General features: G+C 51.9%; 2 protein-coding genes across 2 annotated transcripts; one reads left to right on the forward strand and one right to left on the reverse strand.

Moving 5' to 3' along the window:
• Positions 1–2,693: 2,693 nt before the first annotated feature.
• ASB2 (ankyrin repeat and SOCS box containing 2) lies at positions 2,694–31,476 on the forward strand. The gene is made up of 9 exons (XM_060097919.1): positions 2,694–2,899; positions 9,924–10,022; positions 13,130–13,296; positions 14,145–14,300; positions 16,360–16,605; positions 19,619–19,790; positions 26,942–27,506; positions 28,454–28,607; positions 31,340–31,476. Exons 1-9 carry the CDS (start codon positions 2,694–2,696, stop codon positions 31,474–31,476), a joined length of 1,902 nt encoding a protein of 633 aa, XP_059953902.1.
• A 5,311-nt stretch (positions 31,477–36,787) lies between these two features.
• On the reverse strand, positions 36,788–37,764 carry FAM181A (family with sequence similarity 181 member A). Its single transcript, XM_060097921.1, has one exon. The coding sequence runs from the start codon at positions 37,664–37,666 to the stop codon at positions 36,788–36,790; it is 879 nt and encodes a 292-aa protein (XP_059953904.1). The 5' UTR covers positions 37,667–37,764.
• Between the last annotated feature and the right edge of the window lie 32,700 nt (positions 37,765–70,464).

Genomic DNA, 70,464 nt, shown 5'->3' on the forward strand with positions numbered 1-70,464 from the left:
CCAACCCTATAACCACTTAGATCAAGAAATACAGCATGGGGCTTCCCTGGTGGCGCAGTGGTTGGGAGTCCGCCTGCTGATGCAGGGGACACGGGCTCATGCCCCGGTCCGGGAAGATCCCACATGCCGCGGAGTGGCTGGGCCCGTGAGCCATGGCCACTGAGCCTGCGCGTCCGGAGCCTGTGCTCCGCAACGGGAGAGGCCACAACAGTGAGAGGCCCGTGTACCGCAAAAAAAAAAAAAAAAGAAATACAGCGTGACTGGCCCCCCTCATGTTCCCTCCCACTTAGTAACCCTCAAAGGTAACCACTCTCCCGACTTCTATCACCATAAGTTAGTTTTGCCTGTTCTTGAACTTTATACAGATCGAATCGTGTATGTATGTTCTTTATTATCTGACTTCTTTTGCTCACTCAGGTTTGTGAGATGCATCTTGTTATTGTGTGTAGTGGCAGTTTGACTATTTCAATGGTGCATACTATCCATCACATGCATATACCACAGTGCAGTAATCCATTCAAATGCTGATACACATTTGGGGAGTTTTCATTGGGGTTTATTTATTTATTAATTTATTTGCGGTACGCGGGCCTCTCACTGTTGTGGCCTCTCCCGTTGCGGAGCACAGGCTCCAGACGCGCAGGCTCAGTGGCCATGGCTCACGGGCCCAGCCGCTCCACGGCATGTGGGATCTTCCCAGATCGGGGCACGAACCCATGTCCCCTGCATCGACAGGCGGACTCTCAACCACTGTGCCACCAGGGAAGCCCCATTGGGGTTTATTTTGAATAACGCTGCTATGAATTATTCTCAAACTTGTCTTTTGGTGAACATATGTACACCTGTCTTGGGCATAGAGACTGGAGTGGGATTTTGGGGTCACATGACATGTATATGCTCAGCATTAGCAAATGCCATCCCATTTTGACACTTCTGCCACGAGTGGGGAGCATTCCAGTTGCTCCACTTCCTCTCCAACACTTGCCACTTCCCATCTTTTTCACTTGCGTCATTCTGGTGGGTGTATAGTGGTATTGCATTGGGGTCTTAATCTGAATTCTTCCCAAACACTTAGGAAGTTAAGCACCCTTACGTTTGGTGGTTGGCCTTTTACATGCCCTCTCTGTGAAGTGCCTGGCCTAGTCTTTTGGGTATTGGTTAACTAGAGCCACAAGAATTCTATATGACAAAGCACCCCCAACAAGCATTTATTCTTGTGCTCTGGCACTGCAGGTCGATAAGCTGATCTAGGCCAGTCCAGGCTGGGCTATTCAGCTTGGGCTACTCAGCTTCAGGCTGCAGGCCCACTGGAGAGAGCTCCTCTGTGCAGGTTGGGCTACGGCTGCCCCAGGTGGGTTCACTCTGGGGCCCAGCTAAAGGGCAATGTCTCCAAGGGGGAGTCCTGGCGATGGCAGAAGAGCAAGTGCCACTTCACACGCGCATGTCAAGTGGCTGCTTTATCATGTCCACTAACATTCATTGGCCAGAGCAAGTTACGTGGCCAAGCCCAATCTCAGTGGGGAAGGAAGGGGCAACATTCTGCCTCCAGGGGAAACGGGAGGGTGAATGTTTGCCGAGCAAACTGGATTACAGCACTGGTATTTTGGATATTTTTAAAAAAGATCTCATGTGACTCTAATCTTCAGTCAGGGCTCAGAATCACCGACCTACAGCCACACTGCATGTCAGCCAATCAAAAGGAAAATCAGGCTAAGCTGATTTTACTTCATTTCCTAAAAGCAGTTGACTCAACCAAAGTCCATTTCTCCTGAAGGCAATTTTTGTAAGAAGACAGTCCCTGGAATTACATGGCAAATGATTTTAACAATCGGTTTTAACTAGATCATGTGATTCATCTCTAATAATCTCAACTCTAGCACAAGGCAGAGAAATGCGTGGATAGGGTGTTGTTGGATGATTGGAAGGAAGGAATGTGGGCACCAGTTGTGTAATCTCCTGGAGGGCAGGGATTCTGTCTCTTGGGACCGTGTTGTTGTATCACCAGTGCTTAGAAGAGTGTCAGACATAGAAGAGGTGCTCAGTAAATAATCTCTCAGTTAATGATGCATGCACACGTGTATAGATAGGCTGTCCGGAATGGAAAAATGAATGGTGGATGAGTGGATGGTTGGTTGAATATATAGATGTATAGATGGATGGATGGATAAATGGATGGGTGGTGGATAGACAGATACATCTGAGGGTGAATAATGGAGAGATGGGTGGATGGTTGGATGACTGGCTAGACAGATGAGTGATGGATAGGAGCATGGATGTTGGATGGGTGATTAGATGGTTGGACAGATGGATGGCTAAGTGAACAGATGGGAGGGTGAGTGGATACCTGAGTGGGTGGGTGGACAGCTGGATGTATGGGACGATGAATAATTGGACAGATGGTTGGCTGGTTGGACGGATAGGTAGATAGGCTGGTGGAGTGATGAATAGATGAGTGGGTGGATGGATGTGTAGATGAGTGGGTGGTTGGGTGGATCATATGACAAAATGAATGGATGAAAAATGATTGTGTGATTGCCACAAGAAAGCACAGCCTTCCCTGTGTGTAAACATAGCTACCTTGCAAAACTCTTAGTGACCAGGGTGGCTTGGATCTCCTCACAGACTTTTCTGATTTGGTGCTTGCTCCACCCCACTGAGTGTCTTCTGGAGGCCAAGGTGGGAGGTGGAAGAGGATGGCCACGGAGATCAGAGCTCGGGGCAGACAGCGTGCCATTGGACAAGAGGAGTACAACCTGTATAGCAGCATGAGCGAGGATGAGCTGGTCCAGATGGCCATTGAGCAGAGCCTGGCTGACAAGACTCGGGGCCCAACCACCACTGAGGCCGCTGTGTCCACACGTGTCAACCGCGAACCTGCGCATTTCTACCCGTGGACCAGGTGAGCGAGGGGAGGCCAGGTGGGGCGTCCATCAGGCACAGATCACAAACACTGTTAATCCAAGACCAAGTTATCCTGGTCTCTAAGATGCATTTTCACACTGTAATGACTTACATGTGTTATCTAAACTTACTGAGCTCTGAAGGTGCCAAGTGCCACCTTGGGTGCTGTACACACTTTGCCTCATTTTATCCTCTTAAGGACCTTCTAGGAGGCTCTATGTTATATTCCCATTTTACAGATGAGGAAACTGAAGCTCAGGGCTGAGTAACTAGTCCAAGGTCACACAGCTAGCAGACAGTGGTGCAGAGATTGGAGCTATCTGATTCCAGAGCCCATGGCTTGGCATTGTACCACTGGCTTTATGTTTGGATGCAAAGGAACTGATGTTCTGAATCTGGCCAGGGCTTCCAACCCTTTCTATGCCATCTCCCTGGCAAAACATGTCTGAGAAGCAATGACATCTACCCAGCAAAACCATCCTGCCTCCTGTTCCAGCTCCCCATCTCAGCACGACCTCATCATCCCATTAGCAGGACCATCTACAGCAGTACCATGTCGCACCAGTAGAAATATGACACGGGCCACAACTGCAGTTCCACAGATGCAATTTTGAATTGTGTGACCTTGGGCAAGTTACTTAACTCCTCTGAACCTCAGACAATAATAGTAATAACAGCAGCAACAATAAACAGACTTTTTCCGATGTCCAGAGCCAGTCGACACGGATGAAGGTGGGTGACGGTACATCTTGGCCCTGTGCCCTGATGAAACCTACCAGGGTGTTCCCCAAGTGACTTTGGCCCTTCCAAGGCTGGACCACTTCTGCCAGGAAGGCTGGGCAAAGGCCTGGGATGCCCATCACTCAGGAGCCCCCTCCCTAAAGGGGAAGGCAGGCAACCTCCTAGGGCAGCTGGAAGGAATATGAAGGCTCCAGGTTACTGAGTTGACCACAAGGACACCCCATCCTGAGACCCAATCTGAAAAACAGAAGCCCAGGGCCAAGGACTCATGGTGGCTGATGCTCTAGAGACCCTGGTTCCTGTTTTGGCCAGTGCAGCCTTAGTCAGACCACAGTTTCCTCTTCCTCAGAGGGCTCAGATAGAGAAAAGAGCAAGCTCCCTCCAACCTGGCCTGCAGCACAAGCTGTACGTCCTGGGGCCTCTGCAGCCTTCTCCCCAGTGTGGGAACCCCCTCCAGGAGTCCTGTAGACACTTGAAAACATTAGAACTGGGCCCTGACCTCCTCCTTCCTCTAGTGGTAAGGAAGTGGAGGCCCCACGTGGGGTGTAAACATTGATCCTGAGAAAGAAAGCTCTCACGCAGCAGGGAAAGGACTTATCCAAGGCCATGCGGCCCTCACCCAAGACCCAGGCACAGTCATGCAGGGCAGGAGGGTTCAACCTGCATCTCCTCACTCTTGACGTGACCTGAAACCTCCTAGGCTCTGTTCTGCCCTTTCATCTCTGAAAGGAGGCTGGGTTGGGCCCTGCTAGGGAAGCGAATCCCTTTCATGTGATTGTTAATCAAATTCTCTTCCTCCACATGCCCAGCCCACAGGCGTTCACTTGACCCTGACAAAAGCCACGCAAGGTGGATGTTTCTGTGCCCATTTTACATATGACAAAACACGCACCCAGCAGGGCCAGGAACTGAACCAAGGTCTGTCCCACCCTGAAGTTCAGACACTTGACCAGCTCTGTTGATTCTGCAAAAGCCTCTCTCTATTTCCTGTCCCTCCTCCACCTTGAAGAGACTTCTCCCCACAGAGATTCAGGGTCCCCCAAACGAGAGACACACGGATTTGTCCTCACACTCAGACTTGGTGTTACAGTAAGTATGGGGCCCAATAGAGCCCTTGTCCACTTTTATCCCCAAATATCATAGAGTTCATCTAAGTAGACCCACAGCAGGTTTAGAAAGCGGACATCACATATGTCCCCAGAGGCTCCACTTGGCCAGCTCGGCCTCATTTTTGACCAGCCTCCCAGGTCAAGCAAGTTGCTCTCTTACTTTCCTGGCTGTTTCTTCCACTGCCCTGACTACAACAGTTTCTATGTATTTATTTCTGCCATTAACCGGTGAACTCCTTGAAGGCAGGGGCCTCAGCCGTCTTCCTTCCTGTGAGGCCTCGTGTCTAGCGCACAGGGCCTGACCCGTGGCAACACCTCATAGCTCTCTGTGAACGGATGAATGGGTGAACGAGTGAGGAGGCGGCAGACTGGAGTGGAAACAGAAGTGGGTTGGGGGGTTCGGCTCCTTCTTCTGTCACCTACTGGCTGTGTGTCCTTAGGCAAGTTACTTGACTTTTCTGAGCCCCAGCAGCCTTATGCCTAAAATGGCAATAACCAAAACTTGCCCAGGCCTACTTTGCAGTATTCTTATGAAAAGCTAATCAGATGAGGTAGGTGCTCTCCCACATCCTGCAGCCTGAACAACTTCTCCCCACTTCCTCCCTGAGGACCCTGAGTGCCCATCTCAAGGCTGCCTCTGTACCGTGGACAAGCTTTTGTGTCACCCTAGGAAGGCATTGCCCGGCCTCCTGAGAGTGTCCCCAGTGACACTGTGTGACCTCCTTGGGGACAGGGAACAGATATTACTCACTTTTGTCTCCTCAGTACCTGGCAAAGAGCCTGGATCACTGTAGATGCCCAATGAATGTTTTTAGGCAAATCAATGCATTTTTAAAAAATATTTATTTTTTTGGCTGTGCCGGGTCTTAGTTGCTGTGTGCGGGATCTAGTTCCCTGACCAGGGATCGAAGCCGGGCCCCCTGCATTGGGAGCGCGGAGTCTTAACTGCTGGACCACCAGGGAAGTCCCTGCATTTTGAATCCAATAAAATTCTCCAGAAATATAATTTATTGTCATCAGCTTGTGACCAAAATGGCAAACGTGGACGTAAAGGTCAAGCGGGTCTTTGGGATCCTAGAAATGAAAGTCAGCTCAGCATCCCAGAGAAAATATAATATTCCCTTTTAAAGTCATTTTCCAATTTGTTCCTCTCCCACCACAAGGTAAGGGGTGAAGTTTGAACATGTATGAGGATCATTTTCCAAGCCTTGGCCCGCTGAGGGCCCCCTGAAAGGCAGACCAACGTCCCATCCAGTGGAGAAGTAGGGTTCGTGCACTCATGAAACAGGGAGCCCAAGGGTACCAAAATAGCAGTCCGAGTGGGTCCAGGAAGCTGAGTCTTCCAGTCTTTAAACTTCTGCATTTTATTTAAGGTTAAATTTCTAAGAAGAAAAAGGAAGAAAGCATGAAGCAGGAACTTGCTTGGGCTGACGTGTGCACAGCTGCAAACAATTCAAATAAGCCACCTACACTTACTGTACACTTACCATGTGCCAGGTGCCTTCCCTGCACCTGGATGTGTATCAGGCCTGTTTCCTGTTCTCCTTAAGCTTTCAGTCTAATGAGGGCAAAGGCCCAGAGGTACATAATCATCCAACAGGATGGATGTAGCAAAGAGCCTTGTTTCAGTGTCAGAGGGACACAGGAAGGGTTGATCTACTTCTTAGTCAAGGAGGTGGGCTTTGCAGGATTAATAGGAGTTTGCCAAACAGGCTAGAGGAAGCAAACCTCTTTGAGCCTCAGTTTCCTCATCTGCAAAAGGGAGCCAATTTCATCTCCTTCACAAAGTGGACTAGAGGAAGAAATGAGATGACCTGTGCCGTGTGCCTATCATAAGACTTGGTACAAAGCAAGTTCTCAGTGAATCTTAGCCCTGGATGGGAAGGCAGAAGTTGCTGCAGCTTGGAATCCATGTTCTCTACATGTGAGTCCTCTCTGGCCAGCCCAGAAAGGATGCATTGGCCAGTGGGTGAGGGGGAAACAGAACTCTCATGGGGGGAATGGACGTGGAGGGGGCAATCCTGTGTGAGCTCTTCCTCTCTCCAGCCAAGAGGGCAGGGGGCTGGTTCTCCAGGAATTTGAGGTCTTGGCATACAACCACACAGCACCAAGATTACCATACGGGACACTATCCCTACAAAGGCTTTTGTTTGCTTGTTTTGTTTCATTCATTTAAATTTATCAAGCGCCTACGGTGCCAGGCCCTGTACTCATGACACCTGTGCTCCACATAGGGTTCGTGTGAGGACCAGATGGGAGGACAGGTACAGGATGCTGCTCGGTGGCAGGCATGGGAGGACTCTTGTATCTGTCAGCTCCCTCTGCTATTAAGACGCCTGCTTGCCACCCGCATTCAGCCAGGTCCAGGCCAGTGTAACAGCCTTCCTGGGGCTGGCCTGGGCTTCTCATTAACTCAGACAGGGCCCACTGAGAAGTCAGGGGGCCTTGTCATCACAGACCTGGTCCCCACTCTCACCGAGCCTGACCTGTGTCTGAAGCCGGGACCAGCTGGACTCCAGGACGGGGCTGTTGGGAGCTGTTGATGGTGACATACTACCGACCCCGACCTGCCCGCCCACACAAAGGACGTGGGGCCCTACCTGGGCCCCTTCCAGGGCATGACCTTTGCCCACATCCTGCCAGGTTCCTCTCACCTCTGATGACTCAGCCCTAGTGGTTTTCTCTGCTGGGAATTTCCCTGCTCTGCACCTGTGGTCAAATGGGGCCTGTAGCCTTGATCAGAAAGAGCCCGGAACGCGGTCCTCGGCCTGGCTCCCCTCCCGGCTCTGAGCACTCATGCTGCTTGCCCCTAAAGCCTAGTTAACACGCTCGATTTCAGAGCGCCCAGGGCGAGTCCCCCTGCCTCTCTCCCAGCCCCTCCCTTGCGGCTCTGTGGTGGTATGTGTCCTCGCCCCCCGACCCCCGACCCCGTGAGCCTCTGAACACCTGAGGATCAACGAAAAGAAGTATGCCATTGACCTGCACCCCCAGGCCCTAGCACAGGCCGTGCAAGCAGCAGGAGCTGGGAAATTCTTGTTGAATGTTCCTCCTCTGCACGTGGGACCAATCCAGGGGGCGGGGAGGATAGAAAGGAGGCAAAGCCATGCCCCATCGTGAGGGAATGTCACCATCGCCTCTCGCTGCCATCCCCACCAGCCTCACCATTCCATTGTTGCTGTTATTATTGTACCATCAGAGATATGTCCTAATTTTAGGGTGGTGGGTAGGTTTTCATCAATGAGTTTTACCTGGCTAAAAACATTCTGACAACAAAAAGTGATGGGAAGCCACACATGGATCCATGATGAGAGTGACCGGGTCCCCAGGGCCATGTAGAGATAGAGGCCCAGGGCTTTGTCATGACCACAGGGCTGGGGACTGCTCAGGTGGGCCTGGCCTCAGGCTGCTTCCATCTTGCCCAGCATCCTCCGCTTTTCAGGCTTGGGAGCAAGTGCAGATAATGACACTGAAACAGCAGCTCTCAGGGCTGGGGAAAAGGGGCCCTGGCAGGGCCAGTCTCTGCACTCCCGTCCCCAGGATGTGGTCTGAGATCTGTATGGCATCCTGAGCTTCCACATGAGTTCATTGCAGTGAAGGCTCCACGGCAACCACAGCAGCGGGGAAACCCCTGGTCTGTTCCTCCCTCCTCGTTCTGCAAACGAGGAAACTGAGACACAGAGAGGGGTGGGGGCTTGTTCCCAGTTTCAGGGCCTGTCAGCGTGGCGGCCTGAGAGCCAGAGAAGGGACAAAGGGGCGGGAGACACCAAGCCTCTGGAGGAGGGAGCACGTGTCGGAGCTCCGCGGCAGACAGGAGTCGACTCTGCAGCTGCGTGTGGCCCTGGGGCCGTTTCCTGCCTCTCGGAGCCTCAGTCTCTGAGTCTAGGAAAGGCAGTGGCATTGGCACCCGCTCTAGCATTCATGGCATCACGCTCGGCCTCGCTGCTCAGGAGCAGGTGGGGGAGAAGGAAGGTGGGAGGTGATGGCCGTGGTGCAGCAGGTGAAGGGGGCTGGCATCCTTCCCGTCCCTCTCTGCTCCCTCCTTTTCCCTGTGCCCCGGCCTGGCTGAGGGTGTCCACAAAATCTGCAGGGCCTCAGGGTCACAGTTCCAGCACCTCCGTGGCCCACGGGATGCTGGTCACCTGTAGCAACATCCTTCCCAATCCCGCAGGGGACCCCGCAGAGGGGCGCAGGAGACCAGGCTGGGTCCGCTGGGGTGTCTGTTGCACCAGGGTCCCCAACCCGCTGGAAAAGAGGCCAGCATGTCCTGTTCCCATCCCAGCTCCAACCAATCCAGATCTGTGCAGTGGCCACCACCCCTCCTTTCACCCCTCCCGTCCTCACAACAGCCCAGTGGGGTGGGAAAACTGAGACTCAGAGAAACGAAATAATGATGCAATGAATGGTGGACACGTGTGGGGCCCTGTGCCTGGCCCTCTGGTAAGCACTTTACACCATTCACGCACTCAGGCCTCACCAGACTAAGTCCCAGAGAAGATGCACCTGTTCGAGGTCACACAGCCAGGGAGTGCCAGAGCCTGGATTTGAACCCGTGTCACTCTGACTCCAAGCCCCGACTCCGATGAACTTCTTCGTGCATCCTTTTGCTCTACCCTTTGTACTGCTTGTTCCCGACCCCGGGACAGCAGGACCCTCTAACGAGGAGCCAGTGAGGTGAGGGTGGGAGCACAGACCTGGCTTGGCGCCCCAGCTTTGCTCTCCTAGCCCCCCACCCCGGTGAATCTCTTGTCCATCCCTGTGGGGACCCAGCCTGGCCCGCCCTGGGACTGAGCCCCTTTCATCCTGGGACCTGCTGCTGACTCCTCCTCACATCCTCCTGGGTGAAGAATGTCACCTTGCTTCATATCTGCCTCCTGCGTGGTTGGCTGGGGAGGGGGACCTTTGGGGGTGGGGTGAGGTTAACCTCATTGTTGTCTTATATGGTCATTTAAATCTCCCAGGGCTTCCTCCAAGGGCCAAAAATAATCTGGAGACACAGCAGCTGTGTCCAGCGCACAGGGAGGACCCGGCCATCTGCTTTGGTTCAGAGCCCTGTGTCTGTCTGTCAGTCTCTCCCCCTCGCTCTCCCTCCATCCTCGTTCCTGCCTCCGCCATGACCTGCTTCTCATATGCAGAGTATTTTTCCCTCTTTCACTCCTGCCCTGCACCCTCCAGGTCCGCTGTGTCTCCTGAGAGCACCCCGACCTCAGCCCCCAAGGGCCTGTTCCAGGAGGTTATGCAGAAATACAACCGCAGCAAGTCCTTCCAGCTGGCGTAAGTCCCCACCACCACCCACCGCGCGGCCCCCAGACCATCCAAGCTCATTCTCCTCCAAACTGGGGTTGGGGTGCAGGGATGGGAAGCAGTCCCACAGCCCCCAGGAAGAGGGGTACTCTGGAGGGACTCCCAGGAGCACCCCTCCCAGGTGTGTCCCCCTGAGACCCGGCAGCTCCTGCCGAGCTGGGCTTGGTGGTCTCAGGCTCCATCGTCTAGGAACTGCCAGCCAGGCTGAGCTTCTGATTAACCCCTCAGTTCCCCCAGAATGGGCCCTGCGTGCTGGAATAGCCCCGTAGGGCTCTGAACCTGGGGACTCAGCGAGAGGGGGACTGGGGAGACGGCCCTAGTCCTCCAGGGGCTCAGAGCTGAGGCCGATGAGCCAGCCCCCCATTCTGTCTCACTTTCCCGCATGCCGTCACCGTGGGTCTATCTGAGCACACCCACGATGCCCACACCCACAAGTTTGTGGTTGCTTGGTTGCCTTTATTTATTAAGTGCCAGGTGCTAAAACCAAAAGATAATCCGAGCTGCAGGAAGGGCTCTGTTTGCCTGGCACCAGGGTGCTGGGCTAGGTGAGTCCTTGGAAAATAGCTCTGTGCTGTTTCCTTCTCTGCTCGACCCTAGAAGCAGCTAAAAGCAAAAAAGCGGTCCCATCGCTGGAGCCCCTATTTCCTTGATCAGTTACATTGGGGGGAGGAGACAATTGGCCCATGTTTTGTTTCTTCTTCCCAGCCCTTTTCCAGCCCTGCCAGCCCTCTCTTCCTTGGTGCTGCAGGTAGGATTTTCACAGCCTGGAAAAGCGAGACCCACGTTCTGGTCTCAGTGCTCTTGCCACTTCCTGTGAGACTGCCCGTGAGTTGCTGGCCCTCTCTGAGTCTCCCTTCTCCGTAGAGAAGGTTGGAGAGGACAGGGTGGCCTCCAGGGTCCTGTCCAGCTCCCCGGTCTCTGAGGGTCTGATACCCGCAGCAGTTCCCCCCAGCCCTGGGGCGGGCACTTTGGCTGAGCTCATACAGAAGCTGGCAGTGTGTGTGTCTGAGCGCTCCAGGGTCCTTGCACCACAGCTGGACGAGGCCCAAGCTGAGCGGTGGGTCCTGAGAATGGTCTCATGACACCGCACACCCGCCAAAGCCACAAGAACAGCCAGCCCTCCTCCCTTCCACTTCAGCCGGGTCCCACAGGAGACCTTCCAGGAGAGACAGGACACCTACCCCACTGGGGCTTTTCCTGACACCAACCGGGGCTGCTCTGGCCGCTCGTAAGCGGAGCTCATCAAGGTGGCAGTGATGGTGTTGATGGGGCTTCAGGGCTTATCTGGTCAGTTACCCATCATCCTTGCTGGGTCTGTCCTTAACCGGCATCTGTGCTCTGAAGCTATTAATAACCAGAGAGGCTGAGAGTCAGGAGGAAGTGCCGCTCACGCTGGAGCGGGGAGCAGCTGGGAGGGTAAAGGGGCTGGCCCTGGAGACACTCTGGGCCTATCGTGGCCACTGACAGGGATGACGGCCCTGGGACAAGGCCTGCCTCTGGTCTCACCTCCTCCATCAGGAAAATGGGACCACTTATGCAGCCCCTTCCCCAAGGGTGGGCCCACAGCAGTCTGGCATCCTCACTGACTCTCCAAGGATGGGGGAAGCCAGCTCAGTGCATGAATGAATGAATGAATGAATGGATGAACGAAGGAACGAACGAAGTGTCTTGGATGAGCCAAGCTAAGAAGTTATCTTTCACATTAGCCCTGAAATCGTTCTGACATTCAGAAGTTTTAAATTGTGAAGGTGTCAAACATATTAATCCTTCAGGTACTTAAATCTTTCAGCAGCTGAAAGTTCTAGAGGTGAAGAGAAGGGTCTGGAGAAAGGAAAGGGGTTGGGAAGACCCCAGAGAGGTGCTCACCGTACAGACTCCCCCTCTGAAGGGTCTGCGCCTTTGTCTCAGTGCAAACAGGCCCCGAAGGTGGAGGTGCTTGGTAAACTCTGGAGCGCTATGCTCAGGGAAGGAGTTTAATTATCACTAAAACCTCCTGAGGGGTCAGTTATCCATCCCTTTGGGGGGCCGACACTGGAAGCCCGAATCCTCCTGGTAGAAATGGTCTTGGTATAGCAGATGCAGCCACTGAAAGCTGCGGGGACAGAGGGGTCCCCTAATTCTCTTTTGGGCACCAAGGAGCTGTTTAAAAGGGACCCTTGGTTTCCATCTGTGGAAGTGAATGAGCTGGCCATGTTTCTAGTAGACTTTCTCAATGTGGTACCCAACTTGGAGATAAAGGCATGGAAACACCCCAGGCCCAGGGATGCTCACAGGGGGACGGAACACTGGCAAAGCCCGATCCAGAGCCCTCACATTTATCTTCATAGGCCAGTGTGTCCTCCAAATGCTCAAAGGAGGCCATTGCAAAGACTGTTTTGAAAGAGATACAAATACAATCCCCAAAGAAACAAGCAAAACTCTAACAGGGAAGAGGCTGTCTTTTTGGAAATAGAAGAGATGAAGGAGTGAAATAATTGTCGGGGTTCTTAAATTCTGAATCCTTTCGTCCTCTCTCCCTCCCTTCCTTTCATATTCTCTCTCTCTTTCTTTCAAGCCACAAGTATTTATTAAGTACCTATTATGGACCAGCCACTGCGCTGGGCCGTGGGAACCAAATCATAAGGGATAAAAGAAAGAAAGACACGGGCCCTGTGGTCTTGGAGCTCATAGTCCAGTGGTGGAGACAGACAGTGGGCAAACAATCAAAGACACGTAAAAGCCAGTGGTTAGCTGAGGGCTTAGGACCGGAGGCAGGGAGAGGCTGACCTGGACAGGCAGGCTGAGGAAGCCGTGATGGGGCTGAGTCGGAGAGGCCAAGGTCAGGGCCGAGGTCAGGGCAGAGTTCCCAGGGCACGCCCATGTGGGTTAGGAAAAATTATTCTCCTTATTGAGAGGACACGGCTGCAGGGGCTGAGCACCTGTCCCAGAGCAGCAGGGCCAAGCAGGACTGTGCGATCCCACAGCCAGCCCCACTCCTGGTCACCAGCAGGCCCTACTTTACTTCTGGGAGAAAGGCCACCTGGACGTGCCTCTGCCTGCCCCAGTCCTGAGGAATGACCTGCCCCTTGCTTTCACAGGCCCGTGGACCCTGTGCTAAAGGCCATCAAGGAAGGCGATGCCGAGGCCTTGAAGGCGATGATCAAGGCGGGGAAGAACCTTGCAGAGCCCAACAAGGAGGGCTGGCTGCCGCTGCACGAGGCGGCCTACTACGGCCAGCTGAGCTGCCTGAAGGCGCTGCATCAAGGTGAGGCGGTGGGCTCTGTGCGCAGCCACAGGTGGGAACGGGACGCACGGGCAAGGGCACTTCCCTTGCGGAGTTTTGCCTCACCACAACCATGGTGAAGGGGGCAAGGCAAAGTTACCACCCCGCTTGCAGAGTTAAAGTCATCAAGTTGGAAGCAAGGAAGTGCTTCCCTGCCCATCCCACCAGCGCTGCCCGGCCCATCCCGCCACCTCTCCAGGCCTCCCAGGACAGGAGGGCCTAATTCTTAGAAAAGGAATGAGGGAAGGCTGACTTGTGGGAGAGCCACTGCCAGCTTGTTCGAGAATGTTCCAGGGGCTGATTTGGTGTGGAAAATACCACAGCTGTGCCTGTACCCTGCCAAGGCCGTCTCCAGCAGCTGTGAGACCCTGGGCAAATCATGCCTCCTCTCTGAGCCTCAGCTCTCCCCCAGGCCAGATGTGGATGGGTAACACCTGCAGGCAGGAGTTACCTCTGCTCTCGAGAAGCCCGGACCCCAGGCAGCCCAACACACTCCAGGGCAGAAGCGACTATGTGAGACGGACTTCTGGCAGTGGCTGGTGGGAGTGTAAGGGAAGGACAGGGTCATTCGGAGAAGGAGGGGTTCAACCAGGGAAGGCTTCCCGGAGGAGGTGGCGTCTGAGCTGGATTAATATGACCGGGAAGCTGAAACAGCCCTGTGAAAGTGACTGAATCCAAGGCCAAGGGGATGAAGGCAGTCTGGATGGTAAATTCAGGTGGAGGCCACTCACATCTGTCCCTGGAACTGGGAGGAAATTGGGACCACCCCTGTGTTGGAGGGGGAGGTGGCTATCTTCCTCCTTTTGAATTTCCTGGTCTATCCTCCCCAGCATACCCGGCAGTCACTGACCAGCGCACCCTGCAGGAGGAAACGGCCCTTTACCTGGCGACATGCAGGGGACACCTGGACTGCCTCCAATTCCTGCTCCAGGCTGGGGCTGAGCCCGACATCTCCAACAAGGCCCGAGAGACACCACTCTACAAAGGTGAGCCCACTGGGGTGGGCTTCCCCGAGGGAGGGTCCAGAAACTAGGTGGGCAATGGGGAGGATTGCTTGCAAAGTGTACAACTTCCCCAAGAGGGTCTACTTTGATGGTGCAGCCTCGTTCAGAAGTATAACTTACATAGTTGAACCATTCATTCGTGCACATATTCAGTCAACATTTCCCAAATCCTCCCATGGGCCAGGCACGCTGAGAGCCCTGAGATGAAAAGATACGGTCTGTGCCCATGTGCTCTCCCCACCCGGTGGGCGTCGATTTGCAGATGATGTAATAGTCAGCTACTGGCATTGAAGAGCTTGGCACAAGGCACCCGGGAACATTGGGGAGGGGCCCTGATGTGGAAGAGGGCATCGCAGGAGGGGGTCCCAGAGCGGAGCCTGAATGGGAGGGATTTACCAGCTGGACAAGCAAGGGGAACAGCATAGGCAAAAGCAAAGAGGCATAAGAGGGAATTTGTACCTCCAGGATGTTCAAGAGAAGGAAACATTCCTGGCTTACTCAATACATCATCCAAGGACATTTACTGGCTGCCCTGGCAGTACCCAGGGTCAAAATCCGAATACTCATGACAGTCAGTATTTATTGAGTGCTTACTACGTACCAGGCTCTGCTCTTTTTTCTAACCCTCATATCCATCCACGTACGAGGTAGGCAATGCTAGTATCCCATTTTACAGATGAGGCCCTAAGGCACAGAGAACTGACATGAGGCAGCCAGGATCACACAGCCAGCAAGGGCAGATCTGGGATCTAAACTCCGTGAGCTGGATGCCAGCACCACACTCTGAACTACTCCACGATCAAGTGTTTTAGTTCATGCCTATATGCTGAAGCAATCAGCTTCAGGTCTTGCAAAAATGATAGGACCTTTACACTTTGAAAAACTACAGAAATCTCCAATTTCCCCTGTGTCTGGTATCCAGCACCTGGAACATTCCATAGACAGCAGGAACCAGGTCCACTGCAGACCTGTGGTGGAAGTGTCTTCCCTAGAACTCATGTCCTCTGGGCACTGGAGCCATCACCTGGAGCCTCAGCTGTCCCAGACAGAGCGCCCAATATGCTGGGTGACTCACAGCTGAAGCCTGGGCCCTGGTCCTGCATGAGCCCCACTATGTGCCAAGCTCCACCCTAGAGCCTTCGTGCGCTACCTCACCCCACCCTCCCACGGCATCCTCTCGGGAAGGTTCCGTTATCTGTGCTTTACAGGTGAGGAAACCAAGCCTGGGGTCCTGTTTGAAACACTACACAGGCAGCCCCCCTTCCTTCTCACCACCCACTCCGACTGACTCAGAGAAGCTTCCAGGGATGGTTAATTTGGACAAGTGCTCAGCCTCCCGGGTAATAGCTCTGCCAGCGCTAAGGCTGCATTTAGGGCCTAGAGCAAGGTGAGGCTTATAAGGGAGGTTTGAGCAGGCTCAGAAGATAAATTTTAGCCCAAATTAAGTGAGTAGCTTTTGAGGAAGTGTTTTGAGCAGGACTATGGCACTGCCCTCCTCCTCCCCTTCTGGCCTCGTGGAGGACCGAAGCAGATAACACTGGAAAGGGAGATGAGGTAGGGGCATTCCAGAACCTTCCAGGGGACAGAGACTCCAGAACTGACTACCTGGATTTGAGTCCCAGTTCTGCCACTTACTACCTGTGTAGTAAGTACTACCTGTGACCTTGGGCAAGTCACTTAACTTCTCTGTGCCTCACTTTTCTCATCTGTGAAAGGGAATAACACTACATCCTTTAAGGGTGGTTGGGAGAACTAAATTAGTTAATTATGTGAAGTGCTTAGAATAGAGTGCCTGGCACATAACCAGTGCCAGATCCATTTCAGCAAATATTAATTCTGATTAGTATTACTATTACTTTTAGTTGTATATCCTAGGTTTATGCAGAGACTGAAACTTAGTACAGATCCAGTAGATATTTGATGAGTGAATCCACTTATGGCTGATGAGTGAATGGGTAGGTGGACAAACGAATGAATGAAGTCTTGGCTGGCCAGGTCCTGCCGGGGCCCTGCTGACCATCTTGCTTCTCCCTGGGCACAGCCTGTGAGCGCAAGAACGTGGAGGCGGTAAGGATTCTGGTGCAGTACAACGCGGACACGAACCACCGCTGTAACCGAGGCTGGACGGCTCTGCACGAGTCTGTTGCTCGCAATGACCTGGAGGTCATGGAGATCCTGGTGAGCAGAGGTGCTAAGGTGGAAGCCAAGAATGCCTATGGCATCACCCCCTTGTTCGTGGCCGCCCAGAGTGGACAGCTGGAGGCACTGAGGTTCCTGGCCAAACACGGTGAGTGCTAGGGTCCCTGGGTCATGGAGTTCCCAAGAGGCACAGCTGGGAAGGACCTCAGAGACCAACTCTAAGGGAAGGCAAGTTTAGGGGTCCTCTATGGATATACTCTGACGGAGTGATGCTATCTTCCGGGAGTACTGTGTTGAGAAGGATTCTGAGGCTGTTTCTAGGCTCAGTCGGAAATGTGCTGAGCTCCACCAGTGAGCCCTGCAATTAGGTACAAACTTGGAGTGAATTGGCACACCTGCCGTATATTAGCCATCTCTAACCTAGCCCAACAACCTCATTTTACAAATGAGGAATCTGAGGCCCAGAAAGAGGAAGGGACTTATCTATCTATAATCACGTAGCAAATTAGTGACAGAACTAGCCAGAATATTAGTCTCCCGACACCCTAACCACTTCTCTTTCTATCATGGCCAGAAGGAACTTCAGACAACATTTAGGTCACCTCCTCACTTTATAGGTGATGAAACCAAGGACCAGAATGGGAAAATGATTTGTCCAAGGTCTCACGGAAAATGAGAACTGGGATTTGAACCCTGGTCTTTGCACTCTTTGCCTCTGAAAAATCTTTGTTCACTTAATGGGACAAAATAAAATAATATTGCCTGAAATATCGTGTCCCAGTAACAGAAGACTCCAAGACTTTGGCAGACATTCTTTTGATTAAAGAGTATTATATTCTGATCTACCCCAAGAACACTTTTGATTTCCTTTCTCCCACCATGGGAAGTGACCCTTGCACTTGAGCAACAGGGAACCCAGGGGTAAGCCAGACGCTGAGGCTGAGTTGGAATAATTTGTTGAGGTCCTGCTGTGTGCCAGGCACTGCACTAAGCATGAACACAAGAAGCCAGTGGGGTTTCCTCCACAGCCCTAAGAGGTAGGGAGTGTCCTCATGTCATTTTGTAGATGAGGAGACCGAGGCTCACAGAGGTTAAATGATTGGTCACAGTCAGAGCCTGGATTCCAACTGCATCCATCTGACTCCAAACTGCATGCTCTTCGCACCCCGCCACCCCACCCCAGGCCTCGAGAATTTCCATCCTGGGACTTGGCCTGGATAAGCATCTACCTACTCAGCACATGCCCGAGCAGTTGGGAAAACAGACCCAGGGCACTTCCTTGCCACTGGGGACATATCTGGGCTGATCAGCCTGAGGACAAAGGGGCACAGGCAGGGTCCTAGGAGCCAGGAAAGGAGGCTGGGCAAAGGGCAGGGTGCTCAGCAGGCAGGCGAGGGGAACTGGCTAACACTAAACATCTGCCCAGCTCTCCTGCTGACACCCTGAGTCAGGGTCTGTTCCCGTTGTGGGCTGAGTCCATTTGCAAATACAAATATTTTTCTTGTGTGAGCAGGCGGCTTTGCCAGCGGCCGGCGGGGTCCAGGCTTCCAGGGAGCCTGACTCTGAGAGCTTGACAGTGTCAGAGCCGCTGTCCAACTCTCCCTGGGGGTGGAGGCAGAACAAACCTCTGAGCCCCGGCACCTCCATCCTGGAGAACTCACATTTGCTGAGCAGTCCCTCTGTGCCAGCCACCTGGAGGGGAGGTTGTCTTAGTTCACTCGGGTAGCTATCACAGAATACCACGGACTGGGTGGCCTACAGACAACCAAGGTTTATTTCTCACAGTTTCGGAGTCTGGGAAGTCCAAGATCAAGGTGCCGGTGGATTCAGTGTCCCATGAGAGCCTGTCCCAACTTCCTAGGCAGCCTCTGTGTCCTCACATGGTGGAGGGGCGAGGGAGTTCTCTGTGGTCTCTTTTATAAGGGCACTAATCCCATTCATGAGGGCTCCACCCTCATGACCTAATCACCCCCCAAAGGCTTCCCCTTCTAACAGCATCACACTGGGGATTACGTTTCGTAAGAGTTTTCAGGGGACATGAGTGCTTCAGTCTATAGCGGATATTTGCTTACATTGCCTTATTTACTCCCTGCAGTTGAGTAGGTACTATTATTCCTGGTCAACAGATGAGAAAACTGAGGCTCCTAAAGGCTGCCCAAGGCCACAGAGCTTGTAAAGCATGAAACAGAAACTTCAGCTGGTTCGTGTCTGGCATGAAAGCCTGTGCTCTTTCCGCTAGACCAGAAGTCAGTCATCAAAAATTTTAAATTACAAGAAAGTTTGTGATAAGCTGAATGCCCAGAGAGAGGGGATCTGCGGTTAACAGATGCTCTTCAGCCCTTACTGACATTTCACTACTATCTCAGTTCTATTTCCTTCCGGAATAGGGAGGGACTGGGAACAGGCTGCACCGCTCTTTGCAGAGAAACCCCTGCATTCTCTCCATCACCACCAGGAGACGGAGAAGGCGTAGGGGACTGGGCTCATGGGAGACTGTCACCAGGCTGGATTCCTCCCTCCTGCAGCACGGTGTAGTGATTCCTTCAGAGGAGACAAGAAGTAATTCCTCTCTTATTCCTTGAAATGGAAGGCAGAGAAGAGCAAATCCCAATGAATAAAATTATTAGGGGTTTTCTTTATGAGGAGGCTCTGTGCCCTCCTAGAGCTGTGAGGGCCTTCCTCAGGGCAGGATCTGGATCCTTTTAGGTGGAATGAGTGTTGAGAGCATGGTCTCTGCCATCTGACCATCTGCCAAGGCTTCTGCCATCGGATCATCTGGGTTCAAGTTTTGGCTCTTCCCTTAGGAGCTGGGTGTTCTGGGGCCAGTTGCAGAGGTTCTCTGTGCTTCATCCTCCTTGTCTGTGACATGGAGATAAAGTTGTTACTGATTGCATGGGGTTACAATATGTTGTGGACTCAAAGAGATAGCATAGGTAAAGCACAGTGTCTGGCACAGAGCAAGTGCTCAGTAAATCCCAGCATCGTCGTGGCAGCTCAGGATGGCAGACAGCAGGTCTCAATGTAGCAGAAAGGAGCTGGCGGTCCTCCGGGTGATCCAATGTATCACAGTGGTTAGGGCAGCAGCGGCCAGCCCGAGGTGGGCGTTACATCAAGGACAGTGACCGCCCTGATCACTCACCCATCCGCCTCTCCTTTGCCAGGTGCTGACATCAACACACAGGCCAGCGACCATGCATCTGCCCTCTACGAGGCCTGCAAGAACGAGCACGAGAAGGTGGTGGAGTTCCTGCTGTCGCAGGGTGCCGACGCCAACAAGGCCAACAAGGATGGCATACTCCCGCTGCACATCGCTTCCAAGAAGGGCAACTACAGGTCAGCCCAGGCCCCGCCCCTGCCCCCAAGGCTCCTCCCCTGCCCCGCCCATTCCTCTGAATGCCCCGCCCACGGGGGTAGGGAGGCCCAGGAGAGGTCAGAGCCCAGGACACGTTTTAGGTGGAAAAGAGGAAGACCCCTCAGCAGTCAGCAAGCTAGAGTGAATGCTTACAACACCAGGAACAATAATAATAGCCAACACCTATGTGGCACTTTCCAGCACTTTACCTTAGAAATGTGCTTAATCCTAACAACTGTACTTTTCATAATTCTTTTAACAGATCTGCTGAGGTAGATACGATTATCTTCATTTTTTCTCAAATGAGGAAGCTAAGACAGAGAGGTTGAGCGACTTGCCCAAGGTCACTCTGCTTGCAAATGACAGGAACTCACCTGTTCCAAACGTCACATCTACTGGGTTCCACACAGGAAGCCAGATATGAGTCTGGACTAGTGGATATTTCTGTTGGGGATGCAAAGATAACCTCTTAGGCAGTTAGCAGGCATACAGGGGATACCTACAATAATACAAATAGTACCATTGATACTAGCTAGTTTTTCTTAAGCACTTACTATGTGCTAGGTACTTTGAGCGAGAGGAGAGAAGCTTAAGTTTTCAGGGAGCAATCTGGTGGGATGGAAGATGCACACACACGCACACACACACACAAATTCATAACAAATGAAAGAGCATGAAGAGCTGAGGTCGGTGGTGGTCCTAGAGACTAGCATGGGCTGGAAGCAGAGGTGTGCTAGGGCTGGCTTGTACAGCTCCTGTGAGCTGATTGATCACATCGGTAGTCTGAGATTGGCCATGGTGAGAGTATTTACACCATGGAAATTAATGACTGTTAGAAATCAGAGGCCCCTCCTCCCCCCAGAGAACAAGTTGTTAAACCTCCACCTGCACCACCACTAGCTGGAGAGTCAGGGAAGACTCGCCTAGGAGGTGGAACTCTAGCTGCCCGTGGAGGATGCACAGGGCCCAGTAATTTCCATTCGACCCGTGTTCCCCACACTTTGAGCATTCACAGACATTCTTCCTGATTTTAGATATCTGTACCCTCACTTCTTAGTATTTTCCTTTCAAGACATTATTATTTTAAATGAATTTATTTTCAAAAGGGAACGTTTGCCACACTATTAAATTGTTAAAATTATCAATTTACAATTAATTAAAAAAACTTCTCACCTAAAATCCCATCTCGTGTACCCCAGACGACACACTTTGGGAAATGCAGCCCTGTCCTCAGCAAGGAGAAGATCTTGCGTGCTGGAGAGTGTGGGTGGCCTCCGCTGAGGCAGAGGGAAATGGGGGTGAGAGTGACATCCTGGAGAATGGAGTGGAGACACAGGAGATAGAGCTGACCCTCAGGGGCCCCAGGCCCTGCTCTGTAGGTACCCGCACAAATGACCAACCAAGGATGCCCTCCCCGCTCCATGCCCCATACAGGCACAGAGGAGGCCCCGCCTTCTCTGGACCAAGTAGCAGGCCGTGAGGCAGACATATCTGGGTTTGAATGCCTCCCGAGGCCTTGGGGAGGTTGCTTAACCTTTCTGAGCCTCAATTCCCTCGTGTGTAAAATGGGAGGTAGGTTGCACTGCCTCGGGGGCTGTTGCGGGGACTAGTGAAATGGATATATGTGGCTATAGAATGGAAATAAAGCCCTCAGCAGAGCACCTGGCACACAGTAGGTGCTCACTGGGTCTGCATTCTCTCTTATGTAGGGAGGGTACATTCCATAATTTTTCAGTGAAGCCAGCGAAGGGATGAAAGCAACTTAAGTCAGACATAGGTGGTGGGCAAGATAGCATCTTGTTCTTCAGCTCCAGAAAGATCCAGCATCAGTCAACAAACATGGATTATCTTAACCTGACTCCAGAGAGATCCCGAGGGAAAGAGACAGAAGGGTTGACCCTTGAAATCTCCTGGTACACTGGCTCCCTATACTTGCCTATAGAGCACAGTCACTCCGGGCTATTTTTTAAATGGCACATCCCAGACACACGGAACCAGAATCTCCAGGAGAGAAGGAGCCCAAGTCTCTATCACTGAAAAGCTCTGAGTCAACCAGATACAGCCCAGCCAGACCTCTCGGGGCGGGGGGGTGGACCACTGATCTAATCCAAGCCTGATTTTGCAGAGGAGAGACCCGAGGACAGAGATGGGAAGTGGCTTCCCAGAGCGTGGCAGAGCTGGGCATCCTCCAGTCACGCCCAATGCCTTCAGGTGGAACTAGATGTCAGCAGTCTGGCCCCAGCTGGTGGGGAGTTTGAAGGAGCACTGGGTGTGGCTAAGGATGGCCAGGGAGAAAGGTTGGGCCTCTCTGGAACCACCAATGTGAGTGGCTTATGCTCTCCCAGAGTCTCCTGCTTTGGATTCGTGCTGACTCCCAAAGCCATTTCCCGGGTTATTCACCCTCCATTCTCAGACCCCAGTCCCCTCTGGACCCCAAGACTGAGAGGGGCCAGGCCACATTTTGAGGGCTGCCCTACAAAGGGGTAAAGCCGATTCTCAGCAGCTCCTGCCACCTGGCAGGGCCCGCGGCCAGGCAAGCCCCCAGTTCTGCACTTACTCCCTGGGCATGTGGCATGTGGCCCTCTCCACGCTGTCCTCCCTTGGCTGCTTGGGGATTTGATGTGAATTTCCCTGGGCCTTCTGCACTCAGCCACCTTCCAGGACACCCTGCCTGTCCGTAGCATGGAAAGTGGCTCCAGCATCTGGGCTCGGTGTTCGCCAGATGGTGACTTCAGCAATTTTAACTGGAGGGCATGACATTTGGGCATGGCTGAGAAAGGAGCCCCCAAGACCCTGAAGTCTTAGGCACCTCCAAGACACACTTCTTCTTCTTTCTCTCTTTTTTTATTTATCATTTTTTATTTTTGGCTGCGTTGGGTCTTCATTGCTGCACACGTGCTTTCTCTAGTTGTGGCGAGCAGGGGCTACTCTTTGTTGTGGTGGCTTCTCTTGTTGTGGTGCATGGGCTCTAGGCACACGGGGTCAGTAGTTGTGGCACACAGGCTCAGTAGTTGTGGCACACAGGCTCAGTAGTTGTGGCGCACGGGCTTAGTTGCTCCGCGGCATGTGGGATCTTCCCGGACCAGGGCTCGAAACTGTGTCCCCTGCATTGGCAGGAGCATTCTTAACCACTATGCCACCAGGGAAGCCCCAAGACACACTTTTTCTTATTTTTCTTTTCCAGTTTAGTAAAGACAGCTTATGGGATTAAAACTCAGCACCAAAGATAGACTTATTAAGAAATTGTATTAGACAAGAGCAGATGGCGCAAGATCCCTTTAAACTGAATTTAGAATAGCACTGAAACCAGTGGTTCGAAACCTTGGCTACACACTGGAACCCTGGGGAACTCTTAAAACCCTGAGGCCTCGGCACCACCCTCAGAGATATCGCAGTAAGCAATCTGGGTTGGGGCTAGGGCTGCAGGATTTCTAAAAGCCCTCAGGTGATTTTACCAGGCATCCCAGGGGATAACCAATATGTAGTTTGTGTCTGACATATAATACTGACTTGTATTTTGGGCCTTCCCTAATTTTTAAATATTCTTTCTCTTTTACTTCTCATTTATATTACCTTTGCAAGCCACTTAAAACTCTTTCTGGGAAAGGCAGAATAGAGAACATTTAATACATTAAATTAAAATGCATTTTTCAACACATTCATAGGCAAGTTAGCATGCCCCTTAATTAAAAGGGAAACTGAGGCTCAGAGCTCAAGCCCTCCCAGAAAATAAGAGGACAGGCCCCTTTATCTAACCCCATCCACTCCAGGAAACTGGTTTACTGCTTGTGCCTTCTGGAGGAAAATGAAAGTTTGCAGCAAAGTTTCTCAAGGCGTGATGCATAGATCATCCACCTCAGATTCCGGGGCCCCTCCCCAGACCTGCTGAATTGGGCCCTGAATGACAGGGCCCAGGAATCTGCATTTTCAGCATTCCCTCAGGGATTCTGAGTTGCACAGGGATAGAGAGCACGCAGTCTGCATCCTCAGCAAGCTCCATTCTCTCTCCGAGGACCCAGAGACCCCTAGGCTTGCTTGTTCATCCAACAGGTGGCACAGAGTAGCAGTGGGCCTGTTCTTCCTCCTTTACGGAGGAACTGCTCCTTTGCTGCAGCTCCCAGGGGAAGAGCTGCAGACTTTCCCCCAGAGGGATCCCTCGTGGGCAGGAGTCCCACTGTGCCCTTGGGAGCACCCTCAGGCAGATTCTCCACTGGTGGAGCTTTTCTGGCTCCATAAGGGCTCAGCAAAGAGGTAATCCTCCCTCAACACACACACACACACACACACGCACAAACACACGCACGTGCACGCACACACACACACACACAGACTGCCAGGTTGACACTGTGCTACCAGTGGTATTGGGAGCAGAACCATTTGTGGGCGGCTGGTTCCCTTGTGAAAGTCAAGTCCATGGTCAAATTTATACTGAGTGCTGGCAGAGGTCACACCACCGTGACCCGGTGATCCAGGAGGCTGAGCTGGTGGGTGCAGCCTCCGTGCTGGGGAAAGGAGAAGAGAGGGACAGGAAACTGGGCCTCCCAGACACCAAAGTTTCTGCCAGGCAATGGGTACATTTGTTCTCTTCTTAAGGTGCATTTTGAGCACCTGTGGTCCCAGGACCTGCCCATGGGAGAAGTGGGAATGTCCCAGCCTGTCTTGTGGGGTCTCCCCCAAATCCTCCTGCCCTCCTCCCACCAACTGGGCTATGGGAGAGAAGTGATGACATGCAGTGGGATGACCAACACTCCCCAGGCCTAGGGGGACTGGGGCATCATGGAAAGGCCTGGCCTTGGGCATTCTGACACCTGCATTCTGCTGTGGCTTTGCCATCCACCTCCAGTCCAACCTCCACCTCCCACCCCACACCCGGGTCTCAGTTTCACCCTCTGTAAAATGGGAGGCTGGACACACTGATCTCCAGACCCTGCCCAGCATTACATTTACCCTCAGTTTGGCCAAGTCCTCCAGAAGCGTACACCAATTAGATAATTTCACTGTGTTATTTTCTGGGACTCTAGGCAACGCCCAGTCACGTTCCCACATTTCTGCCCTTTTCCCTTGGTTCGGCAGGGGACCAGTAGAGACCAGCTGTGACCTGCCAGAGATACCAGCCCATCTGGCCAGTGGCCCCAGGCAGCCCCTTTCACTGTTTTTCCCGTGCTTGGGCTTGTTACGGCTGTTAGGGAGCATTTGTTGGTGATGGCTGTGGTCCAGGGTGAGGCCCCCGCCCCGCCTTTGACCAGCACCTCAACAGAGCGAGGTCAGGCCTCCTGAGCCTGCACAAACAGAAATTAGGAGGCAATTAGCCCCCCTGGGTGTGTGAATTTCCTTTTGAGGTTTGAGAGGCAGATTTTAAGCAAACACAGCGTCACTAACCATAATAATACTTTCCACTGAGATCCTAACGGGAGGTCCCTGGCATCACATTTCTAAGAAGCCAGAAGCCCCAGGAGCCCAAGTGCCAGGAGGCAAAGAGGTGTGGGAATGGGCCTGGTGGCACCTGCTTGCCCTGTCATGGCCACTTCCTTGGAGCCCACACAAGGTCACCTGTCAGCCTGGATTGTGTGGATTAGGGTCTGTAATCACGTCAGTGGCAAGAGCTTGGCAGGTGGCAGGGGTCTAGGGGAAGACAGCAAATACAAGGGGTCAGGATTCCTGGGGTCAAGCCCCAGAACTGCTTTATGGCCCTTGATCAGTCACTTCATCCCTCTGAGCCCCGTCTGTTACAAAGAAGGCCACAGACCCACTCTGGCTACCTCCACAGCTTTCAGTGAAGGTAAAATGGAGGCAGGCAAGTAATGTGTTGTGAAGAATGTAAAACCCTGTGACATAGCAGCTGTGTCCTGAGGGCCACACAAGAAGCAGAGGAGTGGGTAAGAGTGTGGTCCTCACTCTAGGGGGAATCAGACTAGCTGGGTTCAAATCCTGGCTCCATCACCTACTGGCTGTGTATCCCTGGGCTTCTCTTTCCTCATCTGTAAATGAGGTTAATGCTAGTACACATCTCATAGGGCTGCTGGGAGGATATAACAGATTAGCGTAGGTTAAGTGCTGAGAATAGCTCCTGATTCAGCAGAAGAGAGCAGAGTCAGGCCTGGCAGCAATCTCCAGCCTCAGCCGCAGCTGATCAACCCTCTCCAAGCCACAGGCAGGGCAGAGAGCCTGGGAGAGGCTAGAGTCAGCCTTCAGGGGAAGAGGCTTTGAGACTCCCAGGACCGTGGAGACGACCTCATGGTCACTGAGGGCTAACTGGGGTCTGGGGCAGGAGTGGCTGGGGCCAGACAGATTTGTCCCCTCCTGTCCCCCAGGACCTGGTGGCTCCACCAAGGCCTCAGGGCAGCAAGACAGAGATGCAGGACAGCTCAGCCCTGGAGTCAGAGGAGGGTACAAATCCTGGTTTGTGTCTCCCGATGTATGGCCTGGGCAAGCCCCCTAACCGCTCTGAGCATTGAGTTTTCTCATCTGGAAAAAAGGGAATGACGAGACATACTTTATGGGGTGTTGTAAAGATTAAACCGAATAGTGCTGGTAAAGCCTTTGGATGTCTCCTGGCACATAGTGAGCCCTTGGATATGGCTGTCCCTGCCCGCCCACGCCTACCCACACCCCCAGCCTACCTAGGCAGGGCAGGGTCTAGCTCCATGCTTCACGATGTGGTTCTACTGCCTTCTGAAGATAGCAGCCCGGACATTCATTAGGTCTGGGGGCCTTCTAAGCAATTCCTTCAGGTAATTGAGCTGGGAATGGGCAACACTCCTTAGCCTGAAATAAGTCGGCAAGAGATTTTTGAAACCACAGGCCAGTCTGGCTGAGGATTTAAAGGACTCAGACTTTGGAGGCTAAGGGTTGTGGGTTTGAAGCCCAGCTCCACTCATTACTGGCTCTGTGATTTTGAGAAGGTGGTGGAAGCTCTCTGAGCAAGTTTCCTTATCTGTAAAGCAGACCCAGTCTCCCCCAAGTGGTAATTGTGAGAACGGCTGTCTCCGCGGCGCCCCCTGCTGGTGGACTCGTGCCTCCTCACTAAGTGGTTGCGAGTGGCCGAGCCTGGCCCCTCCGCTCCCCCCGGTGGCGGGTCCAGCCCAGACGTGCGGGCCGCCCCGTGACCCGCGCGTGCCCGCCCCGCCCGCAGGATCGTGCAGATGCTGCTGCCGGTGACCAGCCGCACGCGCGTGCGCCGTAGCGGCATCAGCCCGCTGCACCTGGCCGCCGAGCGCAACAACGACGAGGTGCTCGAGGCTCTGCTGAGCGCGCGCTTCGACGTGAACGCGCCCCTGGCGCCCGAGCGCGCGCGCCTCTACGAGGACCGACGCACCTCGGCGCTGTACTTCGCGGTGGTCAACAACAACGTGTACGCCACCGAGCTGCTGCTGCTCGCCGGCGCCGACCCCAACCGCGACGTCATCAACCCCCTGCTGGTGGCCATCCGCCACGGCTGCCTGCGCACCATTCAGCTGCTGCTGGACCACGGCGCCAACATCGACGCCTACATCGCCACGCACCCCACCGCCTTCCCCGCCACCATCATGTTCGCCATGAAGTGCCTGTCGCTGCTCAAGTTCCTCATGGACCTCGGCTGCAACGGCGAGCCCTGCTTCTCGTGCCTGTACGGCAACGGCCCGCACCCGCCCGCCCCGTCGCCCTCCAGCAGGTTCAACGACGCGCCCCGCTCTAACAAGGCACCAGGCGTGGTCCAGGTAGGAAGGCGCGTCGGGGGGAGTGCGGCCAGGGCCAGTGGGGGCTGGGGGGTACTAGTGGTTCACTCGCTCCCGAGGCTTTGCACCGGAGGCGGGGTGGAATACACTAGGGAGGCAGCAGAAGATGGTGGTTAGCAGGATTTGGAGGCAGTGTGGACTCATGGTCAGTGCACTTTGGAGGGAGTGTAAGCTAGTATTTAGCGCCCTTCGGAGGCAGCGGAACCCGGTGTCAGCATGCTTTAGAGGCAGCAGAACTTAGTGGTTCACGTGAGCGATTAAGTCCTTTCTTTGGTCTGCTGTTTTGGGGGAAGGAACAGTGGAGCAGGGGGTTGGTGAGGAACTCTGCAAAACTGAGGGGTTCATCGCCCCCAGCAAACCTACACCTGGAATATGAGGTTAATTGACCAGGATCGGGGTGGAGGTGAGAGCAGGCTGGTACAAGGTCAGGTGAGGTGCAGAAAGTCAGTGACCCCAGCGGCAAGACCTGTCCATGGTGATGACTTGAATAAGCCAGAACGTAAAATGAAAAGGAAATTAGAAACACCCTCCTCTTGGAGATATTAACAATGGCTAATGGCCATCACTTATGGGCTATCCTCTGTGTGCAGAGAAGTTTATGTTTATATTACCTTAATTCTCGTAAAAAAAACCCTTGAAGTTGGTGTCATATACCCATTTTCTAGACAGGGAAGTTGAGGCTTAGGGAGGTGACGTGACTTGCCCAAGTTGCCCACCTCCCGCTTTTGGCAGCAGTAGGCCTGTGTTGATGAGAGAGGGGTGTGTGTGGATGTGGAGAACTGGATTCTACCCTGGGCGTGCCCAGTGTCTGTCCTCAGACATGTCCCCTGCCCTCACTGGCTGCAGGTTCCCACCACCTGTAGGATGAGCTTGCTGAGGCAGTGCCCTTGGTCCTGGGTGTCCCAGCACTGGTGTGTGTTCCCTTTCAGTTCTGCGAGATCCTGTCTGCCCCAGAGGTGAGCCGCTGGGCAGGGCCCATCATCGACGTCCTCCTGGACTACGTGGGCAACGTGCAACTCTGCTCCCGGCTGAAGGAGCACATTGACAGCTTCGAGGACTGGGCTGTCATCAAGGAGAAAGCAGGTAGGGGCTGTCGCTGCTGCGGCCGGCAGCTCACCCTGCCTGACTCAGGCCCGGGACTCGGGGCCTGGGACTGTTACTGACATTTGATGAGCACCTTCTCGTGCCAGGCTCTGTGCTGCGTGTCACATCCAGTGTCTCCGTGATTCCTCGTTTTGTAAGTGAGGAGCCTGACCCTCAGACTGTCACTTGGTGAGCGTCTCACCACTAGTTAGTGGCAGAGCTGGGCTTCAAACCCAGGTTTGATCGACCCCAACATCCCGCCACTAACTCTCTCTAGGATGCTTTAAACAAAAACTCCGGCTCCCCGCGGGGTATCAGGACCTTTAGAGTAAGTCGCCCAGGATTATGGGCCACTGGGAAGCAGTGTGGTGGGGTGGAGGAGGGAGTTATGGGCTAGGGCATCTCAAACTGCGAAGTGCACACGAAGCACCTGAGCATCTTGTTTAAAAATGGCAGAGTCTGACTCAGCAGGTCTGGGGCGGGGCCTAAAAGTCTGCATTTCAACATGCTCCCAGGTGGTATCAGTGCTTCCAGGTCACCGGTCTAGGGGCCAGGCCCCCGGAGCTCTGGAGCCAGGGGCTTGCTGGGTGACCGTGGGCAGGACTCCCCTCTGGACCTCAGTATCCCTGTCTGAACAGAGCAGGTTGGCAGGCTCAATGTCCAGCCCCATCCAGCTCTGCCAGCTTGGGGTGTTTGCAGGGCCGGGTGTGCGCCTGGCACAGTGAGGTGGGCTTTGGCCACGGTCCAGCAGCTGTGTGCAGTGTAGATGGAGCAGCCTGGCTGAGTCAGGCCAAGAATTCCTATAAGAAATGATGGGCAGGTGAGGCGTCAGAGCCAGTTGAACTGGGTGCTGCAGCTGATACTGAGGAGATGCCTGCCCCGAGGCAATCCAGCTGCCCCAGGGCTTTCTCTGGCTCTAGGGGACACAGTCCTGTCTCTGACCCAGTGCTTGTCAATCACGTAGCACAGAGGCTGACCCACAGGAAGTTGTTATTATCCCACCATTGCTGCTGTCCCCAGGTGAAAACGCTGCCCCATTACCTGTCCAGTTGTCCCACAGCCCAGTGCCCCAACTCTGACTTGCCACGTTCCTCCTTGACCCCTGTGCCCCTTTAAACCCAAACTTGCTGTAGGATTTTCAATTTGCACAAATGCCTGGGAGCTCTTGAATTGAGGCCCTTAATAAAGTTACTGGGCTGGCGACAGCGGGGAGGAGGAGGGGGTGGAGGACGGGGGGAGGGTGGGATGGACTTGCCCACTCACTGGGAACTCTAGATGCTCAATAAACAAACGTTCCTTGAATTAATGAATAATTGGTTGCCATCACGGTGACTGGCCACTAGAGGCCACTAGAGAATAGAGCGGTCCTTGCTTAGATGTCGTCCCACCTCTCACTGTCCCCTCCTCAAGCCCTGCCTGGGAAGGGTAATTTACAACTAAACTGTGTCCCTGGGAGAAAAATATGCTGAACCCTTTAGTGTGCTACAGACATTTATTAACAGGAAGAACAAATCGTTCTTAACCAATACCTCTTCTGGTTACTTTAAAGCCCACCCTCCATCTGCGAAACACTTTCCCATGTGCGTTTTCATTTAATGCTGTGACGTTGACATCAGAGACTCCAAAGCCAGCCAGGATACCAGCCCTGGTGGCCCTGTGTCCTTTGCCTACCAGTGGCCTTCTGCCTTCCCACAAGCTCAGACTTCACTCAGCCGAGAGCGGGGCTGAGCATCCCAGAGGGCAGCCTGTGTCCTGAGGTCAGAGGGCAGCGGAAGTGTCAGCAGTGCTGTGATGGGGCAGCTAGTGAGACAGCCCTGCAGCTGGCTGGCCCCCCCCTCCCCCCACACTCCTGCTGCACCCTCATCTTCCCTGAGTGGCGGTGGCCTCTTCGGCTTCGCACTGCTACTTCCCCTGCCTGGAATGCCCTGCCTCCCTCCCTCCCTCACCTGGCAGGTTCCTACCCACCCATCAGGACCCTGCTCAGATGCGCCATCTGGTGTGGAAGCCTTTCCCCAAAGCTCCTGAGTGGGTACCCCTGCATCTCTGGCCCGAGCACGGGGCCAGCCACAGTGAAGGGGTCAGCATGTGTTTGTTGAATGAATGAATGGCATTCTTTGATTCAGCAAATACCTACCCTGTTCCCAGGGCTGAAATGAATTACTAGATGCATCAGGCCCTGCTCTTACCTCTCTCTCCCGCTCCCCCCACCCCCCAGCTGAGAAAACTCCACTGAATGAGGTATCCCGGGGGCTTCCTGGAGGAGGCAGCCCGGTGGGATTCCGGGACCTGCTGGAAGCTGCCCAGTCCCTGCCCCTTGACCCTGACTTCTCTGCACCCCCCAGAGCCCAGAGCTGAATTCCATGCATGGGGGCACTTAAGAGGTCATATTTGCTAAGGCTGTGGGGAGGGGCGGGCTCTGGGCTGATGTGTAGAGGAAGGGGCACAGGACAAAGGAAATGCCAGTTCTAGTCCCAGGTGTGATCCTCGCTAAGCCCTCACCTGTAAAATGGGTTTGGTACCTGCCCTACTACTTCCCTGGGCTGTGCAGACGAATGAGGGGTGACGACTTTTCAGTTGGCAGGGGCCGGGGTTATGGAGCATGGGGGTAGTCCAGGCGCCCGCTCTCTTAGCCAGCCACGTGGGTTGGCTACGTCCCACAAGCCAGGGGTCACAGATGCAAACCCTCTGCCGGTTGCAAACGGCGAATCAGCATCTCTCTCTCCTTTTTCCAGAACCTCCAAGACCCCTGGCTCACCTTTGCCGGCTGCAAGTTCGAAAAGCCATTGGGAAATACCGTATAAAACTGTTGGACACGTTGCCACTCCCAGGCAGGCTGATTAGATACCTGAAATATGAGAACACCCAGTAACCGGGGCACGTGGAGAAGGAGTGGCTCCTCAGACTGTTTCACTGAGTGTCAGGACCGCAGTGGCCCCAAATCCAAGGGGACCTGGTGACAGACGAGGCTGTGGGCTGCCTCCGTCTCAGCTGGGGTAGCGCCGTGATCTCACCGGTCTCTGGGCCAGAGCTTTGCCCAGAGCAGAGGACGACGGAATGTGTCAAGTAGGAGAAGAACCATGTTTGTTTTCAAATGGACGAGGAGATCCCCGACCGTCTCTGCCATCGGGGATGACAGAAGGCTCCATTCCTGGGGCCAGGAGATGGGACCAGGGCAGAATTTGGGGTGGTCTGGGGAAGGCAGGGGCCAGCAGGGAAGCCCGGGTGCTCCCTCTGGGCTGTGGCTGGAGGGCTTTCGGGGGCGAGTCTGTCTTTCCCAGACAGCTTTGCTGCAGAGTGTCCCTGTGCCCCTCCCCCTTTGCTCTGTGAAACTCTCCACTTGACTCTGAGCTCTCTCCCCAAAGGTGTGGCCCAGGGGAGTGGGGTGGGGAGATCTCGGTCCCAGAGGGCTTCCTTAGGTACAATAAATGTTGCACAGATGGTGCCCTGCCTGGTGAAGTCCCTTTTGCCAGACCCCCGCTCTGGGTCCTCAAGTCCTTAGCCCAGCTCCTGGCAGGAGTGGGAGAGGAGCAGGTGCTGGGACAGGGCACATGGACCCCCTGATAGTGTCACCTTTGTTTGGGGTTCTGAAAGGCCCAAGAGAATGTGTCCTTCATCCACCAGAAGAGACCTGACAGCCCCAGAAGAGGGGGCAGCTTCCTGCCCTGTGGTTGGAGCAGCCAAGGTTGGCTTTTCTCTCCCGGTTCAGTTGTCCTGGAAACTGGAGCTTCATCACAAACAGGGTCTCAGATCCTACAAGTCTCCTGACACCTGGGCTTGTCCTATACACGTGTTCCCTGGCACTGTCTTCACTTCTTACCCGTTTTGCTACAAAAGCTGAGATACTGGGGAAAACCATTCAAATACCGGCTCCTGTGAGCAAACGCCGGAGGGATGGACATCGTCAGCCCTTGCAAAGGCACCACACTTGAGAGACAGGAAGCCTTGTGCCCCCTGTTGCATCCTTCCGTCCTCATGTTGGGGCGGGAGGAGTCCGGCAGGAGCTGCACGCCCTTTTGGGGTGGTGCAGGTGAGAGGGCTGAGGTCTGGCACGGCTATTGTGCTTTCTCGCCGTCTGAGTCCCACTCGCACTCGCCGAGATGGCCTTGTTTCTATGGACGTCCCAGTGACTCATAGGCACTGCCTTCCCTGACTGGTTAAAGCCACTCAGGTGACACCAGAGCAGGTAACCTTCCTCAGAGTCTGCTCCGGCCCCGCCCCAGGAGAGGCTTAAGCGATGTCAGCCGTAGTTTCTGGCTTTTGGCAGACGAGCAGCTGGGCAGGTTGGGGGGCACCGGTTCCAGGCCTGGCTCTGCTGTCGGCTCAGTCCTCTGGGGCCTCAGGTTGCCATCCTTGTGGCCCCTGGTGGCCTTGCTGGCTCTGACACGCTGGCTTGCCGTGGAACCAGTAAGTCCCAGTGTCTTCCTGAAGAGGACCAGTCTGCCAAGTGACACCTTCCAGCCGGGGGTCAGAGGGGACTAGGCCACATCTTGCCCACTCCCTCCTGGTACAGGACAGAAAACAGGCCCAGAGAGGGGAAGGGACTTGCCTGGGTACACACAGCAAATCCCCGGGATTCCAGCCCAGCAGTGCTTGGCTAGAGTCCCATGCTGTCTTGCTTCAGAGATCCTGAGGAAATATCGAAGGAAACCTGCGTCCTCCCAGACTGGGGATGTTCAACCCCAGGGTCCCAGGGGAAGGGGCCAAGGAGGGCTCAGTGCATAGCCAGAGGAAAGCCCTGACTGAAGAATGCCTTTGCTGACCTGGGAGCCAGAGCGGGTGGCAGTCAATAATAGGACAGAGCAGAAAGATGTTTGGGGGCATTTGGGGTGGGGCTGGGTACCAGGCAAAGCTCTGAAAACTACAGCACTTCTCAGGTCACCTTGTGTCCTAGAGGGTCCTAACAGGCAGGAGCCACAGGCATTGGGCAGGATGGGGACGCTGGTCTGAGGGAGGTCTCCCCTGGAGGAGGTGAGTCTTGAGGAGGTGGTGGGAGATGTGGAAAGGGAGAGCTCAGCCCCTGGATTCAGCATCAGCACCGTTTATTTGTAGGATGTGGAGCCCGACTTGGGAGGCACAGGAATCGCCTTGGGTTCTTAGAATATTGACATACATCCATACCAGTCAGTCACAGCCACTGGTCAGGGCCCCTCCCCTCCAGCGCCTTGCCCAGCCCCCCACCTCCGAATCACCCAGCAGCTAAAGCGTAAATGCCCTGCTTCCCCCTGGGGAGGTCAGTTCTGAGTGGTCAGTGCTCACACTGTGCCAGTGGTTCCGTTTTCTGACCATCTCTGCTGTCAAGAGGACTGTACAGACACCACTCCTGCGCTTACCCAGCCCCTGGGAAGACTTCAGCCTCAGAGGTGTCTAGACAGCATCACCAAAGAGTAAACGTCCTGAAAGTGTCATTTCGTGAGCAGGGGCACGTTTGACCCAGTGCTGGAGATCTGAGCCTGTGAGCAGGAGATGAGTTCCTGGGTTTCAGGTTGAAACAACACCATTCACTTCTTGGTTAGGGAAGCAGCTGCTGCTGCTACTGTGGCTGTTTTTTGTTTGTTTGTTTTTAATACTGATGTTTTCCAAGTTGTGTTTTTCCCCAACTTGCTTCGATGTGGAAAATCATGGTGTCGGGTGCTTCTGTTGAGTGTCACCTTAGTAAAGGTTTCTGCTTCCAGACAAGGCTCCCAGAATTTGAATTAAGGCACTGCCAGGTATCCCCTGGGAAAGGTTGAGCCCCAGAGGAGCTGTGGGGACCCAGGCCCGGTGTATTCGAGCAGCACCCCAAGAAAACATGCCTCCCAGAGCTGGGCTCCTTCTCTGAAGGAGTGCAGGTGGCTGGATGACCTGGGCACCCGTTCCCGTGGGTTGCCCACTCTATAAACAACACTGAAATGTCGGTGTGGAAGGACCTACAGACACCGTCAGATAACTAGGAGAGGTGACTGGGTTGGTGCAGCTTTTCATCCTTTGTGAAGTATTAGAGTGCCCGGCACTCACAGCATCCCCACAGCTACCCACGTGGCAGGTCTATTTTCAATCACAGTTTTTGGTTGAGGACGTCCTGGCACAGGGAGGGTAAGTAACTTGCCCAAGGTCACACAGCTAGCTGGTGGCAGGGCCCAGATTAGAGATTTTAACACCCTGCTGTACAGTGTGGAGGGGCTGAGCCTCATCACAGTGGGTCCTGCAGGGCCTTTGTAATGATGTGCAGGTGGGGAGAGAAGGGGACATGCCTCCTCCAGGCCCCCTCTCTGTTCTTTAAAACCAGAGCAGCCTGAGGCAAGGGCTCTGGCTGAGGACTCCCTACCCCATGAGCCAGATAATAACTCAGGACAACCCTGCCTGCATCATGTGCCCTCATGGCTCTGAAGTCCTCTGAGACCATCAGGCATAAACCACCAGAAACCCACCGGCTTCCCAGTGAAGCTGCCCCTCCATGTGGATGCCCCTCTCCAGGGGAATCCTGGAGTAAAAACAGGCAGGGTAGCAAGGGCCCTTAGCAATCACTAATCCTGGGGCCTTGTGTTAGGAAGGATTCTGAGGCCACATCTGGGCCCCAACAGAGAGAGTATGTGACCAGTTGATGATACTTGCCTTGGACTCAGAAGTGGTGGGTGCATCTGTTTGCTATCTTTGATCTAGTCCCTGCTTTACAGAGGAGGAAACTGAGGCACAGAGCAGGCATTAACTTGTTCAACAGTATGCTGTTGATTTGGGAGCCATAGTCCCCAACCAGGCTGGTCCCCTGCACCTGTCCCGGTCGTGAGAACTGTGTTTTGATGAAATGAGCCGCTCGGCGCCCATGGCAGCCCCTACGCTCTCAGCCACGGAGCCATGCCACACACAGCAGCGCAGATCCTGGGCCAGCGTGCGGTGCGGGCCAGAGCAATGCCCCACCGACTGAGGTCTGCACAGGCATGCGGGTGATCCCTCGGGCTCTGGCTCTGCCAGACCCCCACCTCCCAAGGTTTGGGCACTATTGGGGCCAAACCGAGGGCCACTCCCCGCCACCAGTGCCCCCCTCTGTGCATTGTCACAGGCAGAGGCCCTCATCATTCCACTGACAGGGCACCTAGGGTGTGCCAGGGGCTGCATCAGGCCTGGGGAAGAGAGCCATTGGCAGGTAACCTAGGAATTTGAATGAGCTAGACATGATGATGATGGTGATGATGATGATGACGATGATGATTTTGCCCATGGACAGAGAACCAAAGACTGTGTTGAAAAAAGGAGCAATTTGGTCAAACAACCAGTTGTTTTGTCCACAAGGGGCTCTGCTCCTGCTTGGTCTTGGCCCAGTCTCTGCCCTGAGGCTGTGATTGGAGTGGAAGGTACTGCAGAGGGTACCATTCTCTTCCCACCCCTCATCCTGCAGGTGGGGCAGAGAGGCCCCAAGAGGAAGGCTCCAGCCCCACACCCCACGGCAGAGCCAGGAGCACAGGTCCCCCTGCCCTGGTCCCAGCCTCCCTATTCTCTAGAGCAGTTTGGACCCTCTGGGTAGCCACACCTTCCCCGCTCTGTTCTCTGGCGTGGGGAATCAGAGCATCCTTTCCCGTGAACTGTCTCCACCTTCCTTCCTTGGAATTGAGCGGTTGGGCCCCAGTGCCCATCCCCAGACATCACGGAGGTCTCTGGGCCACTCCAGGCTTCCCCCACAGCCTCTGTAAGCCTCTGGCCCTCCATCTGGGCCAGCCAGCATGTCCTAGTCCTGGGGACCATTCAACTTCATGGACCCAAGATGTGAAAACTGCAAAAGAAATGTTTTTATTCTTTTAGCCTTCTTAATATTTACAAAGAACAAGAAGAACAGAACTGAGATTGGCTTACACAGTGGGTAGCAGATGCACAGGTGCGTAACTCTGGCTTCTGGAACGGCCGGCAGACCAGAGCAACGCCCCGCCGACTGAGGTCTGCACAGGCCTGCGGGTGAACTGTCGGGCTCTGGCCCGGTTGGAGAGGGGCCGGCCGAGCCCGGCTCCACCGCTCCCAAGGCTGCAAGGGCTGGCTGGGCAACTGCCTGAGAAGCCCCTGCCCTGATCCTGCCCTCCCCCTTCCCCCCACACACAAAGGGAAGGCTCTCAAGAGGCTACACCACTGCCCAGCCCACTGCTCACTAGGAGAGCTCCCGGGGTCTCCAACACCCCTGCAAGCCAGCGGTGGGAACCAAGGCCCTCCCAGCCCGGCTAGAGGTAGCCAAAGACGTTGAAGATGGGCGGGGGCATGGCCGGCTTGGTGGGGATAGGCTTCAGAACCACGGGTCTGTACACTTTCTGCCCGGGGCCTTCCACATCCTTGCAGAAGTGGGCCAGCTCGCCGGGGGAAGCCGAGCTTTTCCGCCAGAGGCCCAGGCCGGGGAGCGGGCTCTGAGGCAAGGCCCCTGGAGGGCCTGGGTAGACGGGCTGTCCATGGTACTGGAAGGGGCAGCAGCTCCAGGCATTGACACGGCCCACCAGGGAGACCCCAGGCATCTTGAGTGGCTCCTTTTCAGCGGGTGCCCTTGGGGGTGCAGGCACTGGGGCTGTCTCGGGCCCCAGGGGCTCCAAGCCCTTGCAGTGTTTCTTACCGTCATAGGGAGGTCCCTCCCTGGGGCCCAGTCCCCCCTCCAACCCCACGGGGTAGCTTTGGGTGGGCCGTGGCTCTTCCCAGAAGGAAGCGGGTAGCTGTCTTTTCCTCATGGGCACCTGGCCAGGCCTGGCAGCTTCTGGATCCGGCCCGTGTAAGGTCTGCTCCTTAGAGAGACATTCCTCCCTGTAGGGGTTCCCCAACGCCTTCTCCTTGCAGCACCCACCCCCGCTGGGGCTGGAACTGTGGCCAGAATCGAGGGGCAGCCTCCCAGGCCGGTCCTCGGACCCCCTTTTCAGGTGAGGCTCGGCCCCTCTGCTGGGGAGGCCCCGCGGGAGCCGGGCATACTTCTGGGAGAAGCGCTTGAGCTGCTTCTGCAGGTACTTGCGGTGGTCCACCGAGCGGCGGCAGGGTGCAGACTTGTCCAGGGCCGCCTTGATGTCGCTGGATGCCAGATTCACAAAGTTCAGCAGCATCTTCACGTCGCTGTCGGATGCCATCACCAGGGGACCGCCGCACGGGGCTTTCCATGAAGAGGGCAGCTCTGCAGGTGGCTGGCGGCTCCAGGGAAGGGCACGGGGCTGACCTGGAGGGACACAGCAGCCGCTGGAGTCTCTTTGCGCAACCACGCCCAGCCCTCCCCAGAGGCCACATGGCTGCAGACGGTGCGCCTCACCACAACACCCCTCAGCCCTAGACAGAGTCCTGGGCCGTGGGACGCTCATTCAAGCCTCTAAGCATTCCCAGAGCATCTGTGATGCACAAACACATTTCATCTTCTTGGGTCTGTTGCCCTGCACACGCAGCCTAGGCTCAGAGAGGTCGGGCGACTTGCCCTAGGCGACCCAGCCACAAGTGGCATTGCTGGGGCTGGAGCCCACTGTGTCTCCTACATACCACACCGCCGGCATGCACAACCTGCCAGCAAGGTTTTCATTTTCTGAGCCGAGGCAACCGCTCCACTTTAAGGCAAGGCCAAGCCCCCTGTCTCCCCGGCGGTGCCCTCCTCCTCCCACCCCCGCCCCAGCCCTACTAGCATCCACCCCCCTCCTCAGTCCCCACGCTCCACCCACAGTTCTCACGCAGGACAGGCAGGACCCCTGTCTGGCACTCAAGCCGAGGCCTGCCTGACGGGCTGATCTCAGGCTGTGGGCAGCAGGGACTCCCCCGTAGAAGCATCTGCAGCAATTTCATGCCTCCTCGGCCACCACCTGCAGCACCTCGCCCCTCCCCCAGGCCCCAGCCTGCCCCACGTCCCCACCCAGTGGGGCCTAAGACGCCTGGACCTCCACACTGACCGAGGGTGCGGGGCCCCGGGCCCCGCCAAGGTGGCCCGGCAGGTTCCCCGCCGCAGACCTGGGCCAGGCCCGGCGCGGCCGGCGAGCTCCGTGGTCCGGCTGCAGGCAGTTGTGCAGCCCTCGAGCGGGCTGAATGGAGGACGAGTCCCCGGAGCTGGGGGGCCCCTCAGGCCAATCAGGAGCGCCTCTCCAGATACAAAGCATCCCAATCAGGCGGCAGCGCCCCGTTCCCACATTCTTTGCCGTCACAAATTGTCACCATGGGGACCATCACAAAAAAGACAGCTCCCAAATGCAATCATTTCCCGGTAAATTTCTACCCCTCAGCCCACTCTCCTTCTCGGCCTCCACGCCCCTCCTCCCCATGACCTCGGTTCCCTGTTTCCTCGAGGGGGCAGGGTGTGTGTGTGTGTGTGTGTGTGTGTGCACGCGCGCGCGCATGCACGCACGAGTGTGTATGTACGTGTGTGTGCGCGCGCGCACGTTTAAAAAGTCCAAGATTGAGAAGGGGCTGGGCCCAGAAGAGATGGGCTGGCAAAGCTCCCCCAGACTCCAGGCCTACAGCTGCCATGCTCCAGTGCAGACAGACAATCGGATGGGGTGAGCCGGGGCGGGCTGCTTCCCCCGCTGTCCCCGGGTGTTGAGTGGCTCTCTCTGCTGTCTCTGCCTCTTTCCCTCTCTCCCCTGTCCTGTCTCTCTCCCCACCCCCTTCCCAAGGCATCGGGCGCTGGCAGGCCTGCGAGGGCGGGCAGCACACTGATGTTGGAGAGGTAGCCAGGGAAGGACTCTCTAACGAGGTGCTGGGATATCCATGGGAAGGGAGCTGGAGCTCTCAGGAATCTTGTCTTTATGTTTGCTTCCTCAATTGAGCTGCACAAAGCCTGAATTGCCCATTCAGCGCGGCCGGACAAAAGGTTGGCGTTGCACGGTCCCCTAGCATTTGTAGTCAAACAGTTAGGGACTTAAATCGAGTCGTCATGATGGAGAAAGAGGTGGACAAAGCCCATAGAATTGCCATCAGCAAACATTTTCCTGTGTCATATTAGCCAGTCTCCATGGCTCCCCCTGGCCTGGGGACAATGGCACAAGTTTGCACACTTGGCTACTGTCACCGTGCCAACGCTGGCGGGGCCCGCAAGCAGGGCCGCTCTGAGCAAGCAAGGGAGCCTAGAGCCAGCCTCTGGCCCTGCCCACTGACTGCCCGGAGGGAAGGTGAGGCCGCAGGTGGAGGGAAGCTGCCTGGGAAATGCTGATGGGCGAGGCCTCCATGCCAGCCAGCTGGGTGGGCCCCCACCGTCCCACACTCTGTCTCTTCCTTCCCCTCCTCCTTCCCTTCCTCTTCCTTTCTTTTCCCCCTTTCCTCTGCCACCTTCTCCTCCTGTCCCTAGCCAGCTGACACCAACCCACACCTTGACATCACAACCTATAATGCCAAGGGCTCCTCTCCAAGGGTCCCACTCCCCCAGACTGGGAGCACCGGCAGGGCAGGAGGACTCACCCAAGAGTGGTGGTCCCACCCCCTCCTGCTGGCCAATAGGCAGCCACTGCCAGCGCGAGGCGCCTGCCCACAGCACTGGGCTCCAAGCCGCCTCCTCTCTGGCCTGAGAGTCTCTACAGGCAGAAGGACGGGTTCGGAGGAGAATTCAGTTTAGGCATTTACGAGCCAGTGCACTGTTCTCTCTGCCCTCTTCCCCTGCTGCTGAGATGAAGGTGACCTTGGACCGGAGCATCCTGGATTATTGGCCCATATCTGCAGCAGCGTCTGTGTGGCTGAGGGCTAAACCACTGTCATTTTAAACCCCTGAGATTTAGGGGTTATTTGTTTCTGCAGCATAACCCAGCCCACCCTGACTGGTAGAAGCAAGAAACATCCTTTCTGCTCCAAAATGTCCTGCACACACACGGCTGGAGAAAACACTCTAATGCCTGAGGTCACCAGGTTAGGCTCTGGAACTGCTCTCATCATGGCTCCCCGCTGCCTGCTGCCTGGTGGAGGCTGGGTCAGCCAGCCTGATGTGCGTTCCGGTTCCTCCATAACCCAGCACCAGCCCAGGAGACACCTTCTCCATTACTCTCTGCTGGGACACTGGCCCCATTCCTGCCTGGCCTCCTGCACACTCCGTGTCTGCTCCTGCCTGCCCCTCTCTCTGGGACGCCTTCTCCCTTCTAAGAGCATCAAGACGCTCTCAGGCCACTCTGCTCGGATCTCAGCTTCCTTTTAGACTCCAGGGCACCTGTGGTCACTCCAACCCACCTGATGCTGCCTGCCTGTGACAGCATCCCCTTGCTTTTCAGCCAGTAATGGACCCTTGTCCCCAACAGGTCCCTGAGCTCCGTGGGAGTTGAGTCTGCATCTTTAAAAATCTCCAGAGCTCTTAACACTGGCTGTTCTTCCACCAAATACTTTTTGAGGAAAGAGGGAAGGAAGGGAGGGAGGGAGAAAAACACGGGGTGAAGACAGTCGATACTTGCAGGACATCTGGTTCGTGCTGAGACTCATGCACACGGACCATCTCACGTGGCCCTGAGACAGCTCCGAGGGTGTGCGTGTGGCCGTCACAGAGGAAGAGCACGGGTGCAGTTACTTTCCCAAGGCCCCGCAGCTACTAAGTGGCAGAACTTGAACTTGAAGCCAGGACTGTCTGTGTACAAAGCCCGTGTCAGTCCCACCAGCCCTCGCTGATTCCCTGAGCTGTCAGGAAGCCTCGCAGACCAGATTTTCTACATCAAATCCCGGGTTCAGCTCTTGCGTCCTTTCGTTGGAATGTGACTTTCAACTTCCGACACAGGAACATGGGAGCTGTGGCTGTCGGTGACCAGGCGAGGGGAGCGGGGCCAGCTGTGGCTTGAACTGTGGCCTGAGAACCTGATCCACGGCTCCACATGGACGCAGAGGCACCCCAGGCCTCAGGCCAGGCCTCTGGCGCTGCCGGTGACACCTGCTGGGGAAGGCTTCTCCGTTATTTTCCAACGGGCCATATAGACAGGTGGAAAAACATCACTAATAATAACCATGCTTCACTCTAGACAGTCCTTCCACAGTCGTTCTCTCACTGTGGTCCTGGTCCTGAGCAGGGAGTGAATTGTTCTCCCTATTTACAGTTGGTGACACACCCAAAGGCAAGCCTCAGACTTCTGCTTCTTGGGCCCAACTCAGGCAACCCTGTCCCCTCGGCATTCTTCAAGGCCCAGCTCAAACATCCAGGAAGACTTCCACCAACTGCCAGCATTGTATACGACACCGTCTCCCATGCTTCCATTTACAGATTCAAAGATGAAGTCTAACCTCCTTGGCTTAACACAAAAGGCCCTTTGGAATCTGGCCCCTACTGGGGCCTGGCACAGAGTAGCTTCTCATTAAGTGTTTCATGAATTAAATACTTTGGCCATCCTGCCGAATAGAATTTATCCTGTGGACTAGAAGCAACTGCTTCCTGTCTAGTGTTATTGTTTATTGCTTGCCCCCACCTCCCAGCCTTGCCTGGGCAAGCTCCATGAGAGCAGGGAGCTTGTCTGCCAGTTCATTTCTGTATCTCTGGTGCCTAGAATGGCCTTGGCGCAGAGCAGGCCTTCATGACTGACCCTTGTGGCTGCCGTGGTTGCACTTGATGAGAAATTGTGTGTTACTTCTCGACTGTGTGTTCCTTCTCGACTGTGTGTGTGCCTTGAAAGCAGGAAGCTCTTTTTCACAATTGCATCCCCCTGCGCCACAGCAGGGGCTCTAGAAAGCTCTGTTGAAAGCAAGTGAGCTGTGCTGAATTGAACTTGAGGGTCCCGTCCCAACCATCTGCTGTCATTGCCATGGATCTCCTACATCCCAGTCGTGTTAACCCCGCCTCAAGTTTATCCACACTATTCATCTCGAGGGACTCCATTCGGCACCTACTATGTGCCAGGACCAGAGGGTTCAAGGGTGGGCGCATTTCGCTTGCTTCCCTGTTCTCAAGGCAACTTACTGGAGGGGAGAGATCAACTTTGTCTTGATGATTAAGCATCCATCTTCGGGCCCATCCAGCGGTGAAACGAATGACACCCTAGCTTTCCTTGGTTTCCCAAACTACTAGGGACCACCCATCCAGAATCTCTGGATGTCATCTGACATGGTCCTCTTCTAGAATTAGCTGACGCCGGTGCAGCCTGAAACTGAAAAGCTAAAGGAGGCAGTTGGCCATGTCTTGTGCCAGCCCAGCCAGAGGGAACCTAGGGAGGCGATCTGGGGCAGTGCACTTTCAAACCGCTTTTATGCAGAGAAGCCCATTAAGAAACAGTGTGTGGGAGTCCAACACGTAAAACAGCGACAGCAGTGTGTGGTGAGTCCAGATTGACTTTGCACACGCAAATGCATACTTTCTACTTATTTTGCAAACAGTGGATTAGAGCAAGGAGTCTGTTTTGATGACAGAGAATGTGGAAATAAGGGCCTGTAGATTACATTCTGACGTCAGCTGTACTGTCCAACCACCCCCGCTCAGGAAGCGTACAGAGGCTACACTGGGGGCAAGGGCACAGTGGTCCAGCCAGCACCTCTGTGGATGTATGACGCGGCATCACAAGATGATTTATGTAACCTCCTTACATAATGGGAGTATTTCTATGAAAGACCAGCCTGAGGCTTACTGTCAACTGTAATTAGAGCAGACAGGCTTCCTGTTTCCTTGTAATGGGAGGTGTCGGGTTGAAATTTGGCTGCTGGGCCGAGGGCTTCTGACCTTGGCGACCTTCCCTCACAACTGAGGCTGAACATCAGCATGGCTGTGCCCTCAGAGCAGCTAGAGACCTCACGATGACCTGGAGAGGTCACAGCCCAGCTCAGACAGTCCCTGTGTCCTGGGCCACAGCTCGACTGCAGTGACAGAGACAAATGTCAGTGTGATCAAGTCCCATATTGGAAGTGATTTCACTGCATTATTATGAAGCCAGAAGGGAGACTGGTTTTGGAGATAAGACCTCTGAACTCTGCCCATACCTTGCTGTGTGATCTTGGACTAGTCACTCACCCTCTCTGGGCCTCAGTTTCCTGGCTGGATTACATTAGCAGCTCTCAGCCTCCATGGTGCACACATGGACATTGGTGTGGAGCTGGTGTGTCACAAGTCAGTGTTATTTACAAACGTTCCAAACTTAGAAAATGTGCTTTTTCCTGACATAAATTAGAGCAGATTCAGCATATTAAAATTAGGTGAACTCCTTTGCATTCTCTTGTGCTTTCTGGAAAGTTATATGAATGAGCAGGTGAGTCCAAGGACCCAACTCTCTAGGAAGAGAGGCTAGAGCCTCAAATTTTCATTCATCACATGGGGTCTCAGGAAGGGCCAGGTTCAGAGAAAGAATTTTATGTTGAATGAGGTGAGAACAGACATCCGTGCCTTGTTCTTGGTCTTAGGGGGAAAGCATTCAGTCTTTTACCATTAAGTATGATGTTAGCTATAGGATTTTTGTAGATGCCCTTTATCTGGTTGAGAAAGTTCTCCTCTATTCCAAATATGCAGAGAGTTTTTTTTAATCATGAATCAGTGTTAAATACTGTCAAATGATTTTTTTCATTAATTTCTATGATCATGTGGTTTTTCTTGTTTAGCCTATAGATATGGTGAATTATACTGGTAGATTTTCAGATATTGAACCAGCCTTGCATTCCTGGGAAAAACATTCCACTCAGTTAGGGTGTATAATTCTTTTCATATATTGCTGAATTTAATTTGCTGATATTTTGTTGAGGATTTTTTTTTTTTTTTTTGCTCTTCTCTATGCTCATTGGGTGTATTAGTCTATAGTTTTGTTTTTTGTACTGTTTTTGTCTGGTTTTGGCTTCATGGTAACAATGGCCTCATAAAATGAATTTGGCAGTGTTTCCAAATTTTTTTCCTAGAAGAGTATAAAATTGGTGCTAATTCTTTAAATGTTTGGTAGGATTCTCCCATGAAAACATCTGGGCCTGGGGATTTCTTTGGGGGGAGGTTTTTAACTACAAACTCAATTTCTTTAATAGTAATAGGATTATTCAGATTATCTACTTCATATTGGATGAGCTTTAGTAGTTTGTAGTGTTTGAGGAATTGATCCATTTCATCTAAGTTGTTGAATTTATGTGCATAGAGTTGCTCATAGTATTCCTTTATTATCATTTTGATGTCTGCTGTTATCTGTAGCGCTATCTCATTTCATTCCTGATACTGGTGATTTGTGTCTCCTTTTTTGGTCAGCCTTGCTAGAGGTTTATCAATTTTATTGATCTTTTCAAAGAACAAGCATTTTCTTGATTTTCTGTATTGTCTTTCTGTTTTCAATTTCATTGATTTCTACTCTTTATTATTTCTTTCCTTCCCCCTTCTTTGGGTTTGTTTTACTTTTCTTTTTCTACTTTCATGAACTTAAGTAATTGAGGTTTTCTTTTCTAATGTAAGAAGTTAGTGCTATAAAATTTCCTCTCAGTGCTGTTTTAGCTGCATCTCACAAATTTTGACATCTTTTATCTTAAATTTCCATCGGTTCAGTGCGTCTTTGGTATTTCTCTTGATATATCCTCTTTGACCCTGTGATGGTTAATTTTATGTGTCAACTTGCCTGGATTATGAGGTGCCCAGATGTCTGGTTAGTCATTAGTTCTGGGTGTGTCTGAGAGGGTGTTTCTGGAAGAGATAAGCATTTGAAATAGTGGACTGAGAAGAAGGCATTGCCCTTCCCAGTGTGGGCGGGCATCATCCAATCTGTTGAGGGTCTGAATAAAACAAAAACAGAGGAAGGGAAGATTTCTTCTCTTCCTGCCTCCCTGCTTGAGCTGGGACATCGGTCTTCTCCTCCCCTTGAACTGAACTGGGATTTACATATTCAGCTCGCTTGGTTCTCAGACCTTTGGACTCAGACTGGAAGTACACCACCAGCCTTCCTAGGTCTCTAGCTTGCATACGGCAGATCATACGACTTCTTAGCCTCCATAATCACATGAGTCAATTCCTCATAATAAATCTCTCTCTCCCATATGTGTGTGTGTGTGTGTGTGTGTGTGTGTGTGTGTGTGTGTGTGTGTAGATTAGATAGATAGATAGACATAGTTTCTCTGGAGAACTCTGACTAATTACAGGTAATTACAGACCCACTGATTACTGAGAAGCATGAGAGGTATGTTGTTTAATTTCCAGTGCCTAGAGATTTTGGGAGTAATCCTTCTGCTGTTGATCTCTACTTTGATTTCATTATGGTCAGAGAACATACACAGTATAACTTGAATTCTTTTAAATTTGTTGAAGTTTGTTTAATCACTCAGGGTATGGTCTATCCTAGCAAATATTCCACAAGCACTTGAAAAGAATGTATGGTCTGCTGTTGTCGGCTTGAGGGTTCTATAAATGTCAATTAGATCTTGCTGGCTGACAGTGCTGTTCAGTTCTTCTACATCTTTGCTGCTTTTCTGTCAGGTAGTTCTGTCAATTGCCGAGAGAGGAGTGTCTAAGTATTCAACTATAATTGTGGATTTGTCTACTTCTCCTTTCAACTTTATCAGATTTTGCTTCATGTACTATGCAGTTCTATTGTTTGATGTGCAAACATTTAAGATTGCTATGTTTTCCTGGTTGATTGACGCTTTTAGCATTATGTAATGCTTCTCTTTTTCCCTGGTAATTCTCTTTGCTCTAAAATCTACTTTACTTGATATTAATATAGCCACTCCTGCTTTTAAAAATTAATGTTTGCATGATATATCTTTGTTCATCTTTTAACTTTCAACCTGCCTATATAGTTATATTTGAAGTGAATCTCTTGTAGACAATAGGCGATTGGGTCATTTTTTAATCCACTCTGCCAATCTCTTTTAATTTTTATACCATTTATGTTACATTAACTGTTGACATGTTAGGGCTTAAGTCTGCCATTTGGTCATTTGTTTTCTGTTTCTTTGGATATATCTCTCTGCATAGTTTTTTTAGCAGTTGCTCTACGTATTTCAGTGTACATACATAACTGTTACAGTCTATTAGTTTCAATGTGTTGCCATCATTTTACTGTTGTCCTAAATCAGTGCTTCTCCACCTAATGCCAGGCTCCTCCTGAGACCAACAAACTCAGAATCTTTTTCACTGGGGCAGTGGGGGGGAAGGTGAGGCAGGCCCTGGTAGTTTTAAAAGCCCCCCAGGTGATTCTAATGTGCAGCCAGGATGGAAGTTCACTGCCTGGATGCTCTCTGAGACTTCTTCCAGGACAGATAAATTGGGCAGGTTAGGTTCTCACAGAGTCTGGAAACATGTCCAGGTCTGAAACTTCACCATAATTCCAAGGCTAGAAGTCACTTAGTACAGTGAAGCAAACCTGTGGATGAAGTTAGGAAGAATGAGACAGACACATGGCCATCTCACCAAGGAGGGCTCTGCTCTTAGCTCATGCTCAGTTTCTCTAGAAGTCAATGCTCCCAATTGTTCTAGAGGCTGGCCATTCACAAAACACCTGAGTCACTGAGTGAGCATCAGGAGATTGGGGAAAGGCTCAGGATCCCTTCGTCACCGTTCCTGGGGCCAGTTCCCAGCCAAAGAACCAGCCTTTTATCATTTCCTTCACAGATGCCAACTGTTCACATCCATCCCTGGGCAGACATCACAGCAAGTCAGCACCCTTTCCTGCTGACCCCTGCAGTGGCTCTGTACCTTTCAGCAGCCTCCACCAAATAAGATAAAACCTATGGTCAATCCCTACCCAGCTTATGGGCACCTTGAACTCTCTTAATTCACTTTATATCATGTTCATTCTTCACCTTCCACTGCCTCGAATCAAGGTTAGCTCGGAACACACTTATCAAATATCTCAGTTACTTTATAGGTCTAGCTTTCAGACTTCATTGGTTAATTAATTCCTTCTGGTCAGAATCACTGTCCACTCACGTTCTCCTATGACACGTGGTTACATATCCTCTATTCAGGGGCTGAACAGCAGGTGAGTCTTTGGAACATTTTAAGGAAAAAGTGAAGGGTGAAGCCTCTGAGGGAGGCAGGGGCATGGGAAGCACTCTGGGCTCACACACACCTGGAGTGGAAGTTCACTCCACCATTTCTTAGCTTTGGGACTTCGGGCAGGTCACCTTATCACACCAAGCTTCAGTTTTTCTCTCTGTGAAACGGGGACAAGGAGAGCTATGCGGGACTCTTCTAAGGATAGTCAGAGCTCAATGGCTCAGTTCCAAAGCATTTAATGAGCACCTACTATGTGCAAGGCATTCTGTGAGGTGCTGGAGATATCAAAATAAATAAGACACCGGTGCAAACAGCCTAGCAAATAGACCTCTCACTCTATGCTCGAGAGTGTTCCCCAAATGTCATCTATATTAACTCCTTCAAAATGAGCTGGCTGTTGCTATTATCCCCACTCTACAGATGAGGAGACTGAGGCACAGGCTGACTAGGCGACTTGCCTAAGACCCCACAGCCAGAAGAGGTGAAGCTGGAGTCCAACCCCAGCAGATTATTATGGTTTTATGATGAGTCATCATGTTCAATAAGCTCTGAGACTCAGGTTCTTCATCTTGAAATGGAGCTAACACTACTTCCCAGGCAGGGTGGATAATGGGAAACAGGAAAGATCACCTTTGAAAAAGACTAACACGGTGCCTGGCTGATAGTTAATGCCCTTCCCCCACTTTTTCCTCCCCTCTGAGCTGGGTCCAAAACTGGCAGGTGAAGCCCACCTTGGGCATGTCTCACCCATACAGGGGCTGAGATGACAGGAATGACACAGAAGTAGTGTCTTCGGACCCCTGTTGGGTGCCCCCAATGGACCACTGCCCCGTACTGACCCCTGCCACCCTCCACATGCCCATCACCTTGACTGTATCTGGCGCCTTTCTGATGTGTCTCTTCACCTCATCCAGGGCACCAGCCAGGAATGAAAGTCTGTTTAATCTCAACTGCCAACTTGGATTTGATTGGTAATGGCTGGAAGGTACCCCCTGGAAGGATTCTGAGGACCCCGCAGGGCTCAGCAGTTAGAATGCCCTGATTGGCTAGTGGTGTCTTCTGTGGGCCTGGATAGAGATGGGCTAGGTGTCCCTGAATCCTGTTTGATATCACAGGATGCAAAGCTGGGGGTATGAAGCTTCGCATTCTGGTAACCCAACCTCTGGGGTTCTCATCAAGGGATCAGGGCCCCAGAGAAGGGAAACGACTCCCCGAGGACTCAGGTGCTCGCACTTCCCAGGCCAGAGTTCATCAGTTGAGTTCACCAAACCGAGACCGGGGTGTGAGGCGTGCTGGAGAATGAAGACAGTGAGAAGTTTAGTGCAACGGAGAGGAGAGGTTGCCACAGGGAGTGGGGCAGGAAAAGCCTAGAAAGGAAGGTTGTCTTCCATGTATATTTGCATACAGTAGGCACATAATAAAGTGCGCTGAGTATATGATTTAAGGAACAAACTTGAACACGGAGCAAAATGGTTGGTTGGTTTCTGAGTCATCCTGGGAACTCAACAGATAGTCACCTAAAAACCTGTAAACAGCAGGTGCCTCTTCGGTGCTCGGCCTTCCCAGCCACAGCTCTCCCTCTCGGCTGCTTTGCACAAACAACACACTCTCATCATCAAAGGGGAGCCCTTGCTCCCTAGGAATGGGATTTCCCAAGAGAAAGACGGTGGGGCAGGGGTCTGACTCCCCTGGAATACCGCAACATGCTCAGAGTTTTAGATCTGCCATCTTGTTTAATCCTCGATGAATGAATGAGTGAGTGGATGAATGAACAAATGAAACTTTCTGAGGTGGGCGTTGTCCTTCCCATTAAACAGATTAGGAAACTGAGGCTTGGGGAGGTAGAAGAACTATTTCTTATAACTGAGCTGAGCAGCAGAAGAGCTGGGTTTGACCTCAGTCTGTGTCTATACCCCAGCACCCCTCAGAGAAGGGGGGACATTGCCCCCTCTTGTCTACCTCTGACCTCACGGACTTCTAACCCCACCTGGAGCAACTGTCCCACTTTGGTCATATATAGCAGACTCCTTTTCATCATCTAACTGCATTTCCTGACATCTGATCGCAACTCTGTGTGTATCCCAAATCCAACCCCAAACACCCCTTTAAAGAATTCTCTGAACAAAGTCTTACCACAGGAGAGGAACATTTGCATGATCAGCAAATGGGCTGTTCAGGCCTGCCGTGTGCATTCCATTCCCAAGGTCCCCAGTGGGTCCTGATCAGGTAAGAGGGGAGTCAGAAGAGTTGCCACGGTGAATGCAGTAGCCCCCTCACCTCTGTCCCAGCACCGAGCCTGAGCTCTCCTGGCCAACGTCTCCCCCTTGTATTGCGTTCCTGTGCTTGGTACATGGTATAGCCGGTCTCCTTGCTATTCCTCGGTCACCAGGCACGTGGCCTTTGCATGTGCTGTTCCCTCTTCCTGGAACTCCCTTCCCCTAGATCAGGATTGGTAAGCCACAGCCCACCACCTGCTTGTGTAAAGTTTTACTGGGACCCAGCCATGCCCATCCATTGACCTGTTGTCTGTGCTGCTTTGGGTTAACAGCAGCAGAGCGGAGGGACCGTGACAAACACCAGAGGGCGTGCAAACCCGAAGTATTTACTATCTGGTCCTTCACAGAAACGTTTGCCAACCCCTGCCCCGGATCTTTGCAGGCCTCACCCCTTCACTTCCTTTATGTCTTGCCCCACTATCCCCCTGGTGTGTCTTCTCTCCCCCCATCCTATCCTCCTCCTCTGCCTTATTCTTCTCCATCGCCCTCACCTCCACGAAACACTCTGGATATTTACTCACCTGCTTTACTGTCTGCTGCCACTAGAGGTCAGTCGCACGGAAGGCAGGAACTTGGACTCTTGCTAACAGCTCTGTCCCAGTGCCTAGAACACCACCTCACACAGGGTGCCCGAAAAATAAGTTCTCAATGAATGAATGTTTCCCAGACTCCTGGGCATGGGTCTGGCCCATACCTCTGGGCCTCTGCCTCAGTTTCCTTGGCCAGATCTCTTGCCAGGTCTCTCCCCAGGGAGGTTGAGTCCCATCATGAATGGACGCCGTCCCCAGGAACACCCAGCCTGGGTTCAGGCAAGCCCTGTACCACTTCCATTTCATGAAAGTGTCATCATATTAAAAACATTTCAAAGGACATTCTAAAGTGTCTTTTGAAGGTACAGAAATGGTGGTATTTTAAATGCTTACATGTGACAGAATAATGCTCTCCTAACACAGAAAAGCACGGCAATATAATGGTGCAATTTGCAAGATAGTTACAGGGTTTATTTTCAGTTTTAATTAATTAAATTCAGTTAAAATATTAATTAACCTCTATTAAAGTAAGCTAAAATAATTAATTTTGAAATAATTAAAATGAATCTTAACTTAGATATTAATGAATAGTGCCCAGGAGGACACAGGCGAATGTTGGAGAATCACTCTCTTTTTTTTTGTTTTTTCTTCAATCCTGTCAAATGTTCATCTCATGGGAGGGAATGTCCAAAGCCTGGACCGAAAAAACAAGGCGTCCAAAACCTCAGTGCTGGGGAACTTCCACTGAGGCACCTGGAGCAGTGCAGGAGGGTCTGCCTTGGTGTCATCTTCATCCCCACGGCCACCCAGCCCGCCCCTGCGCCGCTGTGAGCTCCTAGCGGATGCCGCCTATTGGGAGCAGATGCCGCCTATTGGGAGCTGATGCTCGCCCGAGACCAGAAAGCACCGGCCAGAGCCTTACTTCCACTGTAAGGAGACACACTGGGGCTCAAGTTCACTCACCTAATCTTCCACCTGTGTGGGGCGGAGGACAAGAGCTGCGCCCTGGGGCAGCCGGATCTTCTCCTGGGTAAGGAGTTGGCCCAGAGTTGATGGCTAGTTGAGTGGTGGTCATAATTTCTTCTGCAAAGACAGTGCACTTTTGCTTTTTTTGTTGTTTGTTTTGTTTTGTTTTGTTTGCGGTACGCGGGCCTCTCACTGTTGTGGCCTCTCCCGTTGCGGAGCACAGGCTCCGGACGCGCAAGCTCAGTGGCCATGGCTCACGGGCCCAGCCGCTCCGCGGCATGTGGGATCCCCCGGACTGGAGCACGAACCCGTGTCCCCCTGCATCGGCAGGCGGACTCTCAACCACTGCGCCACCAGGGAAGTCCTGTTTTGTTTTATTTTTTGGCCGCACCATGTGGCTTGCTGGATCTCAGTTCCCCGACCAGTGATTGAACCTGGGCCACGCAGTGGAAGTCTGGAATCCTAACCACTAGGCCACCAGGGAACTCCCATAGACAGTGCATTTTGTATATGAAAGCCCTGTCGACTGGCTCTTTACTTCCTGTCTTAACTGCCTGCCAGGACCCTAAGGGCTCTTGTGAGTCTCCTTCTCTCCATCAGACACCTTGAACCACAGGACAGAGGTGGCAGGGACCTTGGAGGCCATGAGAAACCCCATATGGAGGTGGAGAGAGAGGGCTTTGGAATCACAGCCTCCTTTCTGCCACTTATCACCTGGGTGACCAAAGGAAAGCCACTCAAGCAATCTGAGCCTCAGTTTCCTCCTCTGGCACCTACTTGTCATGCCTTTGGAGGAGGCCCAGGTAACACAGGCATGTGCTTAGCCCAGGGCTGGCCAGTGGTCAGCATTTCCCTTGGTGAAAGCCATTCATTTTATCCGAGCCCCTTGTTAATCAGATGAGGAAACCGAAGCCGAGAGGCGAAATGGCTTGCCCAAAGCACCCTGGTGTATTAGTGGCATGGCGAGCTTCCCAACTCCAAAACCAGTGCTCCCACCCTCTCTTCCAAGCCCCTTTTCTGCCCCATGTGTTGGTTTGGAGAGGAAAGTGCAGGATTCTTCTGTGGGCGCTCGGCTTTGTAATCAAGGGGCCACGAGGGGGCGCCCTCAGAATTGCTCAGGGTCTCCAGCATTCAGGGTGAGGGAAACTAGGTCCACCTGCCTCAAGGTTCATGGCCTCCCAGGCCCGCAGCCCATGCTCCTGCCCCATCAGGACTCTAAAGGGAGCCCTCCACGTCCCACCCCACCCCAGCACCTTGAAGGGATTCCAGAGCCCCGCTTATCTCCCTATTGCCTCCACCCTCCAGCCCCTCCACCCCAGGATTATCTAGTCTCTGTTTCCTGAGTAGTCTTGGGATTCTGGGAAACCCCACATTGTTTCTGTCCAGCAGGGGGTTCAGGATCACAGTGACGGTGTTTGCTCGTTGCTTCCACCCACACTCCCATCCCTCTACCCACCAACATCTGCTCAGCCCCCGCGGGTGGGCGAGACCAGGCCTGGGGGATGGAGGAGGGCCCAGGGGACAGCGCCCCTGCCTCATAGAGGGAACGTTCCAGGAGGGGAGCAGACTTAGCTGCAACCCTGATGACAGGATGCTCTTCAGTGCCTTACTGCGAAGCAAGCAGAGGGGCCGGGGGTGGGAGCCCCAGGGCGGGCTTCTGGAGGCCGGTTCTCCTGATTTGAATCTTAAAGGAAACAAAGGAGTTGGCCAAGTAAAGAAGGCCCCCCGTTCAAAACAGCCACGAGGGGAGACCCTTGCCTCTGGGTGAAGACCCCCACTCTGGACACTTCTCCCCGTCTGTAAATGGGAATAATAATTAACACCTACTCTGCCTTTTCTTAGAAAGAAAGAAGGCAGAATGACTGAAAATGGAAGCAGGTTGGAAACTCTAATAAACCTGCCAACATGGGGATATATATTTCAGCACCAGTGTTTTCGTCATTCGCAGGGCTATACCCAGTAAGCCTCCAGTTCATGGTCCCCAGCACACACCCTCCCTCTCCTGACCTGCTGGTAGATGCACTTCCTGGGTCCCTAATGACATTCCCCTCAGGGATCCTGCTACTGACCCCAGCAAGGCTGCCCACCCCTCTTCCCTACCTTGGCTTTTCCCTGAGTCATTTTAAGGTCCTTGCATAAGGCTTATTAGAATAAAAGCAGGAAGAAAGGCAAGCCAGCCTCTCTGGAGGCCATCCTGCAGCTCTTAGAAGACTAAAGAAATGATCTTTAGACTATGGAAATGATCCCAGGAGACTATGGGCACTGTGCCCCCTGCACCCTGAGGGTGCTGGCCAGGAAGACCTGAGTCTGGGATCAAGAGCACTGTTTGAATGTTGGCATCGCCCCATCACCCCTTTTCCATCTTTTTAAACCGCACAAATGACAAGCTATTTCCAAGTTTCATTCTCCAAACAGAGTCCTCCCGGTCTGGGGTATGGTTAGAACGAGAGGTGAGCCAGCAGGATGCTGCAGCCGCCCCCTGCATGTGCCCAGGGGACCACTTTAAACATCACAGAAAGCATGCTTACATTCTGAAGCCTGCAGTTCACTTTGTTTTGGATTCCCTCCTCACCTGGCCGTGTACCACCAAGTGTATTATTCTCCACTTCTCCCAAATACATTCCCCTCCTGAAGAGCAGGATGGAGTCATCTGGGATCTCACCCAGGTGGGCAGGGAGGCATTGCCAGAGACCAAGCAGCCTCTCTGGGGGCTCTGGTTCATCCGGGAGCCCCCCTGCCCCCGGGTGGGAGGCCTGCTGAGGGTCCTGGGCAATGGGTCCAGGATCAAGGGGCCAGCAGGGTTTGGGGAGGGCCTTTCTCTTCCTGGTCAAGGAGGAGTGGGACCACCACCACTGCTTTGAGAGGCTGGAGGTTCATATACCTACCCTGTGTACTTTCCAAACCTCTTCCTATGGAAGCCACCCTAAATGCCCATTTTAACCAGACTTCAGCTGGATTTGGAGGTTGAGATGATCACAGTCTAATAACACTCAGAGATACACTTAAACATTGCTGGTGTGAGTATACATTGGCATCAACTCTTTGGAGAATCCTTCGGCAGCATCTATTAAAAGTGAAGCGAGGGCTTCCCTGGTGGTGCAGTGGTTGAGAGTCCGCCTGCCGATGAAGGGAACACGCGTTCGTGCCCCGGTCCGGGAGGATCCCATATGCCGCGGAGCGGCTGGGCCCGTGAGCCATGGCCGCTGAGCCTGCGCGTCTGGAGCCTGTGCTCCGCGACGGGAGAGGCCACAACAGTGAGAGGCCCGCGTATCGAAAAAAAAAAAAAGAAAAACTTGAAGCGAGTTTGCCCTTAGACTGAGCAACTGTACTCCCAAGAGTCAGTTTTACAGAAATATGTGCACGTGAATTATACATGAAGATGTCTTTTGGAAATCTTGTTTGCGCTCAAGAAACAAACAAAAAAACAGACAAAAACCCCAAACACTTGGAATTTATACAATGCAGTAGTGCTGGAGTATGGAATGTTCTACAGCTACTGAAAAGAATGGCATAAACCTACAGGTGCTGACATAGAAGGATCTCGAGATGGATCATTTCATGAAAAAAAATAAAGGACAGAATTACATGTATAGTATGACCACATTTGTGGTAAAAAAAAAAAAGAAAAGAAAAGAAAAGAAAAAAGTAAAGGTAAAATAAAGTAAAAGGGAATGCTAAGGAAAAGTTTGGAAGGAATATACCCCAAACTGATAACAGTGGTGATTTATGAAAGATTGTAGGGATGGGAGAGGGTTGAAGAAGATTTCATTTTTCAGTTCATAAACATTCATATTATTTGATTTTTTCTTAATGGGCACGTTTTTATGCAAATGTTTTTGTCCCATATATATTGGGTTGGCCGAAAATTCGTTCAGGTTTTTCTGTAAGATATTATGGAAAAAGCAGAACAAACATTTGGCCAACCCAATATAATATATATTATGTATGATTTTGCGCCAAGACATCTGTCTCAGAATAGACTTGCTCAGAACTTTTGAAGTAGGTTGACACTAAAATCATTCATTCCGGGCTTCCCTGGTGGCGCAGTGGTTAAGAGTCCGCCTGCCGATGCAGGGGACACGGGTTCGTGCCCCGGTCTGGGAAGATCCCACATGCCGCGGAGCGGCTGGGCCCGTGAGCCGTGGCCGCTGAGCCTGTGCCTCCGGAGCCTGTGGTCCGCAACGGGAGAGGCCACAACAGTGAGAGGCCCGCATATCGCCAAAAAAAAAAAAAAAAAAAAATCATTCATTCCCCAAACATTTCCTGTGTGAGCCCCTGTCTCCATGAGCTCTGTGGTGGGAGCGGAGGACAGGAGGGACAAGGCCCCTCAGGGAAAGGCACGTCAACAGATAAGGACCTTACAGCCTGTCAGAAGCTGTCATAGGTGTTTTCCCAGGGACAGCAGGGCCAGGAAGCAGGCGAGGTCAGTTTCCCTGGGTGAAATCAAGGGATGCTTCCTGGAGGAAGTGAGTACGGTCTTAGAGATGACTGGAGTGTATCAGATGGACCAGTGGGAATGCAGAAGTCTTGGGGGGAAAGCATCCCAAGAAGGGAGATGTATCTAGCATATTAAGGACCACAGGGGGAGGTGGTGGGCAATGGGGCCCGAGAGGGGGCAGGGACAAGCACAGAGGTGGGGCTCACCTCTCTCAACTCCTAGCTGTTGCTCTGACATGTAGGAACTCAGCCAGAAGCCAGCAGAGGGCACTTGAACCTCCTCAAACGCCTGCTGGAGGAGTTGGTCCAATGGCCTAGGGTGGAGGACGCTGGGTTCTCAGGGCCCGCACTGGGTGCTGAAGGCAGGCGGGAGGATGTGGGTCGTGGGGTGAGTAAGACCCCGACACGGACGGTGAGGGCACAGCATGAAGAGTAGGGGTGCACGAGGGGCCACGGGGCCACGGGGCCACAAGCCAGGCACTACAGGGGCATTTCCAGCCTTGACTCCCGAGGCAGAAGACAGCCCCACGTGCGGTGACCTCACAGATGATGCTTTCCTTTCCAAATGCGTGTATCTGACTTTAAAAGGAGAGTGGACTCGGACGCTTGCGAGTCGGGCTTGTAGCCGGGAAATGAATGGCTGGAGTCGACAGCGCTCCGAGGGCTGGGCCACCACCCCTCCCCAGCCTCTCTAAGCTTCTTCTCAGCTCCTCCCACGTACCCGCTCCAGGTGCCTGAGCTCCCAGCCCTGAGGACTCCCTGGTCATTCTGCCTGACACCCAGCAGATGCACCTGCGGTGCTGCTCTGTGCCTGGGCTTCCCTGGATGCTGGGACACAGCAGGAACCGGGGAATGCCCAGCCTGTTCCATCATGTGCCAGAGACAGACCCTGAACACATCAGAGCTTCTGGCAGTGATGGGCCCCACACAGGGCATTAAACAGGTCTACCAGGGGCTTCCCTGGTGGCGCAGTGGTTGAGAATCTGCCTGCCAATGCAGGGGACACGAGTTCGAGCCCTGGTCCACGAAGATCCCACATGCCGCGGAGCAACTAAACCCGTGCACCACAACTACTGACCCTGCGCTCTAGAGCCTGCAAGCCACAACTACTGAGCCCATGTGCCTAGAGCCCGTGCTCCGCAACAAGAGAAGCCACCGCAATGAGAAGCCTAGGCACTGCAACGAAGAGTAGCCCCTGCTCACCGCAACTACAGAAAGCTCACGTGCAGCAATGAAGACCCAACACAGCCAATAATAAATAAATAAATACTATCCATTGGGGGGGTGTCCATCATGTTAGTGGTCACAGCAGCAATTTTCAGCTTCTTTATCAAGGATGTTCGGTCTTCCTGGGTCGTCTCTGATTTGGTGAGAAGCTTGGTCTCTCTGATCCCGGCAGGGAGGATGTCACCATGAACAAAAATGCAGGAGAAAGGAAGGCAGCCCCAGTGGAATGGTCCACTTCCAGGTGGATCATTCATAGCAGGTGTGGACCAAAGTGTTAGCCTCAGATCCCAGACCCAAGCCTGCTCTACCTCTGGAGCCCCCATCAGCTTCCATGGCCAAGGAGAGTTACATATGCATTGTCCCCTAAAGATGCAAAAGAAAAGAGAGTAAAAAGAGACTCTCACACCCTCCCCTGCCCTAGTCTCCCAGGTCCCCTCCCTGGAGGCAGCCACATTTCCAGTTCTTGGCATATCCTTCCAGAGATGGTCTAGGCAGCTCCAGGCTGCCAGTGTAGACACGCATGTTCTCCTTCCGTCTGTGTACGTTTGTCTACAAAGGGCAGCACACTCCGTCTGACCACGGGTCTGTGCTAACTTTTTCTACTGACTTTATTTTAGTGATTAGTCCACAGCAGTATGTAAGTGAGCTCCTGCATAAAGGCAGGCTCTTAACTGGTCTCCCCTTCCTGAAGCCAGGATTCTGTTTCCAAAGCAGCTGTTCCAAGCCATGGTCCTCAAATGCCCCTGTAAAATTCTGTTATTGGGAGGTCTGTTGCCAATTAATTGTAACAAGTAGTACATAAAGCACCAAAGCTTTGTGAATGATTTAATTGTTTTTCTGAATGAATGTCAGCAGATTGAAAGTTATTGCTCTAATAGTACAAAAATGAGTTAGGAATCTTTTGGTTGCCTGTAATAGAAACAGTCCCAAGCTGTCTTAAATAAAAGGGAGAATTTATTTGCGCTTGTAAGCTGAGAAGTCCAAAGTAGTATCAGCTGCAGGTACGGCTGGCTCCAGGATTCAGACAATGTATGTTATCAGGACCAGGTTGTTCTCTAGCTCTTCCACGTCCTCCCCTCTGTAGCTTAGGCCCCAGGATTCGCCTGTAGCAGGATGGCCATCAGTTCTGTCCCTCCCTCATCTCCGTTTCCAGGTCTAGGAGATAAGAATAAAAATCTCTTTCCCAGAAGTCTAAGTGAGAATCTCACTGTCTCTGTATTGATTACACAAAGCTAAACTGCAGTAACAAATAGACCCCAGAATTATGTGATAACAGTTCAAACTATTAAATTGTATTTCACTCTCGTGTAATATCCATGGTGGGTATTCCTGGTCCTTCCTCCACATGGTTGTCCAAGAATTCTGACTCTTTGTATCTTGTGGTTCCACCATTGTCAGGGGCAAGAATCTACAAACTTTTCCTGTAAAGGGTCAGATGGTACATATTTTAGGCTTTGTAGTTCTCTATCACATCCTCTCCTTCTTCTTCTTTTTGAAACCTTTCTTAGCTTGTGGATCAGGCAAAAATAGGCCCACAGGCAAGACCTGGCTCACAGGCCTTAGTTGGCTGCCCCCTTGCCCTAGAGGCTTGTCATCTGTATCTAGACAGTGGAAGGGAAAAGAAAAACAAGTAGGTGACACACCCACTTCTTCCAAGTCTTGGCCCAGCAGTGGCACAAGTCACTGCAGCCCAGACTCCATTAAGTAGCCCCAGTCATGGGGCCACACCAAGCTTGGAAGTCTGCCCAGGAAGAAGAGGAAATGAATTTTTGGTGAGCAGCCAGCAGTCCCTACACAGTCTCATTGGCTCTTATAAGGTCACATGATTATCTTTTAATGAATCTATGGGTGTATCAGCTAGTTTTTGCTGTGTAACAAGCTGTATTGGGTTCCTAAGGCCACCGTAACAAAGTACCACAAACTAGACGGCTTAAAACAACAGATATTGATTCTCACAGTTCTAGAAGCTAGAAGTCTGAAATCAAGGTGTCAGCAAGCCATGCTCCTTCTGAAAGCTCTAGAGGAGAAGCCTTCCTTGCTCTCTTCCAGCTTCTGGCAGTTGCCAGCAATCCTTGGTGTTTCTTGGCTTGTGGCTGCACCCCTCCAATCTCTGCCTCCATCTTTGCATGACCTTCTCCTGGGTGCCTCCTCTGTGTGTCTGTATCCAAATCTCCCTTTCCTTTCTCTTATACAGGCCTCAGTCATTGGATTGAGGGCCCACCTCAATCTTGTATGACCTCATCTTAACTTTATTACATCTTCCAAGACCCTACTTCCAAATAAGTCACATTCACAGATATTGGGGTTAGAATTTCAACATATCCTTTTGAGAGACACAATTCAACTCACTACACAAGCTGTTCTGTCTTCTTATTCCAGAACCTCATAATGTGATAAGTGCAATAGTAGAAGTGGACACACACAAAAGAATAACACAAAATCAGAGGTGGAGGAGAGAGGATGGTTGGGGAAGGCTTTCTGGGTGGGAAAATGGCCAGGAAGCTCAGAGGCGGGTCTGGGCTGCGGCAGTCACAGATGGACATGTCAACCACTCCAGGTTGGTAAGAAAGGCCCGGGGAGTGGACAGGCCATGAGGGAAGGAGCAAAGGAGAGAGGAAAGGATGGAAGGAGAGAGAAAGGAGAGGAGGGGGAGGAGAGGGAGGAAGGAGAGAGGAGGGGGAGGGGAGGGGAGGGAAGGAATTAACTCAAGCAGGTCAATGGGAATAGAGTTCAAGATACATGGAGAGATTAAAGCAAGTTGAGAATGACAAGTACGGCATGATAAAAATAAAACACCAAATGATCTATGCATTTTCTATGAATTCGTAACTGTATGTAAAGGCAGTTTATTTTATTTTATTATTTTTTTAAATTGAAGTATAGTTGATTTACAATGTTGTGTTAGTTTCAGGTGTACAACACAGTTGTACATAAATATACATATATATATTCTTTTTTCAGATTCTTTTCCCTTATAGGTAACTATAAAATATTGAGTATAGGTCCCTGTGCTATACTGCAAATGCATTTTAAATGGGCTCAAAGGAGACACCACGAAGTGACCACCATGGTTTCATGGTAGGGGTGTCACTGCAATACATGGGGCTGGACCAGGGGAATTCTAATTATATCTATAATGTTCTGATTTTTTTAAGGGATAATATATTTATATACTGTTTTCTTTCGCTTCTTTAATACACACAGAGCAAAAAGACTGGGAGCAAATATGCCAAAATATCAGTGATGGCCAAATCTGGGTGGTGGAAATAGGTGGTGAGTGTTGTTTAACCTGTACTCTTAAATGAGCATGTATCATTTTGAATAAAAAGGAAGAGAGTGATTTAAAAAAAAAAAAAAACTGTGAGTGAAAATGCCCACATGTCACATCATACCAGCAGTTAGTTCAGGGTAGTGGGGACACGTGATGTCATCATTTTCCTATGAGGATTTTTCTCTGTTAAATTTCCCCAAATTAAAATGAGGCCCAGGGTCCAGGGCCAAGCCTGGAGAACCCCAGCATTTGGGAGATGGCAGAGCCCAGAGCAGCCATGCCAGCCTTTGTTTGTCTGGAGCTTGATGAGGCCACAGTTGTGTGTTAGCGGGGAGGGGGGCGGACAGAGAGGAGGGGGTGCCGAGGATAAGGAAGGGGAGCAGAGGGGGGGAGAGGAGAGGGAGAGAGGACGAGGGAGAGCGGGAAAGGGGTGCCTCCCCGTGTGAGCTGCCACCACTTCTCCAGGGCTGGGGCAGGGGCCTGGGCTTGGGGCCCCGTAGACAGAGGATAAACCATCCTTTCTTCCTAGGTTGCAAACTATGCAGCTTTTCCTGCTCAAGCTTTTAGAGAGAAGCAGAAAATGTCCAGCTTCACCCATATGTTCATCTCACTCCAGGGAATTCTCTGGAATGGAGAAAGAACCCAAGTGGCATTTGTTTGCTGTGAAAAGCGGCAGAAGAGAAGCCCCATCAGCTGGAAAGTGTCCGAGCCCCAGTGAGCAGCTCTCTGCTGATTAAGTCAGCAGCCCTGGGCCCTGCCATCCCTTATCCCGGAGTTACAGCCTTGTTTTTCAATTATACTTTAATTTGAACATCTACAGAAAACGCCTGGAGAACACAGGAGTCCAGGAGGAGAGCCGGGTGTGACTCAGACCGTCTTTCCCTTCCTCATGGAGTGGGGTGGGGGGGGACAAAGCACATTTCCCAGCTCTGGGGTCTGCGACCCCTCGCCAAATCCTGAACCTAAGACTTGAAAAAGAATTATTTTAGCTCCATCAAAGTGTCATCTTTTGTCCTTGGTCATAACATAGAAAATGTTCAGAGCCAAGAGGATTCCCCAGAGGTCGAATCCAGCCTTTTCTCTGACAAGCAGGGAAACTGAGGCCCCAAAGAGCCCTGATTTGCTTGGAGCCCAGCCAGACCCGACTCAAAGACTCTAGATGTCTAAACTAGAATCAAAAGGAGCAAACACCTCAAATGGATGTTGGTGGCTCTGTGGAGGCATCTTGTCACCATAGGAAATGGACGGGTCTCTGCCCCCCAAAGGTGCACAGATTGGGGGTCCCGGGGCTGGTGCCGGGCAGGCCCCTTATGTCTTCCTGGGTACTTGCCTGCAGTTCCCAGGGCCGCCACCAGGTGGCCCCAGGCACTGCCAACCACAGCTTCAGGGTCCAAAGATCCAGTTTCCACCCCTAGGGACTGTAAGAGGGCAGAGTGCTCAGCGTTGGTCCCCACCCTCTCCCCTCCTTGTAAATTCAATCGACAGAACACTGAAAGTTCAGATCTTAAATTTTCGGGGGGTGTGGAAGCACAGGGGGCCTGAGCACATTACCTCCTCTCTCTGAGCCTCCCTCACCCACCTGTGAACAGGTGTGCTAATAGCCACCTGACTCACAGAGTTATTATGACAATAATGGATGTGGAGTCCTGTGGGAATGGGAGCCCCAAATTTCCCAAATTCCAGACCATAGTCAGATCCTCTGGGAGCTTGTTGGTAAGCAGAGCCTGGGACCCAGAGTCAGATGCAGAGAGTCTGGAGCAGGCAAATCTGTCCGTGAGGGTCCTCCCTCCTCACAGGCAAGCAGGGGGAGGTGAATATGGCTCGACACAGAATACTCACAAGGGAGGTGTCCTGACCGTCAGCCCTGACCCAGAGCTGGCCCCGTGCACCAGACCTGTCTTCCCCCAGGGCAGAAGAAGGGTCACCATGACACCCTGCACCGCCCCACTCTCAGTCTGGCAGGAGGCAGACATGTAAACTGTTATAGCCCTGCCTGGGAAGTGCTGACCCTGCAGTGGGACAGGATACACGCTGGGACGCTGGGATCTGCTATGAGGTGCCAGGCAAGGCAACCGTTACCAACCACTGCCAAAAGCCCAGCACTTGTCCATGATGGACTCAACAAATGAAAGCAGATTTCAAGTTATTCCTATACAAACATCACTCTCACGCAAGACACATTTTCCAGAATGTTCTGGGGTAGATTTAGCATGACCCTGCAGAGAGCTGGGTCCAACCCACAGGGATATGTCCTGCTGAGACTGCCTTGGGGCAGTGGAAAAGATGGAGAGTCTCTGTGCCTCGAGCATTATACATCACTGGGTGGGGAGGGGGGTGTTAAGGGATCACATTAGGCATAGGGGACTCTTGATCTGAGTCTTCAAGGAGGTGAGAGGATGCTCCAGGGAATGAGAGCACATGTGCAAAGGGACAGGGGACTGCCAAAGCCTAATGAGAACCACATGTATTTGGAAAAGCCTGGAGAGAAGGGAGCAGAAGACGGGCAATGGGTGGGAGAGCTCTGTGGGGGGCTGGACCTGGAAGGGCTCCTAATCCGTGCTGGGCTGCTCAGATTTTACACAGAAACCCACAAGGACCTCTGAAGGCTTCTCATCTCCTTGATGGCATGGACTGAGGGACAAGGAGGCCAGATAGAAGGAGCAGCGGGGGGCCAGAGCAGCGGAAGTGACAGCAGAGATGGGAGACGTTTCGGTTGTGACATCTGCGGGATGGGGGTCCACAGCAGGAATGGATGGGCTGAGGACCACAGAGCAACCAGACGGGCCCGAGGGAAGAAGGAGGGGGCGGGGGCAGGGCACCCGACAGCTGACAGCATCTGGGTGTGAGGGGCCCTGAGAGCTTGTGGCTTGGTGAGCCCAGCTCCAGGATGGCCCCTTAGGAAGATGAATCTGGAGCAGAGGGAGGAGGAAGGATTGACAAGAGGAGCAGGAGAGATGGTAGGAAAATTCCCTCCGCAGTGGCGCACAGAGCAGCTGGAAGAGGAGAGCATGCGGAGGTGGGCACGCATCCAGGAGTGCAGGGGACATGGGTGGACTCCAAGTGAGTGAGACCAAGGGCAGGCTCACGGGAATGTCCAGGGCCACAGAGGGGTCTGCAGAGGAGTCGCTAAAGAATAATTGGGACCAACTCACTGTGTGATCATAGGCAAATTCCTCCTCTCCTCTCAGCCTTAGTTTCCTTATTATTTAGTAAAAAAAAAAAAAAAAGCGTGGATGACATGGCCTCAAAGGCCCTTATAGTGTGGACCTTCCTGAGTTGTCTAATTAGAGTATATCCCTACGCCTTAAGGAAAACACCAGCTAGCAAGAAAGATGGAGACATCTACACTACAAAGGGGCCACTTCTGGACATACCCTACACACTGTCACGAGAGTGTATTTTGTGCGAGACCAGCCAGGGCTGCTGTGTACAGCTGCACAGGCTACGCACTGCACAACTCCAGGCACTGCCATCTCTTTAGACTAGAGTAGGAGGGAGCCATGCACAGCAGCCACTGTGCTGAGAGCATCCTGGCTGTTCCATAGACATGCTCCACACAGAACACCTGCAATGCCTACTCCCGGGAGCCTGGAAACTATGCTCTAATGTGATTGGAGAGACTAGGAAAAGCCCTGACTCAGGAAACCGAGGACCTGAGTTCAAGGCTGACCTGCTATGTTACATGGCAAGACCTTCCCCTTTCTGGGCCTCTGTTCCTTTCTCCATAAAGTAACTGGGACAAGCGGGTCTCTGAGGCCTCGTTCAGCTTCTGTGTTCCCATTGCCAGGATTCACTTTTCTCTGTGGAACTTGCAGAAACCCTGCCAGGGTCATGACCACTTCAGCACTGACAGGGCCACATGGCCTCTCTTGGCCACTCCCTGCCAGTCCTGGGAGCTGAGACTTTTCCATGGGCCTACACACTGCAGAGCAGACACTCTGCTGGGCTCAGTCCAACCCACACATTCCTGAGAACGCTGGGGACTCACTTCCTGCATCCACTGCTTCCTCCTGGCTGTGGCCATGACCCAGGGCTTCCTGACTGCCTTGGCTGCCAGGCCGGCATTAAATGTCCAGGCTGAGCAGTTGCTACCGCAGCACCTAACAGCTGGGTGGCTCTTGTTCAAACCGTCAGTATCTCCTTTAAATCCCATGAGTGAAACCTCTGGATTTGCTGCTGAGAAGAGCAAACAGGACATTCATTTCGGGGACCTTCAAGCCCACGGATAGGGTTGGTGAGATTCACTTCTGTGCAGAAACTCGACCTCATGACAGAGAACCAGTTAACATGATGAGTAGCATGTCCTTCACACTTTACAGTCTGTAAAACCCTTTCCACGCTCAGTAAGTCACTCAACAAACACTAAGGCCCATTCTGGGCTTGCTCACAGGGGCCATGGACATGAACCAGCATTGCTCAAAATTGCTCCCAGCCCGCCTGGCTCAGAGCTCATGTGAGTCTCACAACCAATGAGCTTGGTATTATTCTCAGCCCCAGAGTAGGAAACTGAGGACAGGAAGATTAGGTGACTTATCCAAGATCTCACAGCTAGGTCTTGAATGCAGGCAGCAGACTCCAACCCCCGGGTTCTTTTTTCCACCCCACATGCTGTGGCCTGGGGCCAGCATCTTCCCTTTCTGGGCCTCAGTTTCCTTGTCTGTCCAGTGACAGGGAGCCCTGGAGTGATGACACAGCTCTGACACGCACAGATCCTTTGATCCCGTATCTGAGGTGGATTTGGCAAACAGCAGAGTTAGCTTCCAAGGTCAAGTTGGCAGGTCCAGAGCGCTAAATCAGAACAGACTTTGTCTGACAAGCCACTCGGGCAAGCAGGTGTTTGGGCCAAGACTGAAATATGCACAACTCACCTTATAAACTATAAACACCCCGCAATCTGAGTTCCAGCTATCCATCACCCAGCCTGTGAGCTGAGGTCTGCCAGCCCTGAGCCGAGTTTCAGCCCCAAAGCTGACATTTCATTTCACCCCACAGAGTCCCACGTTGTATATCAGGTGCTGGGCCAGGAGAGGGGAGGGAGGAGGCTCCTGCGGCTGGAACTTGGCCACGCTGTGCACAGGGTGGGAGCAGCACAGCCCGCAGAGGGTGCAGGAGAACTAGCGGGCCTTCTCGACAGCGATGGAGCTCAAGGCTCCCGTGCACCTGGTCAAGCGTCTGCCCATGGGACTTCAGCACAGGGCGGCATGGTGAGAGCAGTAGGTGGAATTCGAAGCAGCCCACAGATAAACGATAATGGAAAAGAATATTTTTTTAGAAAAGGATGTATATATATATATATTTATTTATTTATTTATTTATTTATTTATTTATTTATATATGTATAACTGAAGCACTTTGCGGTACAGCAGTAATTAACATAATGTAAATCAACTATACTTCAATGTGGAAAAAAAAAAGTAAGTTTGTGAAAACAAGCTCAACTTTCTCCTTAAAGATTATTTGCAAAAAGTAAAAAAAAAAAAAAAAAAAAAAAAAACAGAACTCAGAAACTTTTAAACTTCATACAATAAAGTAAAAACTAAAAAAGCAAACAAAAAGGGCTTCCCTGGTGGCGCAGTGGTTGAGTCCGCCTGCTGATGCAGGGGACACGGGTTTGTGCCCCGGTCCGGGAAGATCCCACATGCCACGGAGGGGCTGGGCCCGTGAGCCTTGGCTGCTGAGCCTGTGCGTCCAGAGCCTGTGCTCCACAATGGGAGAGGCCACAACAGTGAGAAGAACACTGGCCCACCCTCTGCAGGATGATTTCCATTTGCCCCTCCAGAGCCACACCCACTCTCCACATTCTTCTGTGCCCAGCAGGGGAATCTCTGGGTGCATTTCAATGACTTCTTGCCTCTGCTTCTCAGTGGGGTCCCACAATGGTAGGCATGAGCATAGGATCGGGGTACCAGAGAGAGAGGCAGGGGTGTTCATTCCCCTCCCTCTTTCCCGCAAAGACGGCAGCACGAGTCAGGCCGTCCTCTCCTACCATCTCCTCAGGTTTTGGTAACTGCTACTTCTTCTTGCCCCTCAGGCTCCCAGGTGTGGCCAACCCAAGAAGCTGCACCACCCTTGTTGATTTCCCTTAGTCCTGCCCACAACTTTGTAAATATCCCCTCTATTAAACTCACGACCTCTTCCACATATGCTACGTATGCTACGGCATTTCTCCCAGGATGCTGACAGATACAACCCTTTACTGTACATCGTAGAATCTAGGGACATCAACTTTAAGGTGCACTATTATTTCTATGTCCCTCCAAGAAAGAATGAATCTCTGTCATAACGATGACACAAAGGAGACCCATAAATTATGACACTTCCCTGTCACCTTAAAATTTCTTATTTCACATTTATTGAAATAACTGTTTTAGACTTGTTTAGACTTAGAGTTTTTTTAAATCATGTATCACCCTTGTGCATACATTAAAAGGAAAATATAAGCAAAATAAATCAATTAAGGCATTCTCAGAACTTCTCCACACCCAGACCCCACCTTTGCCTTGGAGTCATAACGTCTGTGTTTGTCCACGTGGTGTTGGTTCTGGGCCATTGTGGGCACTGGCAGTGCTGCCATTGTCCCTAGGATTTTTTTTCCAAGCCACTGCCTGCAATCTGCAAATTTTCATGTGCAGGTGTGGGCAATGGAATCTATGACTTTCACCTGTCAGCATCAACTGTACATTTATAAAAGGTACATTTACACAACTTGATCTATGTATTCAATGAAATCCCAATCAAAATCCCAGCAAGTTATTTTTTAGAAATCACTGAACTGGTTCTAAAGTTTATTTGGAAAGGTAAAAGACCCAGAACAGCCAACACAATACTGAAAAAGAACAAAGTCAGAGGACTGACACTACTCAGCTTCAAGACTTATTATAAACCTATAGTAATCAAGACAGTGTAGTATTGATGAAAAAATTGACAAGTAGATCAAAGGAACAGAATAAAGAGCCCAGAAACAGGCCCATACATGTATAGTCAAATGATCTTTGACAAAGGAACAAAGGTGATAAAATGGAGAAAAGATTGTCTCTTCAACAAATGATGCTAGAATAACTGGACATCCACACACCACCCCCGCCCCCCAAAAAAGCAAAACAAAAAACACAAAAGGATCTAGATAATGACATTTTGCTTTTTATAAAAATGAACTCACAAGAGATCATAGACTTAAGTAAAACGTAAGACAATAAAACTTCTAGAAGATAACATAGGTGACCTTGGGTTTGGCAGTGAGTTTATAGGTATATCACCAAAAGCACAATCCATGAAAGAAAAATTGATAACTTGGACTTAATTAAAATGAAAAAACACTCAAGAGAATGAAAAGGTTAGCTACAGACTGGGAGAAAATATTTGTAAAACATATAACTGATAAAGGACTCATATACATTATACATAAAGAACCCTTCAAACTTAACGGTAAGAAAACAAAACAACCCAATTTAAAAATGAGCAGAAGATCTGAACAGACATCTCTCCAAAGAAGAGAACCAGAGAGCAAAGACGCATATGAAAATATGTTCAACATCATATGTCATCAGGGAAATGCAAATTAAAACAACGATACAGCTACACACCTCTTAGAATGGCCAAAATCTGGAATATGGACCTCAAATGCTGATGAGGATGTGGAACAACAGGTGGGAATGCAAAATGGCACAGCCACTTTGGAAGACAGCTTGGTGGTTTCTTACAAAACTAAAAGTATTCTTACCATACGATTAAGCATTCTCACTCCTTGGTATTTACCCCAAGGAGTTGAAAATTTATGCTCACACAAAAACCCACACATAAATGTTTATAGCAACTTCATTCCTAATTCACCAAAACTGGAAGCAACCAAGATGTCCTTCAAAAGACGAATGAATATATAAACTGTAGTACATCCAAAAAATGACATATTATTTAGTAATAAAAAGAAATAAGCTTTTTTTTCTTTACTCTCTGAATGCCGTCAGCACCCCCAGGTGACAGTGCCTGGGCTGACCTGCTGGAGGAGAGGCAACCACATGCGGCAGAGATGAGCCAACCTTCTGGCCAGTCCCAGTCAAACCTCTGGAAACAGCTAAGACTGGCCCAGATCAACAGAACAGCCCAGCCAGCCCATAGTCTTGGGAGAAGTGATGATGGTTGGTTTAAGCTCCTAAAATTTAGATTTCTATGTAGCCATAGCTAACTAATTCAGGTATATTTGCTTTCTCTCATATTTGTCTGTAGGTTTTCTTTGCATGGTTATGATTATACATAATTGGATAACTTGCTATTTTTCATTTAACTTTATATTCAAACTATGTTTCCTTGTGCGTACATGTTTTTACAACCATCATTTTAATAATTCAAGAATAAATGTTTAAAACGAGGGATTGGCAAACCACGGCCTCTGGGGCAAATCCAGCCCATCACCTGTTCTTATAAATAAAGTTTTATTGGAACACAGCATTGCCCACATCTATGGGTGCTTTTTAAAAAATATTTATTTATTTATTTATTTATTTGGCTGCATCTGGTCTTAGTTGCAGCTCGCAGGATCTTTGTTGCAGCGTATGGGCTTCTCTCTAGTTGTGGCACAAGGGCTCAGTAGTTGCAGTGCATGGGCTTAGTTGCCCTTCAGCATGTGGGATCTTAGTTCCCCGACCAGGGATCAGACCCACGTGCCTTGCACTGGAAGGCAGATTCTTAACCACTGGACCACCAGGGAAGTCCCTGTGGCTGCTTTTGTACTACAATGACAGATTGAGTAGTTGCAACAGACACCATATGGTTCAATCAGCTGAAAATATTTATTATCTAGCCGTTTTCAGAAAACATTTGCCAACCCCTGTTTTAAACATGTTTTGGCCAAATTCTTTTCAAAAGGATCGTCATGGAAGAGCATCAGTCTTTCTACATCCAGGACAGCATTCAGTGCTTGTTTGTTTGTTTTTGCTTTCATATTTACACATTTTAAAAAAAGAGAAACATAATATCTTCCTGTTTCCCTTTGAATTTCTTAGAATACTAGTGAGCCTGTATATTGTTTTCATTTTTTCATTTATTTTTTAAATCACTTCTTTAGAGAATTTTCTATTGCTCATTTATTTACTGGAAGATTTTTTTTTTTTTTTTTTTTTTTGCGGTATGTGGGCCTCTCACTGTTGTGGCCTCTACCATTGCGGAGCACAGGCTCCGGACGCGCAGGCTCAGCGGCCATGTCTCACGGGCCCAGCCGCTCCACGACATGTGGGATCTTCCCGGACCAGGGCACGAACCCATGTCCCCTGCATCGGCAGGCGGACTCTCAACCACTGCGCCACCAGGGAAGCCCTGGAAGATTGTTTTTTTATTTGCTTAGTTTGCGAATTTATGTGAGCTCTTTATGTAATTAAAGTATCAATATTAATCAATTTCTTTCTTATTGGTCATAACGTCTAAAAAACCCTTGCAGAGGCATTTCTGTGATTTATTCATCAGGTGACTGTGCAATTCCCTCAACCTCACTGAGCTTCAGTTTCCTCATCTACAGTCAGAAACAGTTATTTTTTTCATAGTGTTCTTCTGAAAACTTGATGAAAGCCGAAAACTACTAAAGAACTGATAGTTATTATTGGTATTATTATTACCCATGAGAACAAACTAGCAGAAATTAAAATTAGATTAAATTAAAACATCCAATGCATTCTGCCTGACCTGAAGGATGATATAGAACAGTGGTTCTTAAACTGTGTTCCATGAACCCTAATGTAGCAGTCAGGATTCCTTCAGTTGTTAAGTGAGAGAAAGCCCAGTTCAAACAGGCTTAAGCAAAGTAGGAAATCTATAAGCTCAGGTAACTGTAAAGTGCAGGGTTGCAGGTACAGCCAGATCCAGGAGTCCAAACAATGTCATTAGTCCTTGCTTACTTTCTCTCCATCTCTTGAGTCTGCTACCCCTGATTTGGCTTTATCAGGAAGGCTCTCTTCTGTGGATGCTCACAGATTCTGGCTTTCACTCAACCTGCCCAGCAACCCCAGAACAAAGAGCAGACTTCTCATTCTGTGCTTCTAGGAAAAGTTCCAACGCTGGACTCTGGACCAACACAGGTCATGTGCCTTTCCAGAGCCAATCACTGCAGCCAGAGTGTGGCACTGGTTGATGGACCGGGTCTGGTGCATGGAATCACTGCCTGAGAATGGGTAAGTGTGGGTCCCCGGAGGAAAATCAGGATCTGTTAGCAAAGAGGGCATGAGTATGGGCAGGCAGAACCAGATATCTCTGGAGGTGCCTGGTAGGGCACACTGGGAGCTGGGGTACCCTGCTTTCCTCCCTCACTTCAGCCAGATTACCTTCCTGTTTATCTGTTTTATATCATGGGCCTGCCGCTAAGATTTTG

Source organism: Mesoplodon densirostris, chromosome 4 (assembly GCF_025265405.1).
Source record: "Mesoplodon densirostris isolate mMesDen1 chromosome 4, mMesDen1 primary haplotype, whole genome shotgun sequence".
NCBI lineage: Eukaryota > Metazoa > Chordata > Mammalia > Artiodactyla > Ziphiidae > Mesoplodon > Mesoplodon densirostris.

What these genes read in the sequence shown, in the direction of transcription:
- FAM181A (XM_060097921.1), bottom strand. Translation starts at nt 37,666, where the DNA reads ATGGCATCCGACAGCGACGTGAAGATGCTGCTGAACTTTGTGAATCTG.
- ASB2 (XM_060097919.1), top strand. Translation starts at nt 2,694, where the DNA reads ATGGCCACGGAGATCAGAGCTCGGGGCAGACAGCGTGCCATTGGACAA. An exon ending in GAGGTTCCTGGCCAAACACG is followed by an intron (nt 16,606 to 19,618) that starts GTGAGTGCTAGG and finishes CTCCTTTGCCAG; the next exon opens with GTGCTGACATCAACACACAG. An exon ending in TCCAAGAAGGGCAACTACAG is followed by an intron (nt 19,791 to 26,941) that starts GTCAGCCCAGGC and finishes CCCCGCCCGCAG; the next exon opens with GATCGTGCAGATGCTGCTGC.